This window comes from Varanus komodoensis, unplaced genomic scaffold (assembly GCF_004798865.1).
Source record: "Varanus komodoensis strain SLA01 unplaced genomic scaffold, ASM479886v1 scaffold41, whole genome shotgun sequence".
NCBI classification, from domain to species: domain Eukaryota; kingdom Metazoa; phylum Chordata; class Lepidosauria; order Squamata; family Varanidae; genus Varanus; species Varanus komodoensis.
In genome coordinates this window covers 727,089-798,952 of record NW_025335954.1, presented here as the reverse complement: position 1 = coordinate 798,952, position 71,864 = coordinate 727,089, and the positions used below count along the sequence as shown (strand labels likewise).

Here is a 71,864-nt window from a genome sequence, read left to right as displayed (position 1 = left end):
GAGGAACAAGCTTGAATCTCCACGGCTGGGGTTTCTGGTGGGGGGTGGGGGGTGGGAGGTATGTCGAACCATCAGCCGTCCTTCAATCCTTGGTGTCTCCCAGTGCCCCGCTTTCCAGTCTCTCCCTCAGCCACTCACTCCTCCTGGGGAAGAGTAATGAGCTGCGATGTCTGGGCCAGAATTTCAGTGAAGATGAAATGGATCCCTGGTATCGGACGGCCCAGTCCTTGATGGCAGGAGAATGCAGTTGGGGTGCTTGCTCCTTGCTAGTCTGCCTTCGCCGCTGTATCTCATTATTGCAGGTATGTTGCTAGTGCAAGGAGTCAGCTAATAGGTGAGAGGGTTGCACTCACTGATTTAGGCCTTACCTAGAAGCGAGGTGGCTTTGCTCCTTTAGCTGCCTATACCACTTTGTATGAAGACTCGTCGGGATCCTGCAGGCCTCGCAGAAAAGCTCCTTGCCTAGTGAGCCTTGGCAGGCCGCGAGGTGTGGGGGAAAGCCAGGCTGATGTCCTACATAGAAAGTGCTCTTGAGTAACCCCAATGCGCAGCTCCTGCGTGGGCGAGAGCTCGGGAAAAATCATAGGTTCTCTGTGCAGGTTTGGACATGCCCCCAAACTGTTTGATGGCATTAAAGAGCATGAGGCATGCACAGGAAATATGCACAGATGGAGCTTTCCAGCTCTACCTTTCTTCATCCAAGAAAGCAGTCCCCTCCACTGGGATGCCATGCAGGATGCAGATGCTGGGGAGCAAATACACAACCCAAGGAACACGGTTCTGGCTGAAGGAGAAGAAAGTCAACCTGAGAAGGACTGTCCTTTCATAGTCTTCAAAAGACTCAGGGGCTTTTGTTTTGCAAATGTTGCTAGGCTGCTCATCTCACCCACCTCTTTATGTTGGCACGCACACGTTTCTTGCCAAGAGCTCTACAGCACAATCGGCTGAATTCACGTTAAAGAGGCTCACTTCTGGGTAAGCATGTGCAGGACTGCAGCCACGTGAGGGAAGTCACGGCAGTGCAGAGAGGAGCCACACGGAGGGCCTTTGCAAGGGAACAGGGAGTCGTTCTCTCCAGCGAGCCCTGGGGGCTCTGCTTCCACGCGGACACGTGTCCCCCACTGTGCTCCGTGCGCTGCACTGACGCTGCGGGCAGCTGTGCAGCCTTCTAATGCCGCCCCTTTGGCCTCTGACACCCCTGTCTTGCTTCTCGGGGAATGCAGCTGTCTCCGATGCTGATCTTTCTTCCGGTTGTGGCTGGGAGCCCCAGATATATAGAAGGAGGCAGGCTTCATTTGTATGCATCGATCTGGAATCACACCTGCCCCTTCTTCCATACTCACAATCACTTTTGTGGGTCAGTTTCAGCACACCCACTTTACCCATGGACTGATAGTGATTTTGCACTTTGATCACCCTTGAACCCCCCTGTTCGCATGGCTAAGCACGGTGCAAACTGAGGCATACTTAGGCAGAAAAAAGTCCTACAGTTCTCAGCATGTCCCACCCTGGGAGTTGTAGGACATTTTTTCCCCGTCTACTTACACAGGCTACACCTTATGTGATCTAGAACCAACATTTTTGTACAAGAATCCCTGGGGTATTATAAAACAGATTTCTGTTATGAAAATAAAATGAAGAAAGGGAAGAACACACAAAAACAAACTATTCTAGTTATAAAACCCCCCAAATGTTCAGAGTAGGGATGCCTGGATGTTGTAAACCCCATTCTGCCTATGTCACAGGTCATCAAGTGGCATTTTTTTGGTCATCCAGTCTTTGCCAAAATCAGATTCTTTGCAAATCCATTCAGAAGCAGATTCCCCAAATGTGCAAATTCCACCCAAATGCAAATCCCTAAAAATGTGTATTTTCACACTTTAGCCTATGGTAGAAATGGTGGGAATGCAAAGATCTGCTCCTGTAGAGACGATAAAAAACGCGAAAACTGATATGGATGAGTGCAGCAACCTGCGTTTTCCAACCTGCCTTGGTGGGATGGCTATGGGCTGGGGAGCTGCCAGGATGAGCCCTATGGATTGGGGGGGGGGGCATAATGATGAGCATGTGCAGTTCAGTATCTATTGCTGCACCAAGGAGTGCCCAGCCCAGGAAGCCTAATGCTGGGGCAGATGGGTATGGATTCATCCCAGCCCCTTTGCTGGTCAAGTGCCGATCATCCACAGGCCATCCATACATCCTGACAAGTCAGGGGAAAGAATCCAGGCCCGAAGCCCTCATTCTCTTTGCTGCTCTGCTTTCCTTGGAGCCAGGGTGGGGACGAGCAGGAACTGGTTTTAGCTGTGCTAAGCCCCCTTTAATTCTTCCTCCTCTTCCTGACTGGCTTCTCCCTCCTGGCTCCTACAGGCAGTGCCTTGCCCTGGGATTCCTCAGCTCTGAGGTGGTGCCTCACACACACACACACACTCCCCCAAAGCCTTGAATCAGGGTGTGTCTGCCAGGCTCACAAAGATCCACAGGCCCCGGCAGGAAGCAGGGCCGAGCTTTTCTCCCTGGCTCACGGCCACGTGGGCCCTGCCAGAGCCCGCAGCTGCCTCTGAAGCACACAGGCTTGGTTAGGGGGCTTCCCTTAATCTCCTCTTGGAGACTCGCAGCCGGGGCCTTATTTCCCACAGAAGCAGGAGGGTGGGCAGCCGTTGGTTTCGGCATTTCTCTCCCCACATCACGAATGGCTGACTCGTTCCCTGGCGCTCAATGCGCCCACACCCTGGAGGGCGAAATGCTCTGTCCGTAGGCATTTCTTGCAGAAAGCTCCTTATCTGACTGGCCTGCGGTGGAAGAAGCAGCCTGGCTTTATGTCAGGTGCACCAGGGCTTTGTCCGGGTGAACATTGTTTTCTCTGGACTTGACATCAGTTGTTCTTTTTTTACCCACTTCTTATGGCGAATGATGCCAGTGCCGCACTTGCGCATTCCGTATCCACCCTTGAGATGGTGGCCAGGTGCTCTTCATTACAGAGAAACGTCTCTGTTTGAAGTTGTCTTCTATTTGGTGAGGTGTCCAGTCCACATTTGGTCTAAACTCAGAGAACCATAGAAAGCAACCCCCAAAGCAAAGAAATCAAACCAACCATAGAAACCAAGCTACTAGAAATCAAAGCAATCACATGTAAATCAAGCTATCAAGTAAATATTATGCAAATTGGAATGTCCCGTCTTTTGGGGTGTGGGATGCATTTCATCATTTTCGGTGTTGCCACCCTAAGTCCTCCTGCCTTTTTAAGGATCTGGTTTGTGGCAATAATCCCAGCTTTTCACACAATCACAGAGCTAGTTTCTGCACTTTCCCCCCTTTTTTTGGGCAAAGTTTTAAACTGCTTCAAAAGGGATAACTCTCACATCTTCAGCTTTAAAACTTTAACAGGAAAGCACTTCATGCGCCTGTGGAAGTGAACTCTGGTCCACGAGAATGTAGCACAATGCCTTGGTTTAAACAGCTGCAAGGCTTTCCGTTTTAAAAAATTCCTGCAAGAAACAAGCACGCCAGAATCAGGTAGTTATGCTGGACACTAAACTTTCCTCTTAGCTATTTGTACAGCTCTTGAGATGATCAAGGAATCGAGTACTGCAAATGGAATACAGTGAGCAAATCCGAAAAGTATATACAAATGGCCTATTGGGCACACTCATGCTGGCATTTCAGCATGGCCCTTCGTGTGGGACAGGTAGCTTCTGCCTCCTTGGTCAAAGGAACGGTGTGACTCAGGAGGAGGAGCTTCCTATGGCGTCCTTAGAAGAGCACAAGGAAGCCACAGTGGAGTGCCGTGGGTCTATGCGCTGCCGCTGGAGCACAAGGTTGTTTGCAGCCATTGCCTTCACATTTCCCAGTAGGGTGTAGCAGTTGAAGGGACTTGGGAGAGCCAGGTTCTAGTTGCTACTCGGCCGTGGAGCGCACTGGGTGGCTTTGGGCCATGCACAGACTCTCATAGCCTGACCCAACAAACAGGGCAAAATGTGGGGAGGAAAATAAGAGAAGGGTCATGTACACCGCTTCGGCCTTCTTGGAGGTAGGGTGGGTTATAAATCAAGGTATCGAAGGATCTAACTGTGCAAGCAAGTTGTGGCAGCTTGAAAGAGGAAGGAAGGAAGGAAGGAAGGAAGGAAGGAAGGAAGGAAGGAAGGAAGGAAATGCAAGTTCTCGTGGTTAGGTGGCCATGGGAGAAAAGGGGCCAGCAAGCTGGTAGTATGTCTATGCTGGGAGCACAAGGTCCCAGTGCAGCATTTCCCCCTGACCTTGGTTCAGCGTTTCTCTGTTGCTCCTCCACAAGCATCAAGCAACCCCTGGGTGGTGCTGTTGTCCCAGTTCATCCCCAGCTTGGTGGAAGGGAGGCCCCGAAACATGCAATTAAAATGCCCCACCCCTGTGAGAATAGCTTGCCCAATCTGTTTTACTAGTGCGCAGGGGAAAATGAAACTTGGCTGCCCACGCACGTGCGTTCATGAAAGAGCTGGCGGCGATCCCTGAGTGCTGGCTGATGGTGGCCCCTGGTGAGCCTCTGGGGTAACCCAAGGCGAGAAAGGAGGGCATCCCTCCTGCAGCTCTGATGGCTACTAAGGAGGGGGATTTCAGCAGGTGCCATTTTTGCTCACCCCCACAAGGAAACTGGACTTGCTCATGTCCCCCTCTTCTTACACAGCTCTTACAAGTGCACCGTGGGGGTGGGCAGAGGCTGCTCTTCTTTTTCATTTGGCCACCCCGGAGGAGTCTGTGACCAGCTTATGCTGCATGCCAAGTTCTTTGGGGCCTTGCAGAATTCCTTATGTGACTCAGCTCTGTGCGTGCGTGTGTGTGTGTGTGTGAGAGAGAGAGAATGGGAGAGAGATTTTGAGATTTTTTTTGGTAATATCTACTTATATGTAAGACCATTATCTGCCAGCTCAGTCATCTTTCCCCAAACTAGAAGCAACCCCTCCAAGACTCCTTTTTCCCAGACTTTCTCCAGCCAAACTCCTTTCCTTCTCCCCTCCTCCTAATCCTGGCAGAATACCTGCCTTTACCCTGGGCCAGTGGGTATGACTTACAATCCCATCTGACTTGGTCCATTGGCCAGTCTTTGATGGTTCCAGGCAGGCAAAACACCAAGGAGCCCTTCTAACAATCACAGGTACAGCTGTGCTTAGAAGTGAGCATGCCCTGTATTCCATACCTGTGTGTTGGGGCTGTGGCACATGTTGTGATTGTCACATGGAGACCCCTGTGTGTGGCAGCAACCTGCTAGTCTGCCAGGGCCACCTCCACATTTATCACCGTCTTTCTCCACTCCAACACACATCACCTGAAAAAGGCAGCCTGATGTGTGCAGTCATGAGTATTGCACGGGAAAGCGCTCGTCCTTTCATGATGATGCACAGAACAAATTTACGTATTGATGATCTTTCTATCCCATCCTTTTTCCTGCAGGGAAGCCCAGCTGAATTCATACTCCTCTTCTCCATTTTACCTTCACAACAGCAACTGCGAGGGGATGGGATAGGCTGAGGGGGAATGCCTGAGCGGGGACTAGAGGCGAGATCTCAGAAGTCCCAGGCCAGCACTCCAGCTGCTACACTGGCCCTCATGTACCGAGAAACGTGGCTCCTCACACGAGCTTGCCACGCGATCTCCTATATGTTGTGGCTCTAATGAGGACACTGTCTCAGAAGGTATCTGGATATCATCGGTGGGGGCCACCAAGCAGAGATCGCTGAGAAAAAAACTCCCAAATGCTTTGGAAATCCGCATTCAGAACAGGGTTTTGGTAGTTCTTCCAATATGGTGGAGGCCTCACAGGGACTGGGGCGAAATGGCTGTCCTGCTTAGCCTGGCGCTGAGCCTTGAGGCGTGGCTCTGACTAATCCACCTGGTGTGCTGAGAGCACTTCAAAAAGAGAAAGTCCTGGCAGATCCTGCAAGTCCCAGGGAAGGCTGGAATGTTTGCATTCCTCCTCTGATAGGCCAGCCGGTCGGGCGAGATGAGCCCGAGATGGCCTTATAAGGTAAAGAAGAGCACTCGCCGCACCTAAGTAAGAGACCGGACTTGTCTGAAAAGATGCTGATCATTTTCCCAGTTGGGTGGAGCAGCTTTCTCTGCCTCCTCTGAAAGATTCCCCCCCCCCTCTCTCTTTGCAGGGAAAGTGATACTATGCACACATAGGGTAATAAAGTAGGGAGAAGTAGCAAATAGCTTACTTGTTAAATACAGGAAATCATAATCCTTCTTCTCCAATGTATCCCCTTCAATTTTGGATTCCACCCCCCCGCCCACACACACACACAAAAGCCCCCCAAAGCTGGCAGGACTCCTCCCCTTTCTCCCATTCCAATCCCAGTGCAACACCAGCACCTTCTGCAACAGTGTGCCAAGTGTGGAAGCAAGGTGTGTGGAGACACTTGTCTGGGACTGGTTCTCAAGATGTGTGCATTTGTGGCTGCAAGAAAGGGCTGGGGAACAGTTTGCCAAAACCTTGACACACACACACACACACACACAACCTTTGCTTGTTCTGAAGCCACTGAGATGCTTTCAGGGTGTTTCTCACTGTACATGGCTCTTTGGAATAGCTTGGCATTTTCATAGGGGCCCCTCCACTGCCACCGCCCCCTCCTCCTCATACAGCATTTGGGATTCTCAAAGGACTTCTACAGACTTTATCTCAGCCATCGGCCATCAACCCCATAAGCCAGAAGGCTGCTGGGGTCTATTCTCTGCATCTTGCAGATGGGAGACCAAGGCTGGGAAAATGGTGCTTTGCCCAGGAAGAGTGCAGAGGGAATCTGACACCGAGGGCTTCCCAGCGCGCCGATCACTCTCTCAGGCACTGAAGCACACCAGCTCCTCCTCTCACGGAGAGCGCACAGTGTTCTGATGCAAGGGCCAAAGCAGCCCTCAGAATACAAAGCCCTTTTAAAAAGCCTCCCCCAGCCATTTATCATCCAGCACCAAACAGGCTGGCCTTTGTGCTCAGCTCCACAGGTGTGACCGGAGTGGATTCCTGTGCAATTACGGAGTCCTCGTCATGTTTGAACCAAAGCCTTTGTCAAACCCAAAGGAGAGGAAAAGCTCATTAATTTACTCATTCATGTTGGCAGGGGAATCTGAACAACCGCTAACTGCAGGGGCTCCTCACTTAGGGCTGGGTGGTGCTTTCAGCAGAATCGAGCAACAAAGCCTTTCCTGGACCGTGGCACCACTCCCAGGGGCAGGTGGATTGGGGATGGCACATTCAGGTATTTCTCCATGGGTACAATTATCTGCATGTAGAAAAGTAGCCCATCGGGGAGAGGACAAGACTAGAATCCATCCCCTCGGCACGCTCTCCCTCTCCAAAGTCTAACACAAACCCACCCTCTTGTCTAAAGAGAGCTGCTACCGGCTCCTGTGTGGAAGGACTGAGGTCTGCTAGCTTCTCCTCTGAGCCCTTTCATGGCATGGCAGGGGAAGAGGAAGCAAGAGTGGCTTGTGCTTCCTGCCTCAGCATCCCAATTGCGATGTGCAAAGAGGCGATGTGTGGCTCCCCCTCGCTCTGCCGGCAGGCAGCATTGTGTAGGCAAGTCCACAAGAAAGCCTGCAGACCAAACCAAGGACTGCATCGAGGATGCTACTTTGCAGTGGGAATGTGGTCCGATCTAAAAGTGGGCCACCCCTGCCTCCCCCCCGCCCCCGCCCCTGGTTCTTCAGATTGCAGTTCTTTTAAAACAGGGGTGGAGGCGTTATAGTTTCACAGATGGCCTACAGCTCCCATCAGCTCCAGCCAGCATGGCCAATGGTGGCAAATGATGGGAGCTGTGGGCAAAAGCATCTGGAAGACCAAATTGGCCACCCCTGTTTTAAAAGGAGACAGCCGAAGTCATGAGTGGGGGGAGAGAGAGAGGAAAGCAAAGCATGGCTACAGCTACTTTGGACACGTTTCATGGAAGGGCAGGATATAATTGACGACATACGAGAACCAGTGTGGCATAGTGCTAAGGGTGCTGGACTCGGATGCAGGCGATCTGGGTTCTAGTCCCCGCTCCCCCAGGAGGCTCACTGGCTGACTTTGGGCCAGTAATCGATTCTCCCAGGGCTGTTATAAGAATAACCGTGGGACACTTCGGAGGGCATTCTTCTGTAGGGTTGCCATAAGTTGGAGAATATTTGATGGCATGCAATAACAACAGGATTATGTCCACTGCCCTGGGCTCCTTGGAGGAAAGATGGGATATAAATGTAACAGATAGGATAGGATAGGATAGGATAGGATAGAAGTAGAGTTGGAAGGGGCCTATAAGGCCACTGAGTCCAATGTGGTCACCCATCCGGCTGCAGCCCCTTGCTTTTCCAGCTTAGCTAAGGTGACTTGTCATGTTAGCTCCACGTATAGCTATGCAGGCAGGAAATGTCTCTTGAAGCGTTTCCTCAGGTAACCAGATCCGCAGGGGAGGGGAGCAGGGCCAGCTCACAGTTATGAGGAGGGGCCTGAGAAAGTGCTGTCTGGTGGGCCCCCCTCCTCTGCCACTGAGTCCTGGAGAACTTGCCTAGTTTTGATGGTGTCAGCAGGGCTCTGAGCAGCTCTGCAGTCTGGTCTACCAGTCACCAGTTTTTAATCTACCGCAGTGTCAGGAGCTGAGGTTCCTCATCGTGCGTTCCACAGACCCTTTCCTTGCAAAGCGGAGATTTATCAGTCAAAAGCATATAACACCCATAAAACGCTCTGAGCATGCACAGGGCAGTTTGCTGAACCCAATCTAGTATTCAGTTCCAGGAACTTTCTTCATGAGCCTGCCTGGGCCCCTTCCCTTTGGGGGGCCTTCTGAAAGCCAGCATGCCTCCTCTTCTCTTCACATCGATCCCCTAATGGGGCTGCTCTCCTCTGCTGACACTGGGTTAGGGGGTCAAGAGCCAGGGTGGCCTGGTCTGTGGCTGAGAAACTCCCCTGCTCCAAGTCCTCTCCTTCCAGCTGCACATCTCGCTCATTGCCAGGGACGGCCTGCCCACCTGGGGAGCCTGGCCTTGAGGGAAGGCCTCTGCTTCGCTCATCTCAGTGTCCTGGCATGGCCCAAACTTGCAGGCCTCCCCCAGTTCGGCTTCACGTTCTGCTTCTGAGCCTTCCGAAGTCCAGCCAGCAGCCCTGGAGAACGAGCGCCTAGAGCAGCCCCCTTTCTCATTCCCAACAGTCAGTGAGCCACAGCTCCACAAACTCAGTGGCATTGTGGGAAATTAAAATGGTGCCTGGACCCAGCTGCCTGGTGCTGCTCAGAGTGCTGCGCTGGCTGAAAGCAAGGTGGTGGTGGGGCGTGTGTGGGAGAGATTCCCAGGGAGACCAGGTGCAGAGGCGAGCTCTGAAGGAAGGTGAATGGGATGTCCTTCCCCTGTCTTGCCCTAAGGGAGACAAAAAGGCACCCATGATAATGGGTTAGATAATGGCCCCAGGACTTCCCTATCTACTGCTGCCTGCCACAACTGTCTTGCTGCCCTGGTGCACGCCTGCACTGGCCTTGGCCGGCTCTAGGTGGTGCTGGAGGAACACGTTTGGAAGCTCCCAGAGGGCCAGCGGTGGGGAAGAAAGAGGCACGAGGAAAGCAGAGCAGCAGGAAAGCTCAGCTTTCCACAGAGCTGCAGCTGCAGCTCCTCCACCTCCGGTGTTTCTCCAGCAGGATGGCGATCATGGATGAAAATTTCCTTTGTGATTCCCATTGCTCTCTCAGAGCAGGGAACAGAAGCCAGACGTGCTGAGCCCTGTCTCTTTCTGTGTGCCCCCCTTTCCCAGGAGGACACATCCTTGGCACACCGCCAGTGGGCCAATGTGGTGCAGTGGTCAAGGGTGTGGGACCCGGACTCTAGTTCCCATTCAGCCACAAAGCTTACTGGGTGTCTCTGGGTGTCACAGACGCCCAGCTCAAGCTGCTTCGCAGGGTGGTTGTGAGGATGGGATTGGGAGGAGGAGCAGAATTGTGTAAGCTGCTCTGAGTTCCTTGGAAGATGAAGGGCAGGGTATAAATCTGATAAATATAATAAATAAGAGAGTGCAGCTCCCTGTCATTTCTTTGGTGTAGTGGCATACCACCTGCTCCATGTACAGAAGGCCCCAGGAATCTCCAATTAAAACCTCCGTGTTTTTTCTCAGCTAGGGATCTCCACTACAAAGTTAAAACCCAGAATCGCCCCAGGGAGATGAACTGGCTCAGAATTGCACAGGGAGGGCACCAAGTTCGGGGCAGTCACCCCCAAGAGCTTGCTTGGGCACTTGTGGAGTGGCTGGCTGTGGCCAGGACTAGCTCAACAAAAGGTTTTTGCTGCACTGCCCAAGTGAATTACTAACCATAGAATTTTGCCTGCACTGCAATGGGCCATCCAGTTTCAGAGGACATGGAAACACACTGTGGATAAAAGAAACCGTACTAAGCCCATGGATTCTCAGGCTGGGATGAGGGGCAGACAAGCAACCCAGCCTAGATTCATGCGACATGACAACCAACCAGGCCTTGCTTCCCAGGGTTCATGCAAGCTGGGTCGATGCAATTCCTTCTTAAAAATGGGTCTTCTCCAGTGCAGCTTGCCCGTCAGGAAACAGGCATGAGGTACCCTGAATGCACCCAATCTCGGCTCAGTTCCAGCTGTTCAAGGGACTGGGGACGCAGGCCTAGAATAATAGTTGGGCCTGAGCATCTTTTGAGTGTGGTAACAGTTCTGGGGAAAGAAACGCTCGTCTGGATCTCAAGGAGAGCTGAAATGAGGAACTGTGTCTCATTAACGCCCAGCCTGCCTTGCCTCCTTCCAGGTGCCATTTTTCATTTCAGATTGGCCTGAGGCATGTCTTGCATCATTAGTTTAAATATTTAACTCTGTGCTCAATTAAACTCATCTCACCGCTCCCCACCAGTTCCTTTACATGGAATTCCTGCTTGTTTGATTAGCTGAAGCAAAGCTCAGTCGGTCGGTCGGTCGGTCTGGGTGCAGCCGCAGCCCTCAGTCTTCACGGGAGCTATTCCAAATTTAGTCACTAATCCTATTATTCTAACTCTGTCTTCCTTTCACTGCAGGGAGACAAGCCTTGCAGTGTTCATGGGCTGGGAGGCACTGCCCCTTTGGAGGGCTAGAGGGCACTGTCAGCATGTGCCATTTTGTGTTGCATAACGTGTGTGTGGGAGAGGGAGAGGGAGAGGGAGAGGCACTGGTTGCCACAGCTTATCTAATGCACAGGGTGCACCTGTTGTGAAAGTGAAGAGAGCAGCTGCTGTGGATGTAGTAGGATCTTCTTTTGCCTTCCTCTTCTCTATTTTCTGCCCGAGCAGGAGCAGCAGGCGTGGATGGAGTGGGAGATGGGATGATCCCTCACCTCTTTGAAATCGTCTTGAGGCTCAGGCAAACCGAGAGGGCTCCATCCCCCTCTAGGGCAGCTGAAGGGTATTGAGCCCCCATTCTTGTTATCGTTTAATAGATTTATATACCGCTTAACAGATTTGTTTGGAACATCCCTAAGCCGTTTTTGGTCGTAATGTGTGCAGGGAGGTTTTTCCTTGCAGGAGAAATGTATCATATCAAGGTTCCTTTGAGGAAGTGTCCTGCCTTATATAATTTCTAAGGGGACTGGAGCCCAGCCTTCCAGCCTTCCAGTGCCCTGAGTCCTGCCATCAGTGCAGATCAAAGCTTCTGGATGCAGAGGCAGCCGCATCCTTTTCACAGGGGCTCCTGGATGCTTCATGACTCTGCCTGTGCTGAATGTATGCATGCCTGCACCCCCAGAGCAGGCAGGGCTCCCCCTGGCCTCTGTCTGTGCTGTCCCAACCATCTTGGGCTAGGAGGGAGTGTAGCCCTCACTGCAGCAGTGCTCCCGAGAACGATGCTTTATCCTATTCTGGAAAGGAAGAAGCAAAGGGACAGAGCCGGAGCCAATAACATCTGCTGGGGTTGACTGGGTGTCTGGGGCAGATTTTGCCTGTGGAAGCCCTCAGGCTTGCTGCCAAATAAATCAGTGAAGGCCACTGGTCTATGTAGGAGAGAGGAAGGGGCACAGCCGAGAAAAGGGTCCTCAGGAAAGCATGCATACAGCTGCCCCCTTCTCCAGACTCTTCTCGCCCCAGTAGCCACTGGGGGTGATTTTGGCGACTGCTGAATGTGTACCATGACTTCACCATTCAGTCAGTCCCGCCGGTCAGTGGACATGGCATTTGCAATGATGTGGATTTTCGCCAGCAACTTTGCACCTCAGTTCTTAAGGGGAAAAAAAAGATTCCGTCAATCGCAGGCAAAAGCAGCAGCCCCAAATCCTAAGCAAGGGAAGGCAATTAGAAACCTTGGCATTATTCTCCGGTTTACGTAACTGTTAGTGATCGCAGGGCTGGATAGCACAGGACGCTCTCTTGCAAACGGGGCTTCAAGGTTTGCTCCACAGGAGCTTCACCAGGAGACCTGCTTACCATCTCCAGATGGAACGCAGCCCATCTGGTGCAGGCTACTCATGCGCTCAAAAACATTTCCCAACAGCAGCCAAATACCTGGAAGTACGGAAAGGAGGTGTGTTGACACAGCAAGCACTCCTCTGGTTTGGCTGCAGGTTGAAATCCCATAACTAGAACACCGACTTGAGAAAGTGGCTGAACAAACACAAGGCGATTCTCTGGTGAGTCACTTTTGGAGAACCTCTTATTTGCCCTTTTGTCGCGCGTGCTTGTCTCTCCACGGACTTGAGCATGATGCTCCCATCCTGAAGTGCACCTATTGCAATGCTGTCCTAGAGGCATTGTGGACCAGGGTTCATGTGGTGGAACAGAATGTGTGTTATGGTGGCTAGGCTTTGGCTTCCGCCATCTAGCCAGCTAAGAACACATCGTGTGAGTCAATAAGCCAAACTATCTGTCATTTTACTTCCCTCTCTTCATAATGGATGGACTGAGGACAAGAAAACAAATGTTTTTGTTGCTGTAATACGATTAAATCAAACTAGCAACATTTTAGTATTATGAGGGGTGTTTTAGTATGGGCAGAGGAAGGGCTTGTGTACTTTAAGGACTGTAGGAGAATATAATGCATCACAACATGTTTTGGGAAAGATTAATGACGCCTGCTCAACATTTCTTTTTAAAGAGCTCAGTACTTTATTAATGCATCCATAGTTTAATACAAAGTAATCAGAATACATGAAGAGAAACTTGCCTTTAATAGTGCCATACCACCCTTCTCATTGAACCAATATTTTAGCCATAGAAACTTAGCTAAATGAGAATAATAGGCTGAGAAACACAGAGCTACACCTCACTCAAGTCATCATCCCATTGTGATGGTCTTTGTTGGGATGAAGACCCTGTTACAAATCTTGATCTAATGCAATAAGAAGTCTAGTGAAAAAACAAATCTGGATTTGTCAGCCTTGCATGGCTGTGAAAACAATTCTTCCCAATCCCTTGCCAGTACAAAAGCAAGCCCTATATATGGTTATTCTATATGTTTTAAAACTGCAAAGCAGGGAAAGTCAGTATCCTTTAAAATAATCTGCTCTATACCCAAGTGTTCTAATAACAGAAAAAGCTTAATAGATGCATTAAGAGTGACTTAAAAGAAAAAAAAGATTGGGTTCACTTTCCCAATTTTCCATTGGGAAAATTCCAGTTTTAGTTTCACGGGCACTGACCTCTATGTGCCAGTTATGGGATATGTAAATGGCACCTCCCTGAACATCTCTAGTACCTAGAAAGACAGCAAGATTGCATGTATGCAGGGTGACAGAGGCATCTGAGCCTAATGTATAGAAATGATACTCTCCAGGGTATATTTTAGTTACAATAAAAGAAGGAACTAAACCTTAGGTTTAAAGGACCAAGATAAGATATACAAACATTATGTGTGATACTTATTGCATTATCTCAGTCAGTCCTTGCAACTATCTCAGGAAAATAGCTGCTAACCTCACATCTGCCCCTTGAATTTTGCTGGAACACCTGGCTTTTCTTTGCAATGGATACAATGGTGGTAAAATCCTTCCTTGACAAGTGGGGCAGCATAAAGGGCAGCTGTGTCTTCACGTGTACTTAACCTGTAATAGAGGCAGACATGTAGCATCGCCTGTTTACTGTTTCTTCAAAGACCCATCTAAAAGTGATCATTTCTCATTCCACAATCAGCCTCTTGCCTTCTCTGTCCCCGCCCTTGTAATTCTCCACAGGGTTCCATGTTTTCTTGACTCTGCTTTCACACAATTTCTTCACTTACTTAAACACTGTTCTCCTCGACCTCACCTACGTCAGGTACATGGTGGGGGGTGGGGAGGTCCTTCTGCCACTGCCAATTTTCATCTATATTTGCAGGGCAATCCTATACATGCTCCATTGAATTCAATGGGTCTTACTTCCAGCATAAACTTTACTGCCTTTGCTCTTTTTACTTTCTACCACTTCCATCCAGTCCAGTCCAAAGGATACCAAGTTCAAACTACAGCTCCATGCCTCCTCTATCCATGAGAAGTACAGGAAGTCATATAAACCTTCCTGCCCTAGATGGCAGCACAGGAAGAGCTGAATATGCATGGCAAGCCAGGAGAATACTTATGGAAAGCCAAGGGAAGCCAGGAAGAAGTGGGAGCAGGGTTTGGCAAGATCTCACAGGGAGAGGAGTCTCTTACACAATTCACCTGCTATCTGTGCACTTCAACGGGACTGCACAGAATGAAATCGTTCAATTATTAAACGTGCAGGCAGAATTATCAAGCACTCAAAGGTCCAGGCCCAGAGAGACCTCATAGCCCTTGGGTCTAGGTCAAAACTACTCAAGTTTTTAATGAACATTTCTAGCAGTTGAAAAATCCTCCATGATCTTCACGGATGAATTTCATGGAGCATTGGCACGACTCTTGGAAATGTCTGCCTGTTCATTTGCATTGCCACTCTCACTCCCTGTTCTCTTCGCATGTTCCTGGACACATTCATGTAGAATTGAATCTGACTAGCCACACAGCACTGTGATATTACTGCATTCACCCCATGTTCCCTGATTGGGTGGGATCACCCATGTGACTAATCAAGGAATCATTGTGCTGTGATCTCTGTTATCTTCATTTTCACTGAATGACTTTATCATCACACAGCTAAATCAAATCCCTTGTAGACCGTCACACTGTTTGCTTTTCCAGGAAGGAAGGAAGGAAGGAAGGAAGGAAGGAAGGAAGGAAGGAAGGAAGATCAGAATTATCTGCATATTGAAAGTTTGGAATAGTTACTATAAATAAAAGAAAGAGAAGTACAAAAAAGCTACTATCTCAAATGCTGGTCAACAGATTATACTGGTGACTTATGGCTTCTTGTAGTCCATGACTGTACTATAGTGGCAACCTTGGTTTCCCTCACCATGGAGTATACTACTGGAAGAACTCAAGGTACGTTCTGAGCTTGACCCCCCTCCCCACAAATCATAATAGACTAGAAAGGTTGAGTCGCTACCTCCAAGCCTGTGGGGGCCTGTTTCCAACTGTTAACCTTGGTTATGTAAGGCTTAATGTGGATTCCCATCTATGGTCCATGAGCCATTGGATGGATTGAGACTTCTGAAAGAAGGCAACTGGATCCTACTCAAGTGCTCTGGAAACACCTACTCCATGGAGGTGGATTCAACAATGTAGCATATTTCCCCAGCTGGAGGGTGGGGACACGCATCACAGCAAACCTCATAGATCAAGCAGGCGGGACTTGGTTCTGCTGGCTCACCACTGTGGGTTCTGGAAATACTTCCCTGTACAAACTCACACTGACCACTCTCCCAAACACCTTCATTTGTGGTGTTAGGAAGGTCAGGATGTGAGGCATCTACAAACTCATACGCGTAGTTTCCATACAGGATATCCCCTGGCAAACCTTCATTTCCACTATGGTGGCTCATACACACATGATCCCCTGAATCTTCCACTCCACCACTGGGGCTTCTGTAGAGGACAGTCTCTGGGAAGGCTTCTTGTCTACCACTGTGGCTCATACACAGGTTATCTACTGGGGACTCTTCACTATAGTTTCTAGAGAAGCCAACTTCTGACAACTTTTCCCTCTCATCACTTTGGCTTCTATAAATTCCAGGTTGTGAAAAACTTCCAGAGCTGTGACTTCTGGACAGCCTATCTTCAGGGACATCTTCAGCTTCATTGCTTTTGGTTCTAGGAAGATTAGGATGTGACGCAACTGCACATTTATAGCTGTAGTTTCTAGAAAGTGTGCCTTCTGCTAAATGTTCATTTTCTTTGCTGCAGCTTCTAGAAAGACTAGCCTCTGACATGCCTTGGCTTTCTTCACTAGAACGTCTATAAAAGTCAGCTGCTTTAAAGCTCCCACTTTCTCCACTCTGGCTTCTAGAAAGGCTATGTTCCATAGCAGCTTCATTTCTTTTGTGCAGGCAAATAGGAGTTGAGGTATCCACAGGACTTCCACTTTCACCACTCTGACCTCTAGAGATGCTGTCTGCTGTGCCACCTGTACGTCTGGAAAGGCCAGACTCTAAGACAACTTCATTTCCCTCACTCTGGATTGCAGAACGATCATCAGACACAAATCTTCTGCTCGCATCACTACGACTTTCTTTGTTTTCATAGCTGTGGTCTCTTGAAAGGGCACCATGTACAAATTCTCCACTTCTGCTGCTTTGACTTCTGGAAAGGCTGCCTTCCAAGACACCTCTGCTTCCACCACTGTGACTTCTAGAAAGAACACTCTCTGGGACACCTCCGCTTTCAGCACTGTGGGTTCGGGAAACAGATGGTTCTATAGGTCCTCCACCTCCATGGCTGTGAGCTCCAGAAGCTCTGGCTTCTAGTAAGCCTTCATTTTCATAATTCTGACTTCTAGAAAGACCACCTTCACTTGCACCACTGTGAGTTCTGGCACAAACGCTGTCTGCTAAGCTGCTGCTTCTGTTGCTTTGGCTTCTTGAAAGATGACTTTCTGAGAAGCCTTTACTTCCACCAATTTGGTGTCCAGTTGGGCTGCTGGCTAGGTCAACTCTACTTTCCCCACTGTGGTGTTGAGAAAGACCAGACTGTGAAAATTTTTCACTTCTAGGGCTATGGCCTCCTGAAGGATCTCCACCATCTCTAATGGCAGAATTAGTACCACTGGAGGATCGGGAAAGGCTGTGCTCTTGTTTAGCTTGAGCAGAGGATCTACTAAATACAGCATTTGCAAAGCCCCCGCTCTGGCCTCTTTGGCTTCTAGAAAAGCCGCCCTCTGAATTGTTTCTGGCTGACATGCTGCTGCTGCTGTTAGAAATGCCACCCACTGGGACACCGCCATCCTCAGCAGTCCGTGTCCCGGAAAAATAAGGCTGAGCACACCCTTCACTGCCAGGGCTGCCATAACTTTCATCTTTATCACTCTGACTTCCAGAAAGGCTCCCCACTGAGATGTCCCTGCTTGCCCCACTGTGACTTCTAGAAATGCCACCCACTGGGACACCGCCATCCTCAGCACTCCGGGTTCTGGAAAGATTACTCTGAGCATATCCTTCACTGCCACGGCTTCCATGAGTGCCCTGAAAATCATTGCCATCAGTCTGGCTTCTGCAAAGATCACCTTCTACATAGGATGCACTGGTACCACTATAGCTTCTAGAAAGGCCGCTCTCTGAAACACCACTGTGAGTTCTAGAAAAAACACTATCTGTTAAGTCTCCACTTCTGCTGGTTTGGCTTCTAGTAAGATTGCTCTCCAAGACATTCCTGCTTTCAGAAGTGTGATCTCTAGAATGGGTAGTTTTAGGAACACTGTGGCTTTCTCCACTATGAGTTCTGGAAAAACTGGTTGGTGAACGTCCTACACTTCTATAGCTTTGGCTTCTGGAATAGGTGCCCTCTTGGACACCATCACTTGCACCACTGTGTGTTCTAGTAAATACACTGTCAGTCAAACCATCACTTCTGTTGCTTTGAGTTCTGGAAAGGTTATCTTTTGAAATGCCTCTGATTCCACCACTGGGGCTTCCGGAAAGGCTGCCTTCTAGGTTATTCTCTTTCCTGCTGCTTTGTCTTCTGTCACTTCCACTCCCATGGCCATGACTTCCAGAACTGTCTTCATGATCTGCAAAATGTCCACTTCTACTGCTAGAATGCCTAGAAGGACTACTATCTGAACAACCTCTACTTTTATTGCTATGGCTTCTGGTGAAATCTCCACCTGACAGCCCCCTACTGCCAGTGCTCTGATTTCTAGAGAGTCCAGTTTCTGAACTGCTTCTGCTGTGGCTCGTTTTATCTATCAAATCTGCTTTTGCTCTGGTTGTCACATTCGAGGTGGATGTGATGCTGGAATTTGGTGAAGCTGCAAAAGAAAAACAAAGAAGAGGGCTGTATTTTTGAGAAGTTTCTGTTGTATTCTTGGTTTCAGTACCCATCTCTTTCAGCTTAGCTTTCCCCATCAGAGGGATGTTCCACTAAGTATTTGATTCTGAATGGTCTCTTCCACATGCCTATTAGCCTTGCAAGTCCATCTTGCTCCCACTTCTTAGCTCATTTGCTTCTTTAGCAGATTGAAAGCAGGTGGGTAGAAACATAGAAACAGAGTGAGTCAGAAGGGGCCTCCTGGACCATCTAGTCTGACCCCCGGCTCCAGCCGGCTCCGCTCACGACATGCCCACCATGTGCATGTCCAGCCTATCCTTAAGCACCTTCACCACTGGGGCTTCAACCATCTCCTGTGGAAGCCCATTCCATACCCTCGGGGTCACAGAAATCCCAGCTGGTGGGATCTGGGATGCCTTCAGCCAAGGCTTTTATTACACCATCATACTATCTTATTCATGACTTTGTAAAGTCTCTGTAAAGCCTTTCATTGTCCCTCACTCATAACCCTCTTACGTTTTTCCCATCATGTTTGTTTGTTTGTTTGTTTATATTGCAATTTATATCCTGCCTTTTTCCTACAAAGGGCTCAAGGCAGCTTATATCTCCTCCATCATCTTATCCCCACAACAACAACCCTGTGAGGTAGGTTGGGCTGAGAGTCTGTGACTGGCCCAAAGTCACTCAGTTGGCTCCATGGCCGAGCGGGGACTAGAACCCAGATCGTCTGAGCCCCAGTCCCATGCTCTTAACCACTACATCACACTGGCTCTCTCTTCCATCTTATTCCTTACCAGAAGAAAACATTGAGGGGGGAAAAAGATGGAATTGCTTTCTGATTGGTAGCACAAAGAGATGCCCTTCAAAGTTACAAGCATTTCAAAGAATCCATGAAACTAATAAAAATGAACTTACAGAGCCTTTGGGTGGAGTAGATTCTGCTAATAACGGCTGGTGATGGGGACTCCATGCTGTAAGGAAAAGACAAATGAGCAAAGTTCTACAAGATGGAGAGTGAATGCAAGTTGGAGCACCACTCCCAGCTGGTGGGAGCTGAGCCAGTTCTGACTGACCAAAAACAGAGCCTCAGGGTTGTGGTGGACAGCTTGATGAACATGTCCACCCAATGTGTTATTGCTGTGAAAAGGGCAAACTCCCATGTTAGGCATGATGGAAAATACAACTGCTAAGGTAATACTGCCCTTATACAAAATCTTAGAATATAATGTGCAGTTCTAGTCACTTCACCCAAAAAAGATCTTAGAGGGTTGGGAACAGTGCAGCATGGGACACTGAGATGATCAAGGAGCTGGAGCAACTCCCCTGTGAGGAAAGGGTATAACTGCTGTGATTGTTTAGTAAAACAATGATCAAGGGGCGACACGATAGAGGTGTACAGAATTGTACATGGTGTGGAGAAAGTGGGCAGGAAGACTCACTCCTATAATGCTAGAACCAGAACTCATCCCATAAACTGATTGCTGGGAGATTCAGGACTAGCAGAAGGGGGCACATCTTCATACATCACAGCGTTGAACTATGGCATTCACTTCCATGAGGCGCAGTGATGGGCACCAATTGGAACGGCTTGAAAAATGGATTGGACGAGTTCATGGAGAAGAAGGCTTCCACTGGTCCTGAGGGCTCTGTGCAAGCTCCCGGGCAGCATGCCTGTGTGTACCAGTTGCTGGGGAAGATGGGCAGGAGGGTGCAGTTGCGCTCATGTCTTGCTTGAGAGATCCTGTGGGCAACTGGCTAGGCTAGATAGATCTTGGTTTGGCTCAGCGGTTCCTTTCATGTTCTTAGCTTCTTAACATATACAAAGAATATATGGAAGTCATTCCACCTCAAAGTTCTTGGATAACTTTTTTGGGACTGAGCAAATTAGTTTCAGACTTTTCAGTTCACACACACACACACACACACACACACACACACACACACACAGAGGAGGTGGGGGGAGAGGCTGGAAACAAGTTTACTTACCAGCTCTCTTCACCTTCCATCAGCGTCCTGTAGGTGAGAATCTCTAAGTCCAAGGCCAGCTTGATATTCATCAGCTCTTGGTATTCCTTCACCAACTGAGCCAAGTCCTGCCTAGCATTGTGAAGGGCTTCTTCCAATTTAGCTAGTTTGGCTTTGGCATCACTGAGGGCGGTTTCACCTTGTATCCCGGCCTCCTTGATATTATTCTCTAGATGCAGACACTAGAATGGAGCGAGGCCAACACAACACGAGTAAGGGCATGGTTGGAAATCTGTCTGCTACTCTGCAAAGAACTGATTATCTGCTGGTATCACTAAACCTGCAGAACAACCATGTCGGGATGGAATACTCCCAAGTCACGCTGGAAAGCCACAACAGGCATAATTGCCTTTATACCAGTGACACAAAATCAGCCGTGGAAATCAGACAGGAAATCAGCCATGACAAATGTGTTAGCAAAATGAACTAGACAAAACATTCTGACCCTACAGTAACTAATTACACTCATGCTGCTATTTTTTCTTATTTCTCTGTCATAGGAGATAACAGGTTTTGCATTCCCACAGACAGGGGTAGGCAACTTGGAACTCTTTAGATATTCAGGACTACAATTTCCACAATCCATAGCTATTGGCATGCTGGCCAGATCTTCCTTTCTTTCTTAATTAATTCATTTCTTCACCACCCAGCAGCCAAAGCACTCTGGGCTGTTGTCATCCAAAACTCCTGGGTGCCACCAGGTTGTCCACCCTTGTTGTAGCTATTTATGAGGCAGCACCATTGAAGCTACTGGAGACTGAACTGGGGTTGGTCCATATGCAAAGTATGAGCTCTAAGAGAGGATACCTCCAACACGAATGTCACTGACAAGGCACCCCTCTTTTGCCTGCTGTCTTTCACTTGCTGGGCATGACATGGTTAATGTCTGGCTGTTCACACACAGCATGGATTTCATGGCAAATGTTGACTGGCCAAGCACTGCAGCCACATGAGTGCCAGCTCTCTCCTTCACATGGGGATGGATCCAGATTTATGCTAGATCAACAGCCCTGGTGGAAGCGCACCTCCCTGCCCCCTCTTCCTTCCCACAGCAGCCCTTTCGGTCCCTTGAAAATGCAGCACAGATTCTGGGGCACCACTCAGTGGGACTGCGGAGGGGAAGGAGATCCTCCAGAATCAAGCTCTGGAGGAGGACAGAGCACGGATCCACCCAACACTGTTCATGCAGTCAAACACTGACAGTTCCCTCAGAACGCTGAGTAACATTCTGGGAAGGAGCAAAAGGCATGGGCTTTTCTCTGTGTTGGGATGGTGGCAGAAGATCTTTGTGAAATCATGATTCGGCATCTTTTTGGACTTTTCCTCCAGCTCAGCCTGCAGGCTTCCACCAGCCACATCTTACCTGGCTTTTCAAAGACACGATGCAGGACCTCATCTTCTGGATCTGGATGTTTAACTCAGCAATCACCCTTCGATCATTAAGGAGATGGTCCCCAAACCTAGCAGAGAGCACCTCTCTTTCATTCAGCTAGAAGGAGGAATTAGGAGTATAGATTACATTTCTGACAACAAACCTGAGGAGGTGGTGTGGCACAGTGGTCAGAGTGTGGTGGACTGGGGACCTGGGAGACCCTGGTTCTAGTCCCCACTCAGCCATGAAGCTCCCTGGATGACTTTAGGTCAGTTGCTGAGTCAGCCCAATCTACCTCACAGGGTTGTTGTGAAGATAAAATGGAGAGGAGGACAATGCAAGCTGCCTTGGTTTCCTCCCAAGGAAAATGGCAGGATAGAAATGGAACTGATAATTAATCAAAGAAATTCATGGGAAATCCAGGAGTGCAAGCCCCTAAAGCAGACCTAGTTTTAACAAAAACTGCACCTGTAATTGTATTCATAAACACATGTTTCAATGCAAAGCCTTCTTACTCTCCAAGAACTCTTGAGCCCTAGGGCTTAATACCCTGGCACCATATAGGATTAGATTTGTGACAAAATGGCATCATCAAATCCTTCCCTACAAAACGTTAATCCCTTTTCTGCTTATACATCTCTTTCCCCATTAACCTTCCACCCATCTTCCTTTCTCTCTTGTCACTTTAACCTGTCTGGATTTATATTGACTTCTGCAAATTTACTATGCTTTTGGCATTGTGAGAGATGAAAACACACAATGAACCGCATCTGATCCAACCCGACCTTTCAGTTCTTTGCAGTAGTTGCTCATGTCATCCATCTACCTCTCGCTGGCTGTGCGGCCCTATTGGCAGAGCTAAGTGGCTGCAATGTTTCCACCTTGCCTCCTTTCCCATTACACCTGTCCTATAGCAGAAAACACCCTATTCTGGTAGCAATGACTTTAGCAAAATATCTCATTGATTTAAACCTTGGAGTATATTCTCACAAATGTTTTTCCCCAAGTGCTGAAGCCAGTGCAACCTGATTTTAAATATCTGAAACCCTATACCCACTCATCTGGACACAAGCCCCAGCAAACTAAATGGGCCTTACTACAGAGTAGACACGCCCAGGATTGTATTGTTGAATTTTTAGATTCCCAGGTCCGAGGTCAGAAAAGAGCTCTGACCTCGGATCTGGGAATTCACACTTGGATTTTCTCCCTTACTCACAGCCAAAACAATTCTCTCAAAATAAACCTTTTTAAATGAGTTTTTAAAAATATGTATATTAAGAAATGCTATGGGAACTGCATCAGAACATTCCAGAAGCATGGAAGCTGGTGGATAGCTATGTTTTGATCCACATGCAAGCATAGGAGGAGCAAATAAGCTAAGACTATAAGTGACAAAGATCCTTTTTGACAAATAGGACAATGTCATGCAATATATTTGGGGATGGGAGAAGCAGAGATGTTTAACCTTGCTGAAATTATCTGTACTTTGCTTCAGATTTGGTTCAACTCACTCCTGTTGCACCTGCTTTTCTAGTTTGTTCATTTTGTGTGCATTTTTGTGTGCAAAAGTATGTATTTTTCAAAATGCAGACCTTCCCCTGTAAACGGAAGTGTGGAAATAAGTATTGTAAAAGCATGCCTTTAGAGAAAAAAGCACAAACAAATTTGAAACATACAAGCTACTCTGCAAACTGCATATTTCTGAAACCATGCATGTTTGCACTACAGGTTGCAATTTCCGATGGATTTGTAAAGAGAAAATGACATTCTCATACGTGCCCAGGCATTTCCAGCCCTGCACCTTTTCTGTGTCTTTCCATTAGGACTGATGCTGATGTGCAGGGCTTTGGGACAGTTCTTGGCAGCAAAAGGCTTCATACCTTGGTTCGGGTGAGTGCCTCTAACTCTTCCCAACTCCGGATCGCCAGGGCTTCGTACTGAGCTCTCACTTCTTCCACGATCTTGTGTGGGTCTGGGTTGTATCTGTTGTTGTCAATCCCGAGCACAACTGAGACGTCCTTGATTTGTGACATTGCTTCCTCAAGTTCCTTGGTGAGCAGGAAGAAGACGGGACTGAGTTTTTGTGCATAAAGTAGGGTTACGGTAACTGGAGTTTGCAGGGGAGGCCTGGAAGCTCAGCTGGGCTTGAATATAGGAACAGGCGCATTCCCTGTATCCTTATGAGATTTCACATGGTTCCAGAGGTTGCCTCTGGAACCCTCACAGTGGTCCTGTAAAACAGGGTCAAGGGAAACCCTCCCCTGATCGTGGGCGACAGCATGGTTCCTCTGCACTGGAGGGAAAGCTGTGCTGCAATCACACTCAGGGGAGGAGTGGATCGGCCTTCGCGGAGGCTGACTTGAACGAAGGCCACAGAGGCAGTAACGCCGCAGACACCCTCCCCTGTGAGTGGCCGCCTTCGGCTCGCAGAAACCGTTCCTCAGTGAAGTACCATACAGTGCAGAGGCACACGCTGACCCACCAGGCTGGCATTCTGCTGCCTTCTGTGCCTGCCCGGCCCACGCGGAGGGGTGTATGCACTGAGTAGTCCCACCTGGATCATCACACACGATGGTTAGCCCCACCCGCCGGCATCTGCCTGCATGGCACAAACATCTGCCCGGAGGCAGCCTTTGCCTGTGCAGCTGCATGGCACCATGCAAGGAGTGTTGGCGATGAATTCCATTGTCCAGCTGTGTGAAAAACATTTCTTTTTCATGGTCCAGAAAGTTCCACAATTCTCAGTCACAATTCCCCTTCACTGGACAAATCTGGGTTTCAGAATGTTCAGTAAGGAAGAAAAACTTTCTGTTCACTTTTTCCATGCCATTATTTTTTTTATAAACCTCTGTCCTGCTTACACTTATAGCCCACTTTTTCTAAATGCAGAATCCCCCAAAGTTGCAGCCCTTCCTCCTAGGGAAGTTGGTTCAAGTCACTTTTCCCAGGGCAATGCTACACAGCCTCATTGGCTGCCCCAGTAATGGGAACTAAGGCTCCCAAGACTTCTAGCAAAAATGGATGCTGCTGTACATGCCCATGGAAGCATCTAGGTGTCCATCTCAAGGACTATCCTTGCAGCGGGCGCTTTCTGCTGCCTCACCTGGAGGCATGTGGGAAAGGGAGGAAACGGCACAAAGGGCTTGTGGCCAGTGGCAAAGCAAGACAGTTTTCAATTGAGCAGTACTTTGGAAAGGTCTGGGCCAGCTTTGAAAAGAGATGGGGGTGTGGAAGAATATTGGACCCACAAAATATTACTTCCATCCACCCACTTTCCATAATTCTATTCTGAAGAAGAGGTAAGTCAGAAGAAGCTGCACTATTTCTTCTGTACGCAAAGAACAGATGAAAAACATGCAAAGTGCCAAAGGAAAAAATGCCAGGCACCTTGCTGAAGTAGGGATGGGGTGGGAGAGTGTGGAGATAATGATGCCAAACACAAAATTGAAAAGCTGCCAATTTACAAGCGGGCACATTCTTACACCAACAGAAGTTAGTCCTGTTAAAGCCACTCCACCCACCCCTGATCTCACTTCTGATAGCTGAGGCTCAGCAGACAAAAGTACAGGCACACTCCCCTCATGCAGCTCAAGACACTCACTGGGATGGAAGACAGGACCTGTCCCCGGAAGACCCTCTTCCCTTCAATGCCCTGATGATCATTCCCACATGAATGCACCTCTACTTGATGCGTTCAGGGGCCTGTTTTTTGGGGGAAGGAGGGAGCAGAGAGGGGCTCCCATTTTGCAGACAGCAACCATGAGGGCATTGGACACCCCAAAGCCTCTGAGCACACAGGCTTCCCTCTAGTCGGCAGCAATGCAATAGGATGGCACCCCAAAGAGCTAAACATCTGTATTAAAAAGTGGGGAAGAAAAAAATCCTTAGGATACTGACATCTGGATGGTGCAATGGTGAAAAAATGGCATGCATGCAGGCCTGAGCTCTTGGGAAGGGGTAGCGGCTACTGTTGGTGTTATTTACTTAGCAGTCCTGGTGTTTCATTCTCGACATCAAACTTGGAGTATGTGCATGTTGGAAATGCTTACACACCGCATTGGCTATCTGCAGCTCTGCTTATGCCAAAGCATTAAATTTCACTGATCCTCTGCCAAAGCATGTTGATTTGCCTGGGGGCAAAGAATCTTATGAACTGGGAAGTGGTCTATTTTTTTAAAAGCAGAATTACACAGGAATAAGGCATGCCTAGAGCCTAAGATCCATGGGAAGATAAGAAGCTATGAAAAATAACTGATATCTCACAGCTTCCAAACTGAATCCATATTTAATCATATTCAGGCACACTGAAATCCATGGGAGGTTCAGTTTGTCACAACTAAGTCTCAGTGATTTCGATGGGTTTACTCTACTGTTACCAGCAGAGGCGCACAGCTCCAAAGATGGCAGGGCCGTGTAACCACTCCAGGATTTAGTTTGAACTTTGAAGAGCCACTCACTGTGCTGAGCCCCAAGCAGGTTCAGCACCGTGGCCAGCTCCATAAGAATTCAGAGTAAAAACCAGAGAGGTTACACAGCCCCGCTGACACTGGTGTCAGTAGCCTCTACTGGTTAACTCTGGATTCAGCCACTAGGTATCACCCAGTGGAGCACAGTTGACTCTTCATTCTGAATAACACGTCTCAGCCACATCAAGAACTGAATGGAAGGAGAGCGAGCCACACAACTGCTCTGTCAAGAGCTGCAACTCCTTTTGGGGAGCACAGGGCCTGAAATGGGAGCAAAGAAGTCTGCACACCTTTCCCATCAGAAAACCCAGCAGTGCTTCAAGGACTTGCCACATGCCAGCAGCTCCTTGCTTCCTCAATTAGATGCTGGACTCTCAATTGCCTAGATGTGAGCTTGCATGCCAAGGTAGGGCAGGGCTAGAGAGCTATTCCTGACCCAGGTAAGAAAAAAAGTGGACAAGGAGGGGCGATTCCAGAAAGGCTTAATTTAAGGAGCAGGTCTTGAACTGGGCCTCCAAGTAGCAGGACAGAAGTGGCTCGACAAACAGAAGAGCAGCCTCGACAGAGTGGACATCCCAAAGCAAATATCCAAAGAAATGTCAAGGCTGGGCACATCGCCACAATTGGCAAGGATTGTGATGCTAGATGGTGCCAACCAGCCAATGATTCAAGTCGCCCAATTCTTGAGGAAAGCATATTCTGAATGCCTAAGGAAAGGTTACAGTCTTATTATGGATCTAAAGCAAACATGATAAGGGGCTGGAGTGAGTGCCAGGGAATTCCTTCCTGAGGATAATTGTGTCTTGAAGCACAAGGGCTGTAATTGCATCTTGGTTATAATTTAAGGGTTCCCATGACAGGGATGGGTTGGGGATTCTGCTGCACAACTCATGGCATAGCTTAGTAGTTAATGCTCTTTACAAGTCCTTAAAGCATAGCAATGTCCTGTACACATTTTAACAAACATTAAAAGAAGAGTCTTTAAAAATGAATCTTTAAAAATATCAGTCCTATTATGTACAGGTACACTGGTAGGCCCTGCTCAGTTTTGAAGACAGCAGGCTGGTCTGAAAAGGTTGGTCTTGCTTGTCAAGGATGTTGTAATGGGATCAGCCCAGGTGATCCTTGGCTTTCTGAAAAATAACCATGCCTCAGACAGTATGACTGGAAGATGGAATAGTACCGCTCCCACCCATTATAATAAAGCACTTGGTGCTCAATCAGTTTGCAAAAGGAGCTGTGGCCCACAAGTGCCCACAATGTACAAGGCATTGCAGGTTACTGCTGGGCATGTGACAATCAGCACAGAAAAACTACTGGCTGACTCCATGTGAGCTCCAAAAAGTATGCTCCACTTGGTGAACGTGTGAAGGTTTCTGTTGCATTTCCAAACATATGGCTAGTCACAATCGAATTAAATAATTCCAATCCTTTCCTCCTAAGCTGGACCATTCTTACTACCACTCTGGTTATCTTCTGGGAGCAAGAAGGATGATGGTTTTGGGCAATCGTTCCTACAGAATGCTGGCTGCCTCCTAGATGATTTGGAAATGGAATGGGAAACAAATTACACTGGGATTGTGGAGGATGGGCTAGGTCAAGATTCTGAGATGAAGGAGGCAAAGGTGATTACAGGCGCTTTGTACATCTCACAGTCCAAGCCAGGCAGCCTCTGGAAACAACCAAGATGTACAGCCAGTGGGAGAGGTTTCTGAGGCTAAGGAATTCTCAGATGCAGGCTACCCCCCACCCCCAGTCTCAACCCCATAGAGAGGAGGCAAAAGAGGCAGGAGGCCCGAGTGACTGAGCAGCAGAGGAGGCCTGCTTGCCTTCAGAAAGTCCCTCCTGGGGGAAGGGGGCCTGGCATGCTCATGAGGACAGTTTGTGAAGGTGAACACTAGACTGGCCCAGTCCCTTGCGTCTACTCATACAGATGGATCGTGAGTCAGTGCAGGCAGCGTGCTCAGGCACCTTGAGGCCTGCATAGAAAACTACGTACCTGTAATGACCACTGAAAGACCTGCTCTTTTCCTTCTGTTCCCTTTTTCAATTAGACAAGCTCTATAGGGGAACTTCCATTAGATGATTTATGCACACGTCAGCAGAACTGAACGTTGGACAGTTAGACTGATGAGAATCCTCCCACCCCACAGCCCACCTTGTTGCTGTTGTCATTTACCTCCTCTTGGATATTTTTCATTAACTCCACCCAAGCCTGAAGTCCGCTCAGTTTTGCTTCCAGTTCAGTTTTGTGCAAGAAGCAGTTGTCCAGATCCTGTGTGGTAAAGCAAGGAAAGAAGACAGTCACTTGAGTGGCAGCCATGTGCTACTTGCAATCTGAAAGTGGCTTGACAATTTTTGATCTTGTAGTGGGGGAACTCTCTGCCAACCAAAGGCCACCGTGGCTGATGCAAGAGCAAGGAAAGTGCAGATGAGCAAGAAGTATGTGTGCAGGGCGAAGGTGTGCCCTGCTCCCGGGAGTGCAAAGCCCTGTGTGGGTCCTGTGTGCACTGAAAGGATCCCGGGACATGTTCTAAGATAGCTGCTCAGCTCTTCTGGATGTCACTGCTGCCATCCTTGAGCTGAGAGTGTGCCCAGAGCCCCTGCCCCCCCCCCCCCCAGCGGTTGCACAAAGCCCCAATTCCCTTATGGATGCTTGCCGTCATTGCATAACTTCCCCCTGAGAAACGGATCCTCAGGATTCCCCAGAAACCAAATCAAAAGATTTAATTTAGGGAGTAAAGGAATGCCATTGCAGTTTGGGCTTAGGATGTACATCTCACGGTCCCTCCATTCCCCACAGTAAGCAGAGCAGCACAGTAGTTGGAGTCCTGGGCTGGAGACCTGGGAGGTCTGGGCTCTAGTCCCCACTCAGCCATGAACTTTGGGCAGTCATTCATTCTCAGCATAATCTACTTCACAGCGTTGTCGTTGTGAGGTCAAAATGGCATGGAGGAAGACTGCGTAAGCTGCCGGGTTCCTCGTAGCAGGAAGAAAGTCAGGATAAAAATATAATGTAATGCAATAATATTAAGACTTTAATTGTGCCAGAAATTAGGTGGAGTGCAGATGGAAGGAAATTAGGCTGGTCTACAGAGTCATCTTTTAATTACTAGAAAAAACAGGGACTGTTGAATAGCATCAGGTCGGTAAACAGAAAAGCACTTCCATTGAGGTTTCAATAGGGGATGAACACACTCAAAAGGAATTTACAATTCATAAGAGCAGCCTGTCATCAGGACAAATTCTGACGCCCAGCTTGTCCCGTTCTCAAAGGTCCCCACAGCAATCACCTTCGAGTAACATCCAAGCCACTCCACTCCACAGGTGGGGTGAGGAAACTCAGCTGTGGCGCTGCCACAAGAGTGTCATTATAGTTTAAGAACAGGAAAGGCTGGAAAATTCTCTTAGCACACAAAACACTGAGTTAATCTTGAGGAGGTTGTTTATAATTATAGAGGCTAGGCCCAGGCATTGCAGACGGCTGTCAGAGTTCGCTTTCTTTTTAAAATCTCCTTTTCAGGAGAACAATTAAAATAAAGGCCTGGGGCCAGTACTTCTAGGACACACGGCTGCTGCAGCTGCAGCCGGTCAGTAGCCTCCCTTGTCCCGACTTCCCAGCAACATCCAGGCATATCAGGGCTGCTGTGAGGACCTGTCATAATAATTCCAGATTTCACTCATCCTGCAAGTGGCAGCGGGGAAGCTGATGGGGATGCAAGCCACAGTTTTAAATGTAGACTTAAAAAACAAAACTAAAATGTCAGATTTTGGAAATGCGGTTCTTTTTCAGCTATTATTTAGGGAGCACCTTGCACCATAGACTCCTGCCCATTGCTTGAGATCATCAACTGAGGCCCTCCCACGAGTCTCTCTCCCCAAGGGGAGGCTGTAAGGAGGAGGGCCTTTTCTGTGGTGGCACCCCAATTATGGAATGCTCGACCTTCTGAGATTCGCCAGGTGCCTACTCTGTTGAATTTCAGGCACCTAACAAAAACCTTCCTTTTCAGCACACCTATGGCACGGCTTAGACCCCCTCAGACCAATTGCACTGCTTTGAATCTATTATTCATGTTTTTATTTAATTATGTATATTGTGATTTATCTCGTTCCAATTTATTATGATATTTTAACTGTATTTTTATCTAATGTTATTTTATTCTTTTTTAATTGTAATGGCTGTCCAGAGAGCATGATGCCCATGGCTGGCTCTTTAACAAATTTAATAAACAAATAAATCTGCCTCAGTCTTTGTGTCAGGAAAGTTTTACAGTGCAGTCATTGTCATTCTAAAACTTCAGGTCAGGTCTGGCATGTGCAATTAAAATCAATACAGACATTTGACTCCTGTTTTAGTTAACACCTGTTCCTGTATTTATAAAAGAATGTTTTGTTTGGCCATTGTTGGATTTCTAAGTGGGATGGGATGCCATCCCACCTCATTCTAGGGGAACATGATTAAAGACTACTCCACCTGTGGCATTTACTCTGTAAGCTCTACGTCTTCTTCCATTAACACCAAGGGGAGAAATTCGTATCTTTTTCATGTGTTCTCTTCCCTGCAGCCCTGGGCTAAATTCTTCTGCCTTACTCTATGTTTTATTAAACAACCACAAGGTCCTGCTGCAGTATAGTGCAATTGCCGTGAAACAGAGCCCTTTTCTAGTGCTACCTGCAGTCCTAGGAGACAACCTGGTACTTGCTTCATTCTAAGAGGAGCATGGCTAGTACACATGGGAGAAGCTCTGAAGGAAAGACCTGCAAACTTCTCTGTGTGAGGGACCACAAGCTCACAATAAATGCCAGCATCTGGCCTGGCCATCTCACTTGCTCCTTTTCCCCCCACCAGAGGTACTCTTCATCCAGTGCGGCAGTTTGACCAAGCTGTAATTTGAAGGTCACCTGTGATATACGACAGCAGAGGCACCCCATTTTTTGGGCCCCAGGGGCTGCTTGGGGTGTCTGTTAAGTTGACAGAGTCTGCACACCTGCACACACACACACCCCTCTATTCTTTCAGAGATACATCACATGCATCTTTCACCCCTCCAGCGATCCTTCACTCCCCAGCAATCACAGATGTCCCATCCAGCAAAAAATTGGAAATACACTCCAGGAACAGGCATTGTACAAGCTCATTCTTAGAACATCCTCAGAGCATGTCTGGGAAGGAGATGGAAACCACTGCATTTGTTCCTAGAGCTTTTTCCAAGTTGAGGTCGGGGTGGTGAAAGATGCTGGTGGTCTGGGGGCTTGGGTCAAAAGGTGGCTCACATTTCACACCCCTACATTTCATCAAAGAAGTTGTCCACATGAAAAAGCTTATTGAAAAAGCCTTAAATAAGCCTCTCAAATTCATGTGTTTAACCAGCTCTGCAGGTGAGTCATCCACCAAGGCAAGTGAACACAATTATCCCCCCACATAGGAGTGTGCGCCTACCTTTTTGAGTGCTGTGAAGGTGAATTCCATCCCAGTGCGTTTGTTTATTTCTTCCTCGTATCTAAGGGAAAACAGGGATGAGTGATAGGAATGAAATGGTGGGAGGTATCATTTAAACACCGTATGGAATTTAGATTATCTGGATCTGTTTCCTTTATCTGTTCAGGAAGTAAAACCGGAATTGCACACACACATAGACACCCACATGGGACAGACAAAAGGCCGCACCTGTACCAAGTACTCATTATCATAGTTCTTGGAAGCATCAGCTTAGAGTCCCATTGTGCGGCATGCTCCACAGATATGCAGCAATGGGAAACCATCCCTGCTCAAAGAAAAGAATCCTCAGAGCAGCTGCACAATGCATGGGAGGATAAATAATAATATTAATAGAAATAATAGCAAGAGAGATGACGACTCCAGGTAAGACCAGAAGAGCTGGAAACAAAACCTCAGTTAGAGTGGTGTTGACTCACTTAACTACAGTGCCTCAAAGAGGCAAAGGAGTGTCCTTCCAGTGCTCTGCCCAGTTTCCATCTTACAAAGCCCAGTTCAAAACATTTGTGGCAGGGTGGTCACAGTTCCTCTGGTCATCTCCCACACCCCTGCGGCTACCCCAAAGCTCTAGATATCATCACACCATCCACCACAGTCTATTTCAGGTTTGCTACGGCTGATGGGACCATCTAAACGAGCTTCATCCAATTCAAGCAGCCCTCATGGTGAAGAACTGACAACACTACCAACGTGATGTGGGAACCCCCTGCAGGATGTCCTTCACATGTTGCTACCTGCTGTCCAAGAATCTCCTTCCATGGGGTCTCCTGATGTTGATGCAAAACACACCAATGAGTAATAGACAGAGTGTTGAACTTTAAATGCTCTTGTGTCAACTTGGGAGCAGTTCCATCTATGCCATTCAGAGAAGAATGGACGGATCTGTCTATATCCAGTTCATGTCACTTTTCTGCAAGCAACAAAACATCTTGTGGCACTTTAAAAACATACAATCCACCTCCATAAATGATTATGCCACAAATGATCAGGTGCCGCAAGACTTTTGGCCATTTTCCTGCTACCCCTCTGGGAAATGTTACTTTTCCAGATGCTGGTTCCTTCAACCATTATATTCTATTTCTTCCTTGGCATGTGGTTTTATTCTGCTCTATAATCTACATGAAAATTATATTTAATTATATTTAATATCTTACAAAATGTTAATTTCTAAGCATATGTATGCCTCTCATTTTAGAATATTTCTAGAGTGGAGAACTACACCAACATTCAGAGATGTGCAAAATTCAGTGAACAGCTGTGTTTTTATCCTCACATTAGTTTGGCAGGTGCAAATCAGGTCAGTACATATTTGAATGTGCAAAGACAAAGTTCCTCAAGCATTCCTATGCCTAAATAACATTTGAATTAGGCTCTGCTGATTGCTCAAGAAAGGCAGTTTTCTCTTCCAATGGGAGATCTAAGGAAACACTTTCTTCTGTGGCCTTCCAGGTCTGAGTAACTAACCACTAGATTTATCTACTGGCAAGTGTTGCGAGCCATGAAATCAGACAGGAGCCATGCTTCAAAAAATAGCTATGGTCAACTCATTGGGTCTGCTTTTCTGCTATTTAAATCACTGCTCCCCAACACAGGTATGGGTGGTCTTCCTAGCAGAGATCCTCCCCAGCCCTTCCAGTTCCCTAAGTCCTGTACCCCATTTTCATGTTATACACACAAACTGCTTATGTGTACTGGAATGGGAGCCAACTGTCACTTTGCATTGTCCCTAAGGAAATACTAAAACAGCCATTCCAAGGTGCTTGAGCCCTAGCTTCATTTGCATCTATTCAGCTTATGAGATACCTTGCAAAGATATGACAAAATCTATCAAACAGTGCCAGCAATTCCAAGGCTAAAAGAACCAGGTGGAAGGGTGGAGTCCCACCACATACCAGCATCCTCACTGTAGGTGGCTTATACAGGTTTAATAAGCTGCTAAAGATGGGAGTGAGGCTGCGAGGTTTTGCTATGCCAACAGCCTGAAGTCATAAAACTCTTTCCTGCCTATAGGAAGCAATAGGGCGTGGCCTTGGGTGGCATTCAGGCCCCCCAGGTGCCCTTTGGGGCAAGCTTTCAATACAACAGATGACATTGCCAAACAGTGCCTTCTTAAGAGTGCATTCTCCTCCCTCATCACAGAGAAAAAGGATGCCTCTGCTGAATTCAGGTGAGAGGGATGCTACATCATACCTGTAGATGTGATTTTTGTGACAATACATGGCTGTCATTTATACAAGCCTTTGCAATATGGCCCTGCTACATTCTGCTCCTCTCTCCTCCCTGCAATTCTGCTCGATGAGCTCAAGTTTCTGGGCAGAACCAGGAAACGCCTTTCGTTCTCTCCCAGAGTGTCATGGGATTGCAAGCAGAATCCTTTAACAGCACAGCCAGTGTAACCTTAGACTGAGCCAGACCCCTTGGTCCATCTAGCCCAGTATTGTCAGCAATGGCTCTCTGGGGTTTCAGGTGGAAATCCACCCCCACCCCCACACACACACCTGGGGATGCTGAGATTCCAGTCTGGGACCTCTGCCAGGCATGGCAGCTGCTCTGATGCGTATCTGTTGCACTTGACCTTGCTTAGCCAGTCAGTTTGCTGGGGCTCACTCCCAGGTAGGGGTGTGATGAAGCCAGGGCTCACAGAAGGGCAGCACCAGCGCTTTTTGCTTAGCACAAGTGCTGACCTCAACTGCCGGTCCTCCCAGCCCCCGTCCCACGGAATTCCCCATTCCCTCAGAGCTTAGCTACAATGTTGGCATAGGCGTGCCGGAAAATTTTCCCCAGCAGAAGCAGCTGCAGGAGAGCTTGTGGAGAGCGATCACTGTGTGAATCCAAAGCATTTGGGGTGGCTTGGTCTTGAATGGGCAATGCTTTCCAGAAGAAGCCCCTAGAACTGATTTCTTGGTCCAGATCAGTGCAGTTCCCTGCATTTTGGGACTCTCCTTGGGGACATGGCTAGGAGGGCTGTCAGGATGATGCCTCCACATGCAAAGTGACCACCACTCCACTGCTCCTAGGTAAATGAGCGCAGCCGAAATTACCATAGCAGCTTGGTTTCAATTAGCACCACCTGTCTCTTCCACGTACAGGGCTTTGCAATAGGGTTGCCAGGCTGCAGCCTGGGGAACTCATGTTTACCCTGACAGGTGCTGTGCTCACAACTGCCCATTTGCTCACTCCCCAGTTGTTCTCCCCACACTTGCCGCAGCGCAAGCCAGATTCCAGGCCGTGCCCCATTCGAGGGAGGCGTTCTGGCGGGAAGAGGCACACGTAGCTGTGGCTGCCTTATCTCCCGGTGGTGGCCTGAAAGGTGAACCCTCATTTCCTGGGAGTGAGCAGAACAGGAGCCCTGCTGGGCTGGAACAAAGGCCTTTTGATCCAGCCTCCTGTTGCCAGGATAAGGTGATCCCCCAGCGGGAAGGCCACAAGCAGAGCAGGAGCAGAACAACCAGTGCTGAAAGACACGCTGCCTCTGATCCTGGGGGCCAAATACCGCCATCTCATGCAGTAGCCTCATGCTCTGCGGACATGTCTAATCTCCTTTGGGAACCATTCACTTTGCCCTACCCAACAGAAAACAGAGGTTTCTACAGAAACAGAGGATGCTGCCTTACGCCAAGTCACAGCATCCATCCATCCATTTATCCATCCGACCAGCCAGCTCAGGATTGTCAACTATGCTGACCCAGAGTAGCTCTCCAGAGTTTCAGAATGGCGTCTTTCTCTGGTTGGGCCATATAAGAACATCACCCCATGTGCACACTTCCCATTCACATTGCCAAACCTGAACACAGGCAGAAGCATAATTTTCAGGCTATTTCACCATTTCCAAAATTCATGTTCCTGTTTGAAAGTGTGCACTTCCAAAAATCAGCATCCAAAGCATTATTGGGAATTTACTGAAACAACCCTCTTTCAAATAGTGATGGTGGAGAAAGGGCACACTTCCAAAAATGTACCTTCTACCCCTCACCCCCTGCTGCATCTTCATGCTTTAGATTATGGGCGGGGGAGGGAGTGTGACTTTGCAGTGTCTGTTGGGAAAGCTGTGCATTTGCTGTGTTCGAAAATGCGCAGTTTTCCTGTTAAAAAAAGCAAATATGTTCACATTGGGGAACAAGAACTAGGCAAGGAGCATGACGGTAGAAAATGAGGCACCTCGACAAACTCAGCATTGTTCATTCTCCCATTCCTAGTCAGAGCCCTCCCCAGAGGTGGTGGGGCCTGAACCTACATCCTTCCACATGCAAAGCATGTACTCTGTGCCTGCTCCTAGTCCTTCCACGCTTTCAACTAGCCTCACTTTTTCACTCACTTCTTACAGGACACCTACATGACCTCATTCTCCATCTATGTTTTATTCATGCTTCTTCTTGCCCTTTTCCAGACTAGGGAAAAGCTCACATTTTCTTGGCAGGAGAATGGAACAGCATTTTTGCAAGTGCACAGTACCTTAGCATTGTTGTTGTTAGTCGCAAAGTTGCGCCCAACCCATTGCGACCCCATGGACAACATCCTCCAGGCTCTCCTGTCCTCTACCACCCCTCGGAGTCCACCCAAGCTCACACCCACTGCCTCAGGAACTCCATCCAGCCACCTCATCTTCGGCTGCCCCCTTCTCCTTTTGCTGTCAGTTGTTCCCGGCATCAGGGTACCTTAGCATTACTCTTGTCATTTCTATGGATATGATCGGGGAAGCACCAGGCAGGGGAGCTCATCTGCATGCCTCCGCACCCCTGAATACCTTCATTGTGGCATCACAGGGGTTCTGTGTCAGAGTCAGGCGGAACAATGGATGGCTCCACCCAGTTTCAGATCTGGAACAAGACCCCTGGAGGGGGCGCAGCGAGGGGTACGGATGAACACAGAAATGCAGCCAGCAGAAGATACTGTTATGCTGTTGGGACATGGCCAATCACCAACCTGGCCTGATAAATCCAGAGGCTACATACCACCTGTCCGATGCAGCATTACAACCCCTTTTGTACTTAAAGAGGGTTCTGAAGCCTAAACATGCCCAGCAGGTGTATCATCAGGCCTGGGCCCCTGGGACACCAGCCCCAAATATATTTCTCAGAGCCCTGCATCTTTTCCACATTCCATGCTGCCAGTGGGAGCGCAATTGCCCTAATTTGTGCATGAAAGGTTCATTAAAATAAAAGAACAGCCAACAGTCTTTATTGTGTATTATTTCACACCTTGTCACAACCCAAGAAAGTATAATTGAGGAAGAATTACTGATTTGGTATAATCTGAGCGTGGGAAGCAAATTAATTAAAGAAGTTATTGGGAAATCAGTTGGCTGGCTTTGCCTTCTATGAAATATAAACAAATCCTGCTAAACATTTCTAAATGTGCATATATTGATACAAAGGAGTATGTGTACATCTTATGTGTATTTGTGTCCCAGGGCTCTGGGGTCTGAATCTTTTAAGAGGCTCACAACAGATCCAAGTAGCTCACTCTGCTAAGTCACAACCTTAGGCCTTGTGGTCTAAGGGCTTCAAGTTCAAGCCCCTGGACCAGAAGGGCAAGTGACACAGCTCCAGTGGCTATCAACAAAAGGCATCTGTCAACAGAAACAGCCTGCAGCTTAGAGAAGAAGCCACTCTTCCAAATGCAGAATGGGTGATGAGAGAACCTCCTCTCCACCCTGGGAGCTACCTATTTCATAAGGCCCATTACAAGGTCGATAGCAAAAGGTTGGTTCTTCTGGTTTTTCCTGCCCTTTGGGCTGGAATGTTTGACTTGCAGCCAGGATACACATGTTATGCTTAATTACAGCCCGCCTCATCCGTGCAGCCCTGATCTTGCTCCATGCTCTTTTGCACCTCCTCCCGGTGCTTTCTGGCTTCAGCCCACCCAGAGAGAAGAATCGATGCACTGCAGTGTCATGTACCAAAGGGGGTGGGGCAGCGGGGCAGCCAACACAACCCTGCCTGTCTTGGTGGAAGGGCAGAGCACACTGCCCAAAGCAACTCAGGCCAGCCACGTGCTTTCAGCCAGGGGTGGGTGGCTGCAGGGGAGGCGCTCTGGGATCAAGGAGTTGCATGAGAGAGGTGAGTCAGGTGGAATGTGCCTTCCCACCCGCAAGAGCTGGCAATCTTCACCGGGGAAGCACGTGTGAAGGGCTAGGATGAGCAATGCAGAGGGTTGAGGTTATATGGCAATGTGCCAGCACGTTTTAAATAATAAAAGTGACTGTGCACAGGCATGCATTGGATAACACATTAACTCTTGCTTAATGGAAATTCTGTACTTCCAATATGCTGCTTTTTCTAAGGTTTTCAGCCCATGTCAAGCTTATTTTCCAGTCCAGAAAACCTCCCTAGCTTTCCAGGAACAGATGGCCAAGTCCTCCAGAAATAATGTTATCAACAAATATGCCAATGCTCTCCAGATTTGCAGACATCCCATAGTGAGTTTTCACTGTAGAATGTTGTTTCTGTTTGCAAATCAAATCAAGCAAACAGGCCTTGTTTATAAGGCTAAACACAAGCAGTTTTTTGTTTGTTTGCTGGAGGGGTTTTTTTGGGGGGGGGACGGGGGAGTCTGCAAATTCCTGAAGCTGAGATTGTGTTCAAAAAAGCACAACTTTTTTTTAAAACGTGCATTTTGAAACACTTATTTCCCCACCAAAACACATTCTCATGCCTTAGTTAATGAGAGAAAGTGTATATTTTTTGAAAAATGTTCAAGATATCTGCACTTTTCCCCTTTAAAATGTGTACCTTTTCTTATTTGGACAAGTCACAAACTAGAGTGAAATTGAAAATGGGAGTGAGCCAAGGGTGAACTTCATACTGAATGCTGGATCGTTTTGGCACACTCGAGAATCCCTGGTTCTCTGGTGGCACGTACTCCCGGCAGGTCCAGCTCCAGAACGCACTGCCTGCATTCCAGCTCAGAACTTTGCACAGATGCTTTCTGGGTTCCTAAGGAGCCAGGGCAGCTGCTGGGCTCCATGCCCAGGCTGCAGCCCTTGGCTGGCCTGATCTAAGAAGACTCACTTTCCTGCCACCTAAAGCTATTCCTGATCCTGATCTCCTTCTCTTTGTTAGCCTAATTATAGAAATGCTGATAAGTCAGGATTAAAGAGAAGACAAATGCTGATAACATATGGGGAAAGATACAAGTGCATTAATTACAGGCACAACACATTTGCCTGTAAGGCTCCACTACTATGGCTTTGTTGACAGGGCCATAACTCAACCAGCGGACTCTGCAGGATGGATAGATAATAGGTCCTAAGTATCACGCAATTGCAGCAGGAAAGCTCAGGGGAAGAAGAACATTTAAATGTAGGAAAGAAGCAAGAAGGAAACACAATAGAGGTGTATAAAATGATGCAGAAGGCGGAGAGGAGGACATCTTTCTCTCTCATCAAATTAAGCTGAATAATGGGAGTTTCAGGATAGATAAAAGAAAGTACTTCTTCACACAGTACACAGGTAAATTATGGAGCACGCTACCACAAGAAGTAGTGTTGTCTAACAAAGCAGCCAGTTTAAAAAAGAGAAAAGAGTAATTCACGGAGGGGAAGCCTATCAGTGGCAACATGGAACCTCGGCGGCAAGAATGCCAGTTCCTGGGGAACGTGGGCTGGAGGGTGCTACTGCACCCATGTCCTGTTTGTGGACATTCCATGGACATCTGGCTGGTCACGGTGGAAACCCAGTGCTGAACTGGATGAAGCCCTGGGCCTGATCCAGCATGGCTCCTCTCATGGTCCCATGTCTGCCGTCATAAAGGATAGTCAGGTAAGGCAACCCTCTAGCATGTGTCAGAGCAAGCAACCGACCGACCAACGTGAGTGAATGGGATCCTTGGCGCATGTAAGATGAAAGCTGCGTCTCCACAACAACAAATTTGATCGTGTTGATGGTTTCCTTGCACTTTATTACATATTTGTGGTTTTAGAGGCACGAGTTTAATGCTCTCAGTGTAGTGTATTGTTTTAATAGAAGCTGTTAGCTATCCTTTGTGAGGAAGGGCGAGATATAAATCAGATAGATGGCTGAGCAATAGATTGATCAATTGATCAATCAATAGATAGAATCGAGTCTAACCTTGGGAATGGGAAATCATGGGTATTTATGGCATCCCTAAATCAGAAGTGTTGGTTAAGCACTACAAGCCAATTGAAAAAGTGCTCATGCTCAGGTGAAATCAGGTCAAATCCTTAAGAGTTGGTTCCAGCTGCATGGCCTTTGGAGGAAACATTTGAATTAGCCTGCAGTTTTTGTCCTGAAAAGAACAACAACATACTGAAACAAGGAAGTTTCACATGCTTAAACACCACAGTTTCATCTGTTGCTGGCTCCTTCTACTTTTGCTTGTGAATGTTGTTACTTCCCTTGGGAAAGTTGTTGTGTAATAATGAAAGACCTATTACTTTGGTGGATGTCTGACGATATATATCCAAGGTTTTCAAGCTGTATCCTGGCACATTTCCTTAAGTCGATTAAAACTGATCAAATCCTCTCAAGATAAATGAAAATAAAGAATTGGGGAGAGGCTTTTTATATCTGTGGGACCATCCAGGTGGCTGGATTTTTAAGAATTGAGACAGATTCTGATCCTGACAGTCAAGGACTTCAAGGTGATTTATCCCAATTAAAACCCCACAGAACTAGTTCCCTGGGCAAGCTTCAAATTGTCTCTCCAAAGCCTATTCCCCTGTATTACATTTGCACACAATTTCATGTAAAGGAAATAAAGCAAATCTGGAATGCTTCCCCAGACAAGACAACAGAAGAATTTTGAAGAAAAGCAGCATCATTTTGGTAAGACTTTTGAAAAATCTCAGAGTAGTTCCATATATTCCTGCTTCCATGTTCCAGTCTCATGGCCTATACCAGTAATGGCAAACCTATGGCACGTGTGCCCAAAGGGGCACGCAGAACCCCAGCAGCCATGCACATATTCAGAAAGATTAAGGGCGCCAGACAAAGACATCACTCCTTAGCCAAGACTCACTGAGCTTTTGCATGGCCGGTCAGTGAGCGGCCAGGGATTTGCATGGACTGTGATTTTAGTGGGATGCAAGTGGCGCAGTGGTTTAAACTAATGTGCTGCTGGGCTGGTTGATTGAAAGGTCACCGGTTCGAGTCTGCACAACCCGTTGTGATTTCAGCAGAAGGTAGGAAATACCCTCAGATGCCTTTTTCAGGGCCGGCCAAAAGCTGGTGGTCAGTGGAATGTTGCCCCTTGTGCTGGTGGTCAGCAAATTCAGGTCTTATTGCACTGTTGGCACTTTGCGATAAATAAGTGGATTCTGATTTTCAGTTTGGGCACTCGGTCTCTAAAAGGTTTGCCATCACTGATCTATACCATGGAAGTGAGAAAGAGCATGTCTGCATGAGACACCACCCCTTAAAGAGGCTGCTGGACCACGTGGATCTGTGGTAAGCTTTTCCAGACGCTTGATGGTCTGAAGCTGCAGCAGCTGATGGGCCACTTGTCAGTCTTCAGCTACACAAGTGAGGTGTGTAGCAACAAACAGGTCAGAGCAGGACTCATGGGCCAACTCCAGCCCTCTGGGATTCCTTAGGTGCTGTACTCCCTCCCTCTGACCCCTCTCCCTTCTCCTGACTGCCTACAGTTTGCTACCTTCCCAGCTTTTCCACTGAAGTTCAGATAGGCTGTATTTTTGTGTCACCACTGGGACATGGGGCCCGAGATCTCCAAAATCAGCCTTCAGGTGAAAGACATTGAACATCCCTGAGGTAGGTGTTTTGAAATCCCACAGTAAAAAGGCAACCCCCTATCAACTGTCAACATCCTTCAGGAATCCATCAGGCATCTGCAGTCTGTTTTTGGCCCAATCCAACAGCCACAAATGCTGGCCCTGGAGAAGAATGAGGGCTGAGTGAGCACAACCGCATGTGCCTTCTTAGGGAGGTCTGCAGCAGCCTTCCCTTTTGAGGTCTGGGGCCTGAGGGATAACGTGTGTCATGTTGGGCAGAATGTAACTCAGGTGGCATCCAGACTGCGGCAAGCGATGAAAGAAAAGCTCCTACTATGGTTTTGAGTGGTTGTAGGCGCTCAGACCACTCCTACAATGAAACCACTGACATGGGATAAGTGAGGTTGAAAAACCTGTATACTGTTGTTGTTGTTTTTTTAAAGCAGAGAAGGACTGCTGGGGGTGGAAATCGCTCTCCCTTGCCATCACCAAATCACCCAGTAACCACTCTGGTAACTGACTGCCTCTTTTATCCAGGTTATGAATCTGAAAACATTTGTAAATGGCCACCACCTTTGCATCTGTGTCCCTCCTCTAATGAGGGTATTTATAGGCAGGTCTGTTGTTGTTATTATTTCTCAGGCACCTATAACTGCTGGGTGCAGTGTGAAGATTAGAGGAGAGAGTGAACGAGAGAGAAAGGCCCAGCCTGCAGGTTACAGTCTAATTACAAGAGGACACATTACTGAAGACAAGCAGAAGAATAAGGGAGGCCAGACAGGGATCTGTGACTTAAGAAGTTACTTGCCAAGTACCTAGAGGAAAGAAACAATGAATGTCAGATGGAAGGGAATTTGAATGCCAGGAAGCTGCAAAGGAAAAGAACGTAGGAGGGGAATAGAGATTATAATCTTGGGTTTAAATGGGAGGTTGACAGTACAAGAGGGCAGGATAGAGAAAGGAACACAGAGAAAAGATATAGACAAGTGAGATGGGAGGGTGTGTGTGTATACTGAAATTTCACATAATTATACATAAAGCTCCTCTGGCTTCTCCTGTTTCTTTTCAGTTTGGCTGAACTTTGTACTTGGCTTTTCAACCAACACACAATCCACCACTCAAGCCAACAAACCAACCTGATGTTAATGACATCATTCATTTAAGTAAGTCTAAACGGAGGGGGGCAGTTGTTAGTTGAAAGGGGACAGATCTCTTACAGGCACCATAATGTCACAAATGTCCTTGGAGGCAATCCAGGCTTGTGCTCTGCTCTGCCTGGGAGTTGTTCACAGGATCCAGCCAAAGGGGAGAGTGGCACAAGAGGGGGACCTGGTCCCCACGACTCCTGCTCTACTTAGCCCAGCAACACTGGTGCCTACAAAACATCACTGCAGGTTTACAAAGCAACTTCTTCCAAATAGCAATGGTGGAGGATTTTGGTTGGTCTGCCTCCTGGACTGTACACGCCTTATACAGTGTGAGACTCTTGGTCCATCCATCCCAGTAGCATTGACACTGCAGAGGCCCCCCTGGGATTCAGGCAGGGCTCTTTGCTAGCCCTACCTGGAGATGCTGGGAAGTGAACCTGGGACCTTCCACATGAAAACCACATGCTGTTCTACTTAGTGATGGATGGCCCTTTTCATAATATGAGACTAATATTCAGAGCAGAGTAGAGCTACCCTTCAGACTGCACAGTGCTCCAAATTTTCAATGAACGTTGCAAAGATTGCATACAAAAATGAATACACTAATAGAAGTTGCATGGAAAACACCTATACGAGGGAATGAGGTATATAAAAATGGGGATATGCGGGAAATGATATGCAAAACTACAGAGGTACCTTGGCTCACAAACACCTTGGTTCATGACCAAATCGGGTTGCGAACAAAAATTTCATGAAAATTTTGACTTGGGTCACGAACTCCGCATGGGGTGGTCACCAAGATTGCAGCCATCTCCTCACCCGCCCCCAAGTGGGGAGATGGCCACGATCGCAGTCACGTTTGTGCAGGGAAGACGCGCGTGATTGCGGCTGTGCTATGCTGCACTCGTCTTTCCTGCAGGAGCGCACCCATGATCACACATGTCTTTCCTGCACAAATGCAACTGCGATCATGGCCATCTCTCCACTCGGGAAGGTGGGGAGATGGCCGCGATCATGCTGGTTGTGGTGGGGGGTGGGGAAGATGGCCGAGATTGCACCCTTCTTTTCTGCAGGAGCGTGCCTGTGCCAGGATTTCACTGCGAAGCACCACCCCAGCATAAATGTAATGAACAGAGTGTTGAATCTGATGAACAATAATGTAGTCTTTCATTTCTGGATGGTTCTGCAGCACAGGAAAAAACAAGTGACTATAGGCAGATTTTTCACCAAAATTGACCCTGCAGCAACAGAACAGCAACAGACTGATTTGTCCATCCCTACAAAACCTGCAAGAGAACTTTTAGGAGCTAACGGAGGGAGGAGGACATTGCTGATCAGTTCTTCATATGGCAACCCATGGCCCATCTGAAAATCATTTTCTCAGCGCTAGGTAAAGTAGCTTGCTTTCCTTTAATAAGCACTCCTGAAATTCCGCATCTCAGACTAAAGTCACTGCTTTGTAATAAAGGGTTGTTGCAGTAAATACAGTTATGATGTGCATGATATAATTATTGAAGGTTGTGGTGCCTATGCGAAACGTGACGGATTAGAGGTAATCAGCTCAGCTCTGGAGGGCCCTCGGGCAAGATTTCTTCAGTGGGAACCTGCCCAAGTGAGTCTCCCTTCTTATCACCACCGTCTCTGGCTGCTCCTGCTCCGCTCCCACCCACAAGGCCAGAGGCAGGTGAACAAGCAGGTTGCTGGGGGAAAAGGAACAGCAACGCTTGTCCACGGGCCCCTGTGAGGGTGCAGGGACTTGGCAGGTGCCAAACCATCTCTACTCTTGATGCTGCCCTGGAATCAAATTAGAATGCTTGTATGAATCTGTGCAACAAGAAATACCTGGGAGGGGAAGAGGAAGAGGAGACACTTACTTGTTCCGAAAGGCATCCATGGCCTCTAGCACTTCATCAAGCTCTGAGTCCAACTGTTCTTTCTCGACATCGATAGACCGGGCCTCGCGGCTCAGTTTGTTCATGTACTGGTCATAGAGGAGTTTGATGTCTAAGTCAGAAAGGGAGTGGTCTTGTTCTTTCAGAAAGTTCCACCTGGTATGCAGGACTTGGTTGTGTTGTTCCAGACTCTGGACCTGTTTGTGGTAAACATGCAGAGAGAGTTTGATGAGACCACAGCAGTCACCAGACCTCATGGAGCTGTCTGTGGGCAAGATGCCTTCATGGAGCCCCTCCATCAGTGAATCTACCTTCTCACCACCATCTTTCCCAGCTACTATGACTGCCCATCCTCTTCCTTGTCATTTGCTGAAGGGCAGGCAGAGCAGCAGTGCTATTTGCCCCTCCTCTTTCTCACCACCATGTTGGTCTGAGCCAAAATGGGAGGCCCACAAGCAAGTAGATTGCAGTGGTGCAGAGCAGAAGCCCCATTCTCTGCCATGGGGCTCCTGTCAGTGGCTTTCTGCTGGTGCAGCCATTCCTCTGGTTGATGCTGGCTGTGAGACCTGCCCATCCACTGCTTGCTGTGCTGGAATTATATCTGCCAAGTTGTTGCCCCACCTCTGAGTAAGGCAGTAGCTGCAGCACCCAGCAATGGGGCGCCTAAGTTTTGCTACATGGCATGAACTATTCCCCCAAATGTTATCAGTGCTAAACATCCAACTCCCTGGATGGTTGGGGTGGGGAAATGGTTTGTCTGTTTGCAAATAATCAAATGCCTCACCTATGGCATGGTTATTTCATTGGAGGGTGTTGTGTTGTACATTACCTGTACAGCACGTGCCAAGTTGCATGGACAGCTCTTAGCAAACCACATGGAGTTCATTTGGAGGTGAACACATCAAGGTTCTCCAGCACAATTGTACATTCCTCTCAGGTAAATATGCCTAGGGTGGCAGACTTACAGTGCAATCCTAGTCATGTTTACTTGCAAGTGATCCCGCTGTGTGCACTGGGGCTTGCTTAGGTTTGGGCCAATCAGTCTCTTTCTGGGTCATGCTGCTTTCAAATATGTTTACTCATAACTAAATTCCATCCTGAGTTTGCCCCATTATATCCAAGGTAAAGAGGAACCTGTCCCCAAAAACCACATACTAAGTCACATTGAAATATGTAGTTCTAACAGCACAATCTTATGCACACCTATTCAGACATAAGTCCCCTTAAATTCAATGGGATTCCAATAGGAATAGGATGGCGGCCTAAAGGCACAGTGTCCCAATTATACATTTCTAATAATGATTCTGATACATGTTTTGGCCCAAGGCATGTGTTGGAACATTTGGAAAACAGATGACTGTGTTCTGCACTACACAATTACCTAGGAAGTATGGAATTGGAATTTGCCCTCTGCCCTCTGCTCGCTCGCTCTCTCTCTCTCTCTCTCTCTCTCTCTCTCAATCTCTCTCTCTGTGCTTCCGATGCCTAGAATGGCCCTGCTGAACATCATGGTGATATTTTCTCCCTCTCTTTCTTCAAGCCTCTCCTCAGAAGCCACCTTCTCCATGAAGTCCAGGTCACAGTCCCTTTGTCCTCTCCCCCTATCGAGACGAAATTCTTTATGAGTTACTAAATTGAATCCACTCCCTTCTCTTCTTTACCCTCAGCACCATCTCTGAGCTGAATTTAAGATGGTGAGTTCCACAGGGCAGAGGCCATTTATTTGCTTGTTTGTTAGATTTATATCCCACCCTTTTCTTTTTAAAGAACTCAAAGGGGTTTACATCATTCCCCTCCTGTGGCTTTTGCTCATATCCTCACAAGAACAACCCTGTGAGGTAGGCTGGGTGGAGTGTCTGCGACTGGCCCAGAGTCACCCCGTTGTTTCCACGGTCAAGCAGGGCCTAGCACCCCGATCGCCTGGGCCCCAGACACCTGAGGAGGAGCAGGAGGTGTCCGGGCCTAATTAAAACCTTCTGACCCTTCCGTCTGGGCCTAGCAAATGTCTGTCGAGTATTTGCATAGTAGCAGTGAAGAGAATGTAGGCGAGGAGAAAGGGCAGTTTATGAGAAAGCTGGTAAGCAGTTAGGCTCCCTGAAGGAAGGGACTCTTAGAGTGTGTCTTGACCAAGGACCCTCCGAAACCTGGGGCCAGCACTGGCTGTGCATTTCAAGACTGCTGCATAAAATAGTGATCATAGCAAATATCCTCACAGTGGTTACCATGGGAAGTGCATTTTTGCGGAATCAAACAGCGCACCCCTTCCTAAGGAGAACAGAGTTTTCTTTCCTCGACATATTTTCACAGAAACCTTGCTGAGATCAATGGAAATGTATTCCCGTACAAATGCCCCGAATTTGGCAGCAGCACGCAGAACAGATGCTGTGAACGGGAACTTGATATGCACAGGATCTTGCTTTGCTAAGAAAACAACTACTGAGCTACCATTCCTGCCCATCGAGAACTGATTGGTTTGATTAAAATAGTTAGGTTTGATTTTTTAAAAAAAACTTTACAAGCTTTGAATAAACAGGCAACTGTTCTGAAGCCTTTTAAGTCAGATCCAGTGACTTAATACACACCTTATGGAATTCCCCACTGAAAGATTCTGTGGAAGCTAAAATGGAGCAAAGGAGGGCGCACAAAGTTGTGCAGAAGGGGACCCCTCCCCAGAGTGTGGAACCTGTTCCCTGCTGAGCTCTGCGTTGCTCCAGGGCAACCTGTTAGCATCCACACAGCAGAAGTGGCCCATGGCCGGAGCCCCAGATAGGCAGGACTAGAATCAAAAGCGATTTTGGAGAGTTACAGATGCTGTTGTATGTGATGACAATGACACTTACAACAACCACGTTTGCATTCAGTGTGGTGAATTCAGAGCCAGTGTGGTGTAGTGGTTAAGAGCATGCAAATGGGACTCAGACGATCTGGGTTCCAGTCCCCGCTCGGCCATGGAGCCAACTGGGTGGCTTTGGGTCAGTCGCAGACACTCAGCCCAACCTACCTCACAGGGTTGTTGTTGTGGGGATAAGATGGAGGAGGAGATGTAAGCTGCCTTGAGCCCTTTGTAGGAAAAAGGCAGGATATAAATTGAAAAATAAACAAATAAATAAATAAATTCACTACTTGTGCAAGTCTCCCTCCACCAGCTTTGTGGGTGGGGGACAGACTGAGGCAGAATAAATAACAAAAATTAACCCAGAGTGGGGTCAGTGAGGGAGTGTGAAATGAAAAGAGTCTAATGGTCCTGGCAAGGATGCCTGGTGGTCTGTCTTAAGCCTAGCAAGCTGCAGAACCATGCCCCTCCCCATCAAAACGTTTGTATCATTCATGATTTCTACAGCACAATCTGCATACAGAACCTATCTAGTTACCATCATATGATCAGACAGGTACTTAAGAAGAGCCCCGCTGGGTCTAGAAGGTCCCTCTAGTCCAGCCTTCCGTTCATGTAGTGGCCAGCCAGTTGCCCATAGCAAACCCATCAGCAGGACCCTCCCGCCCATGCTTTCCAGCCACAGGTGTGCACACAGAGGCAGCATGGAGCCTCCAGGAATAGTAGGCATTGCTAGCCTTCTCCTCCATGAATCTATTCAACCCTCTTTGAAAGCCATGCAAATTGGTAGCCACCACTGTATCTTGGGGAGGTGAATTCCATAGTTTAACTATGCTCTGTGTGCAAGAAGTATTTCCTATTCTTTGTCCTGAATCTCCCACCAAACAGCTTCACTGGATATCCCGTTTGGTTCTAGGAATATCAGAGAAGGGGAATGTCTCCCTTTTCACTTTCTCTTGTGGTTTCAGGGACAAAGCGGCTGCACTGCTCACACAGTGGTTGTGTGCATGGGGGTGCCTGATGAGCGCTGGGTGAATGCTGGGCATGCCCACTGGGAACCCAGATGCACAGCCTGACCAAGCAGGCAGGAGTCCATCTGTTGGATTCCAAGCCCCAGTACGGATCCCTTCACTTCCCTACTTTTGACGTCACGAGGATCTGACCCATCCCTCCCATGTCCACCACCAATATCCAAATATAAAGGTGGATTCAAACTGATTGGTTATTGAATTTCCAGGAATGAAAGTCGGACTCTCCCAACATTAATATTTTCTTCTATTTTCGCTGTATTCTTGCTTGTATCAGACGGATGTATTGTCTCTCCCTTAATATATCTGCTTTTATACTCAATATTTTACAAAGCACTTGTAAAAACAACCCTCCAACCAAACAAACCTTTGCAGCATCCCCCCCCCCACCAAGATTTTAAAAACATTAATTAACTGCATTGCTTCCTCCTTTCATGGTACACACAGGGCACCTTTTCCCATGTGAATCTTGTGACTGGAAGCTGCCCAAAGCCTCCAACATGGTGACTTCAAGAGATGTGGTGAGAATCTTGCCCAAGAATATGATACCAGAAGTGTCTGTGCAAGCGTCTCCACTAATATCTTTTGCAAGTGCAAGGCATGCTTTCCTCAACAAGTTCTGGACTTGTGCCAAGGAAACAACCCATCTCTCTTTTTTACCCATCTCATTACAGGACTGCAAAGAATGTAAAAGGACCAGAAAGGAAAGATATCAAAGGTCTGTTTCAGCAGTCGTTTGCGAGCAAGAGTCAGTTGCCTGCCGTCTCTGAGCACACAGGGATGCGTGCATCAGCCCACCCTGCAAGCCGCTGGAATGTGCGGCAATCGTGGTGGGATAGAAAGTCCTGCCCCAGTGTGTGAGGGGACTGCAGTCACCTCACAGTGAGCTTACAGAGGACAACAACACTACCAAGGGAGGTCCTACTCCATTTTGAGGGGAGCTATAACAAGGGATAAGCCACTGCTCTTGGAGGTACAGAATCGTGGCTGGTTCAACCCAGAGTGTATGCAGAAGCTCTTGAACACCCCCTGAGGCTCAGCCTCTCAAGCAAAAGAGCCAAGCAGGGGAATAAGTACCAGTGTTCGAGTCACACTTGCAAGTCTTCCACAGGATTCTCACAAAAGGCTCTCCAGAGCAAATGACATCATTGCTGAGCAAATGATACCATTGGTCTCCAGTGCATCACGGCTAAGATAGCAGACACATTGTGAATTGGTACATGTGTGTGCAAATGATAGGGGAAGGGCAGGAATGCGTGCCGTGATTCCATCCACCACCTCTTCAAGCCCCTGGTCCTCTGGCAATGAGTGTCCTTGTCCTCTGGTGGGGAGCACACCTGCCCCACCCCTGACAGACTCTTTTTGCATGGCAATCTGGAGTGGGAAAGAAGCAGGCATTTCTGCTGCTGTTTCTTTCTCTGAACTGAATTGCATGTGAAGAAAAATCAGACACTTTCTCCCTTGGATGTGTTCAAAGGCTTGCAAGAGAGGAGGACTCACTTAAGTTCAGGTTTGGATCAAGATAATAAACCTCAAGAAAAACTCTACCCTTCTCCAAATGGCCTGGCTTGGTAGGGAAAAGGGGATTTTTCTCCCTTGCATAATACGAATTAAGAAATAGCAGGGGTTTCTCTCTCACATGCTTGTCTTAAGCTCCCTGCATGTGAAGTACAACTCACCTTTCTTGCTAGCTCTCTGCTCTTGCTGGAGGGCTTGGGAGATGGACTTTCCCTCGCTTGTGTGGCAGTTTGGAGAAATTATAAAACAGACGGAGAGTCATTTGCTGCTCTGTGCCTTTCCCACACCACAGCACAAAGGAGAGAAATCCCACCTTGCCCAGGAAGCCTCTACATATATGTGGTGGAGGAAATGGTAGAGGGAATACATCTCACATTAGCGGACCCATCTAAAGGTCTTCTGCCCCGATTTAGCACTTGCAGCCAGCCACAAAACAACCTGATGCAGGTTACTGATGGTATGAGAAGAGCAGAACAGAGGCTGAACGTGGCAGACGTCAGTGGATTCTCACTATAAACTGAAACAAGTGGAAACTGGCCTGCCGTGACAGAACCGGAAGCTGTGGGCCATTGGCATGTGGGGCTATAGGCAGGCTTTTGCCTGTGTCTGGCTAAATCAAAATCCATCTACCAAGTCTCCCCGAAGGTAAAATGACTGGGGGCACAGTCCTACTTTGCCAAACCGCCTCTAGTTTTCTCAAGTTTCTTTGCTCTCCAAGGAGAAAGCAAGGCCAAAGATACTAGGTTGCAGATGTATAAATAATATCAAGCAATTCAAAGGCATTCAGAGGCATTGTATAAACCTCTGAAAGCAGATCACTGGCTATCTTCCCATTAATTTCACAGATTATATTTCAGGTTTACAGAGCCACTGAGTAACAAAAGCAATTGGCAGTGCCTATAAACTTCAGAGCAAACCTCCTATGTGAGGTGGTTCTTTTTGTTTGTTTTAAATTCTCCACATTCCTCAAATATAGTCCATTCTCACTCAGTTACTGGCTATAGCTCAAGCAGCTTTGATAACAAGCCTTCTAACCTATGTTTAGAGCATTATCTTTCTAAAGAGCATCTGCTGCTCTTTATCCAAAAATTGCACTTGATCAAGGATTCACCCCCTCTTTTGGCAACCTCTTCCTAAGCTTAATTACTGTCATCAGCTGTTGATTCCAGTGCTTGTTAGGAACAAAGTATGAACTCTTAAGGAGAGATTTCTGAGAGTCTCCTTCTTCTTAATCTTATTATATTGCATCTAGAGGCCACAGGCAAAATTATTACCTTATTGAGCAAGGCCTTGGACAAGAATGGCAAGGAAACAAGTACAGAACCACAACCAGTTAAAGAGATAGACACACATTTGGAGAGAGTGACAAAATTGCCAAGAGCAACACATGACCAAAGAGAAAGAAACGGGAGTCTTCCAACACTGTGATTTTAAGTGTTAATCCATACTGGTTTCACTGCAAATGTTGGAGCTGTGTGTGCGAGTGAATCCAAGACATTTATTAACATTATATACCATCTACTTTTGGGTATCCTTTTCCTTTTGTCTAAATTCCGTCAAGGCCATGCCTAACAATGTAGAGCAATAACACGACAGAGTCATAAAATACCAGGCCATTAAAAACAGTAAAACAATAGCATTATTTAAAAGGTCCAATGGAAGAGATGTTTCTTTGCACCCCTTCTGAAAGCCAAGGGACAGGGGGTCCATTGTAAGAATGTTGATAATAAATGCAGAAGGAGCACATTTCAATTTTGGAAGCAACACAGGAGAAAGGCCTTTCCCATGTGCTCAGCAGACAGGCCTCTGAGGATAATGGGGCCCTCAGGATAGCCTTTCTTGAAGGTTTTAATACTCAGATAGCCAGGTTGTGAGTCAAGGAGGGCTTTAAAGATTAACACCAACACCTTGACGGAGCCTAGAACATGACTGACAACAAGGACAGCTCTTCCAGGACAGGTGTCCTGACACTAAGCACCTGCGAACCGTGTAGCTGCCACGCTGTGCACCAGCGGAAGGTTCTGGACCCTTCATGGGCAGCCTGCATCAGAGGCACCACAGCCATCTATGGCTGTGCTCCTGCCACTGGCTGACCCATCAGGCATAACACTGTGAGTTCTCCCGAGTTCCTGGGTGCTTTGATGACTGAGCAGTGATATGCCCTTATTTAGAGACTGTGACATTCTAATCCTTGCCCAAACTTGATACAACGCTGATCAACTACACATTTGGCTTACGATGTGGGTGTAACAGCCATAACATATGCCAAACCCTGGCATTAAAAACTCTCCCTAAATGCTCCTCTGAATACACAAAGCTGCCTTATATGGAACTGAGTACTAGGCTATCTAGCTCAGTGTATTTTCTGGGTGGAAGTGCATCTCCAAGGCTTCCTATGAAGAGCCACAGAAGTTGTTATCTGTGGTCTGAATGATTGGAATTAGATGCTCCTCCGGCTGTTTTAGGTTACAGTTCTGGCCCGTATAATTCCAGAAAACCGGAGTGCTGGCTGGGGCTGGTCCCAGTGCCCTCCAGTCTAAAACATCTGGAGAACATGAGTTTGTGCAGCCGTAAATGCGAGATACCGTGGATTGAACTAGAGATTGCTTGGCTGTCATGGATGACACCCACACAGACCATGTGCCCGACCACGACCTCTCACTGGCATCCAAGCCTGGCAAAATTTCACCAACCATTTCCATCCTACAGAAATGCAGTACTGCTTGAAAGGCCCTCTTGCCTGGGGAAGATAGGAGCCCAAGTCACAGGTTTCTGAGGCCCTGCAGATGTGGCCCATCAGTCCCAGACCACATAGCCAATGATCAGGAATGATGGGAATTTGAGTCCAATAGCCTCTGCAGCACTGCAGGCTCCCCACTACAGGTGTAAGGCTTCGGAAGAGGTTTTCTGTCGTGCCGCACTGGGAGCAGCTTCCCAACATGTGTGGGCTAAGGTTAAATGACCCTTCTGCTTGGCACTTAACACTGAGCAAGGTCACTTCAGCCAAGGCGCCACAACCAATTTTGGCAAAGGAGCAACTCATGCTTGGCCCTGGATCATAAAGCAGTTTGCATCTGTGATTATTATAATAAATGGCTTCTATGGCAGTTTTAAAAAATGTGCAACTGTTTTACAGTTCTTATGTCATTCTCTCCCGGTACAGCTGCATGAAAAGTTTGGTAGTAGGAATCCTCATCTTACCCATGGAGGGCTGTGGCTGAAAACAACAGACTTGCTGGAAATATTCCTACTTTCACGTCATTCCCCCCACCTTCCCTGCCACCCACCTTGGTACTGAAATTGCTCTGGACATACCCAGCCAAGCTCATGTGGAAACAGGCTGTGCAAACTGGCTGATCTCAGACAGAGCTGGAAAGTCCAGCTCATAACAAAGGAACACAGGAACTGCTGCTGCAGTCATGGAAATAGCAACCATTCAGGCCAGAGACTGGTAGCTCCTTTCTCTGAGGGAGGGCATGCACACCAAAAGTTATGATGTAAGTGGCTGGGATCCAGACCTCAGCTCTCCAGAAGAGATGGCTGGGGGTGTATGCGGCTCTCCTGCCAGCAGTCCTAGGGGCTGTGCTGCTTTCCCGATCACCCAGAATCATTTATTAGGAAAGAGGCATGAGCTGGTCTCCCTGTGTCCAGTTTGCCTGCTTCCCACAAGCCGTAGCCATGAAGCAGAGATGGCAAACAGAACCTCCGAGTGCAATCACTTCACGCTGCAGGCAACCAGCTTCTGTAATCTGGTACCCTCCAGATGCGATTGCCTACTTGGTTGTAAACAATGGGAGCTGCCGCATTTTTACACTGATCTGTTGTTCTTGTTTTAAACCCTGATCACATTTCTGTATGTAACCCAATTGCTAACACTCCCAGCACTTCACAGCTGCAGGGACCAGGTTGGAGAAAACTGTCATGCATTTTTCTGATGGCTACTGTATGAACAGAGAGAGACTGAGGACTGGTGACCACAGTTTTTGCAGACATGTAGCAAAAACTGCTAGGCCTACACCCATTAATGTTCCACATGGCTTTGCCTGCCAGTGGACATTGGTACATCTTCCACAAAACTACTGCAAGAGGCAAAGGATTCTGGGAGGGTTGAAGGCTGGGCATTCTTTGCCTGCAGTGTGGTGGCCAGGCCTCCTTCCACTCAGTGAACTGAGAGAGCAGCCAGAAGTACATGGACACTCTCCCTTGTGGCTTTCTGTTCCAGGGAAAGACATGTAGGAGTGGGCAAGGAACATTGCCCTGCGTTATTGTTCATCCGATAGAGGAATCTCTGATCGGTTTCTGTGGAACCAGAGGGGTCCTTGACAAAGTTGATACACCATTGGATCAAGCCATTGCAGTTCCCAGCTTACCTCTTCTTCAGCCAAGAACTGAATGTAAAATGTTTATGCTGACATTCTTACGGCTGGCATTTCCAAAGACTGGATCAAAGTTGCCCTTGTGCCCAATATTCCACATTTGAATGCTCTGGGCAGAGAATGTACCTCATTGTTCAGCACTTGCCTGGCAGAAACAGTGGTTGTAGTAATCACCTACCTAAGGAATAAACTGTGTCTCTCAGTACTGAATCACAGTGATACTAACGTGTGTGTCATTTTCTGTTTGTTTATTTTTTTAAAAACAGGATTGGCATTTGTTGCCTACGTTAGACACTTTGGTGAAGCAACCCTTCAGGAGATTACCATCTGTTTACAGAACATGCAGGCTTTGCAGCAACCTGCCTTGGGTAGTCAAACCATTTTACTTTGAAAACAAACTACTGCCTTCCCCGTGAAGTTTTAGTACACAAGACAATTCCTCATTTGTTGGGAGCTGAGAGGGAAGTTAGTGTGGCATGCCACTGCAGTGACATTTCGTCTTCAAACCACTGAAGGCAGTTGCTTCAGTCAAATATAGGGCTATTTATTCCAACATTTTAGTCTCCTTCTCTGCTTAAAGTGCTAAATAAAGCAGGAACTTATAGCAGGCTATGAATGCCTAAAGCTTATTCTGCAGAAAGCAATGGAGGGTCAGTAGTAAAAATACTCTCAGCTCATTTCCAGCCTCCATTTAAGGTCCCAGTTTGTGCCTTTAAGTCCCTTGGACAGCCTAGAACATGATAGTATGAAAGATTGCTCTGGGGTGGGCAATGTGCAGCCCTCTGGATCTTTTGGCCTAGAGCCCCCTTCGGCCTGAGTCAGCATAGACAATGGTGAAGGATTGTGTGAATTGTAGGCCAGAATGCTGGAGGGCCACAAAATGCCCATCACTGTCCAACATGGACTTGTTAATTACCAATGATCTTCCCTTGAGGCCCTTCTCAAGGTGCTGCCCACGTCTGAAAACAGGCAAATAAAGCATAACAGAGGCAGCCTTCTCCGTGGTAGCACCCAAATTGTGGAACTCCCTCCCCAGTCAGTTTTGCTTGACACTTTTCTTACTATCTTTTGGTATCAGGCCAAGGTGGTGCTGTTCTTTCGGGCTTCTAATGGCACTGATTTGCCTTTTCAGATAACTACTCAGCTGTTCAACTGGATGGTTGTGTTAATGGCGCATGGGTTGTATTGCCTTCTTTGGCTCAACTTCTGCTTCTGGTTGCTGTGATTGATCATGCTGCTGATGGTTTATCAAAGGCGGCCGGGCAGGACCCACTCAGTGGATCCTCCCCTTTAATGGATCTAGCTTTCCAGCTGCTCTTGCTCATCCACCTGTTCATTATAGTCATCCCTTGCCTGTTGGACAGGCGAGTGAGAAACATGTGGACAAGCAGCTTGGAGGAGGGCTCCTGCTGAAGCGTGGCCTCCTGGCAGAGCCCCAACCATGCTTACGCTGGATGACGGAACTGGCTCTACTAGGACTCAGGCTAGTTGGATCCCTCCTCTAAAATAAGATATGATGGGCAGAATTTTAAGTCCAGCAATTATTTTATCAGCTATAGGCCCAAACAAGGCCAAGCTTTGGCCAAGCTTTAGCCAAGCGTGGGAAAGAGGCCTAGTGTGTGAGGGAAAGACTTCATTCTTCCTATGGAATCACTGAATCAATAAATATCCTACTGGCTGATCACTTGTTTAACCATCCTATGGGGCTGGGGGCATAAGACTTAGAAGAGAAATATCCACCCTCTCAACAAAATATTTATTTATTATTTATTTAAAACATTTCTATGCTGCCCCCATCGCAACAAAGCCTCGGGGCGGCTCACAAAATCCCCACACATCGCCAGGGGAAGCCACGGCAGCTAAACAGGTGCAGTAAATTGCAAATAAATTTAACACTCAGATGCACCCTGAAAGTTTGTAGTTATTGAACTAGTTTAGCTCTTGTGGCTTCTCCCAATGAATTGCAGTGATTGTGTTTTGAGGCTTAAAGTCAAAAGACAGTTACTCATTGGAAAACCTTAGAAATTTATTCCCCTCTTCTTTAAGAAGACAGAATTTCCTCTCCAGTTAGCATGCCCCTTGCTTTGCAGGCATAATCTGGAATGTGGCTGCATCCATGAAATGCTCATTAGATAATGCCTTTAATATTGAAAGCTGAGTGACAGCACTTCTCCCCATGTCTGCAATTTTCTAACCTTTTCTTTGTAAAGTTTGTTTTCCCTTTCATTCTCTTCAGTATCATCTCAGTGTATATTTTTTGACATGTAGCGCTTAGCTTTTAAAACATGGCAAACACCCGCAAGGCTCTGCCAGACCGCTTTCACAACTTTTCTCTTCTTTTCTTTGAAACCATGCACTTTTAGTCTCCTGTGCTGGAGGGTACATCAATTCTTATTTCTTTAAAGGAAAAAAACACACCCTGATGATTGGCTACCATCTCTCCCCCATAAACAGAGGAAGGCTGTTCACACAACACCCCGAGGACAGGATATTTCACAAGTGTCATGTGTTCAGCACTTGTAAGGGTAAAGCACTAGAAATAAGATCCAGGTTGTTAGCAAAGCACTGTACTGAAAGCCTGTGGCCTGCACCAGGCCTGGCCTTGGACACTTTGATTCCTGAACCAGAACCAGAACCAGAACCCGAACCAGAAGATCATATGATCAATTTGTCTCATCTGCCAGGCCCTGAATCTGCCATCTGGCATGTTCTCATGAGCGAGCAGGCCGTAGCCTGTCTTTGGTCCACACTGAGAGGTTTATCTTACCTTCCCAATCAAAGCAGCAAACTGGTTATTGAGTGTCTTTATCTCCTCTTTCTCCTTGTTCCTGATCTCCTGGAAGGAGGGGTCAATGTCCAGATGCAGTGGAGCTAAGAGCCGTTTGTTGACGGAAACCTTTGGGTAAGCACGGTGGCCATATCCAGTGAAGCTTGAAGAGCTGAAGGTTTTCCTGCTGGTGTCACCCATGGTGGGGCTGCGACAGGCCCCACGGCGCAAGGAAGGGGAGCATGAGCGCTCTCTCCTCGTGGTGCAAGAGGCGCCTGGGGATGTCGGCGAGCGGCTGCTGCGGAGGCTGCCGAAGTCCCTGGAGTGGCTTGTCATGGTGGCTCTGTGGAGATCCGAGCAAGCGCGAACTGCCACTGCGACTCTCGAGGTGCACGTTGGGGAGCGACGAAGTGATTCCTGCCTGTGCTGAGCCCGGTTTAGCTAATGAATTACAAACACCTGTTCTGCTATGCTCATAAAGCGAGGAGGGTGTGACTGTTGATGTAATCCAGATCAACCTGTTGGCTTTCTCTCTCGCTCCCTCCCTTCCTCCTCTTTTTTGTAGTTTTGTTTGTGAGGTGAGCGCACAGGCACTTGCGAGAAGACGAGGAACAACAAAACAAGGGAACACAGCCCAAACCTAAAATTACTCACTCGCATCCAGCGGCAGGCACCCTGGAGGAGGAGGGAGAAGGCGTCCTTAGCCTTAAATGGTTAGAGCCAGGTCTGAAAGGAAGCAGCTCCTCCACATCACACCGGAGAAGGAAACCCTAAGTAGCATATTTAAGGCCACTGAGGCCCTGTTTCTCCAGTAATGACCAGAAATGGGGTGCATCCAAATAACTGCAAACTATGCGGCAATTAAAAAGCAATTCTGCATTTCCTGTTCAGTCAGTTTGGGCACCAAGTGACATGAGAAACAGCTGTTTGTTTTGGCTGATAGTTCATCCGAGTGGTTATGAGTTCCCGATGAAAGCAGTGGAGTGGACAAAGTGGCATCTTTCAGGCATGCTAAGGGACAAAGTGATGATTCTAATTCATTTTAAGGCATGGATAATCAACTCGCGGTTCAATAGGCTTGAGTAATTGAAGCCTATCCAGTAAGGACTGACACAGTCCACACCTCCCAAGCCAACATGATCATCGGAAGCCAGGCATTCCTCAAAGTTTGCACTTCTGCAAATGCTGCAAAACGTTTTTTCGGCTTTTTTTTTTTTAATCAAGTTGCACTTAAAATGAGTATTTGGCAATCATGTAAATTTGAAAATGGTTATGTTGAGAGAAAATCACTCTGAAGGAAAACAGTTCAAAAATATATATTTTCTCAAACTCTGAAACTCTGATTTTTGTGGCTTTTATTTATTCACTGGCACAAATGAATGTAGCAGTGTGACAGAATTGCCTTATGAATGGGCATGTGTAGGAGGCACAGAGAAGAAAGGGAATGATCTGCTCATTCCTACCTGTAGTGCAGGAATGAAGGCTTCGTGTCATTCCTGAGCAGGGCTAGGGGGAACTAGCCTGGAGCACCAGTCTGTCTTTCCCGTGCTGCTGATCCCTGTGCTCAGTAAAGTAGACAAAACTGCATCAAATCTTGTTGCAAGCCACCCAGACAACCCCATGGGATATGGGGCACCATACCAATGTGATCAAATCAATCTACTCCTGTGCATCCCCCAAAGCAGCCTCCCCTAACCTGGTGGCCCTCAGAGGCATTCGGGCCCCAACTCCCAGAATTCCCATCCAGCAGGGTCATTGACAGGGAGTTCTGGGTGTTGCAGACCAAATGTGCCTGGAGCCCATAAGGGTGGGGAGGGCTGCCCCAAAGGATACATTTGCTGTAAACTGTCCTGAGACTTTTAAGCTTGGGACAGTATAGAACCCTTTTAAGTAAATAAATAAAAATAAATGAGACTTTGGTTTTGGCTTCTGGCATGTTTTCCCAAACATTTGGCCGCCACAGTTTTACAGAATAAACATAAGGAAGCAAGGGGTGTTTTGGGGTTTGGGGAAATATTTTGGCTGAAAAATGTACCATTTTACTCTTAAGCATATGAGTTTGGTTTCTACAGTCTTGTGCACATGTGCACACAGTAACCTCCTATGGAAATCAATGGGTCTTGGGCCTTACTCTGACTGAACGGCGACCTTAATCCAAGGGCAGTACCCAATGCTGCCACAGTGCAAGTGCTAATGATATTGCACTGGCATAGACCGATGCTAGCACAACGCTGTTAGCACTTGCCGAGCAGAGGGAAAGAGCGGTCCCATCCAGTTTGCCATCCAGTTTTGGTAGTGCAGTTGTGGTGTTGGATCACCACCTTTTCTCTTTTCCTAGTAAATGCTGGTGAAGTAATTCTGGGATGTGCTAGCACAATGTCATCAGCATCAGGGCTGTGATAGCACTGGGTGCTGTCCTGAGATTTGTAAAAGTGGGGGAGGTAAATACTGAGCATCACAGGAAAAAAAGTGCTTGAAGGTTATCAAAGGGGCTGATCGTGCATAAATGGAAGGGTAGATGGAATCATAAGTGTGTGTTGCAACTGTAAATGAATCTCCTCTCTATCTGGCTTTTTGTAGTAAAATAATACATAATTGTCTGTTTACATTCACCGCACTGCTGTAGTATTTAGGGGAGAATATCTGCCAAGCCTTAGGAGATGGCTAACAAACGTTTAAAAGGAAAACAGCTATTAAGTGTATTGTTGAGACAGAGTGAGAGCCAATCCCCCAGATGTTGTGTGGCATGTGTTAAAAAGACCCCTTGAAAACCCCTAGCTGCTGTTTGTAGGTTTCCAAAAAACCAGCACTGATCTATGTGCCATACTAATTATTGTTCTATTCTCTGACAACAACACTGGGGATCATGTTTTCTGGCTTGCCAGTTTGAACTTGCTCAGGAATCAGAGAGAGGAATGGCCTTTCTTTCAAAAAGAAAAGCCTGGTCCAAAGCCATCTTGATCTGATTAGAATTAATAAACCATCAGTGTAAAGATCTGAATTGTCTGACTTGAATGAATGAATGAATAAATGAATGAGTGCCTCTCAGATGTGTTGTGGTTATGCGTTCTCTGAACAATGTTGATCTGTGGCTTGGCACCCACAAAAACACAGTGGAATTTAGGGAAGGATGTCTGGAGGCTTCCTGCTTCGTGATCATGGCTTTTCAAATTGATACTTCCAAGGATCTCCTAGTGAACAAGACTGAATCATTAGGACTTTGTGGGCCAAAGAGGGCAAAGGGTAACTTCACGGCTGCTTTCTAGTTCACATTCTGGTTTGTGGAAAATGGAAAATGAAGGGTTGATTGCGCTCCAACAGAGGTTTACCGTGCCATTTTGATAAGGATTTAGAAGGCCAAGATCAGGATGAAACTGTAGACAAGCTGAACATAGAAAAGTGTGGCTTATCATTACGAGAACTCGGCAGAAATGAGTGCTTTATATCTCTGGCTCATTCAAAAATTACTGAATCATATCCCTGGCCCTTTGCAACAGGAATTTACCTGCCCCAAAGGCATCTCCTTACAAATCCTGAAGTGAGGAAGGCAACAGCTGTATCCTATGTTTGCTCCTTCTTTCAGTCAGCTCCTCTTTGGCTGGAACTGTGCCCTCTGAGCCAACATCTCCCTTTCTTGCTGCCTCAGTTGTCACCCTCCAAAGTCTTCTTGGTCAGTTTTTCCTTTGGCCTCCTCAAGCTTTTCTGGGGCAAAAAGGATTCTTCTGTATGGAATCAAGATGGACTGCATGCTTACACTTTTTCTACCTCCTTTGAGAAATCCTCTCAGTTCTGTCTTTGTTTTCTTTTACAACCTGTTATCTCCTCTGCTCACCATTCTCCTCCTTCCAGCTTCATGAACTTCATACACGCACTTTTTCTTTGACTCTTCCTCTCCGAATAGGAATATTTAAATACTTTCCATGCCCTTCATTTTTCTTAGCCTGTGCAAATGCTTTTTTCTTCTTCTTTTCATTCCATTCTTGACCGTAATGATCAGGGAGCACAATCAGATAAATTCCCTTCAGTATATAATATTTAGACAGAAATGAACTCAGGCCTTTCATTCTTGCAGGCTGACTAAGACAGTGGCCATTCTTTGTTTATCGACTCCTTTCAGTAGAGATGATGGAGAAATCCACATTGGATTCAAATGAGCCCAGCCTTCTAAGAACCCACGCAGTACATTTCACAGTGGATTGGCTTCATCTGACTCACAGAGATATGGTGTTGGGGGCTGGTTGTTCACTTGGAGGGGGAAGCCTATTAGCATTAATTCACACTCATGTGCATAGGTGGATTTGCTCAACCTCTCAGCTGTGCAATAGCACTAATGTGCACTTGCACTAAAGCACTAATAAGAATTGGTGCAAGTAGGGTGAAAGATGATTTAGAAAAATAATTCCTTCAATGAGCAGCTGACAGAACAAAAGACACCTGACAATCTGTGAAACGCAGACAGAATGGATTTAACAAAACCTGTTCTTCCCTAGAACCACACAATCTAAGTTTCATAGTTACTGCAGCAGGTTTAATCTTTTAATCATACTGCACTTTCCCAGGCCATATTAAACCCTCCAACATTTCAGTTTAAAATCACACTTTTAACATGCCCGTTCTCACCCAAGTCTCACTGTCTTTCAGGACTATTAGTGGCTGTTGAATGATCTACACTGAATTAATTTGCTGTGCAACACCCAACATACATTAATTTAAAGGCAATAGGCACATTTTGTTCAGGTTGAATACAAAGAGACAGCTGCCCTGTGATACGTTCTCAGCTGCTTGAAATGAACCTCACTAAGTGCAGCAGGTAAAAGGAAGACCAGCTAGGCTCTGTTTTGCTTTGGTGCTCCTATATGCACATCTGTGGGCATATGTACCCTGGAGGCAAGGCAAGAGACATCCACCCATTGCTTTCTATGAACTGGGTAGAGGACAGCAACCTCTGCAACTCACAGCAGCACAAATGTCGAAAGGAATCTTCCAAGGACAAAAAACTGAAACAGAGATCAACTCTCTATGGCGATTTCCTAGGCAGTTTGCAGAAAATCAGGAGCAAAGGTCAGATAGAGTTCATTGTAAGAAAACAGCAGGATATCAATATAATAAATAAATAATATAGATCCAGCCTACCATGAAGCCTCTTTAAAAAAGAAGAAGCTTGATCTTTTGCTCAAGTTTCTGCACACCTACACATGCTTTTCTACAAACGTGCCTCGCCTTGCATTGATTTCCTCTTCCATTTCTCCCTTCCTTTCTTTGGAACACTTAGGAGTCACAAAACAGGAAGATATTGACTCACACCATGGAGTGAACCTAACCTGTACCATACCTAAGCAAAATGCTTTTGTGGGAGGAGAAAGGGCTGCAGCAGGTGACAGAGACATGGCATTTCCTGCTGCTGCTGCTGCTTTTGTTGGCTTCCTTGGGCCCTGATGGCATGGGAATGATACCGGCTTCAAAGGGTGTATTCCCATATTTCCTGTTTACACTTCCACCCTTCTCTACCTATGCGAAATATTTGATGCAATTTGGAAAGGAATTCATCTTCTAGTCCTAATTGACTATACTTGGAAGAAGCAGGAAAGAGTCAGCAGCCAGGAATGACTTGGAGCCACTGTGCATGGAAATCCAGCTCTTCTGTCTAAAGCACTCAGTGAACCTGAATGTTCTGGCTGACTGTAAACTGTGTCTCCGGCCTGTCATGCAGAACCATAGGCCTGTTTGCAGAATCTGGCCCTCAGAAGGGCCCTCCAACTGCCACCTCTGAGGCCAAATAGAGGCCCCCAACCCCTGTCCCCTTCCCCTTAACTATCCCCCATGTCATGGTTCCCTAGCCTTTGTGCAGTCTTACCCCTATTCTGTTAGGATAAAATGTTTCCCCTATGGCTTAGGTAGTGGCAGGAAGGCCTTAACGCTAACATAGGCTGGCATTTTCTGAGGGTTAGGGCCTGGTCTTTCTTGCCTTTGGCCACTCCTGCCCACTGGGACGAGGCCCTTGCCTGAAATGGAATTTAGAGCTGGTTTTGAAAGGGCCAACATCCCAATGCCACACACTGATACAGGATATGTTCAGACCACTGCTCAACCATAGTGCAGTGAGCAGGAAAGCTTATAGACAGAACAGACCACATTGCCACCCAAATGACAGACTTGGAAAGGCAAGTGCATTCAAGGCAACAGCATCCAAAGGCATCCAAAGGCAACAGCATCCAAGGATAGTATGATGTGCTTCCTTGCCTGTTCCTTTCAAAGGTGCCAGCAGCAAAGTTCAGGGGTCTCCTGGTTTGCAACCTCCCTCATTGACTACTCACCCCAATCAGAGCTTTCTGGTCACACTGTCCCACTTGGGTACGCCAGGAACTGGCATCTAGAATCATGCTCCCCCTGAACCTGGAGGAAATCTATATGCTAGTAAGCTCTGATAGCTTCATCTTCCATGAATTTGGCTAATCCAAATTGGTGGCCATCAGTCCATCTCATGGTAGTGAAGATTGCTGTCAAGATTCACCCCATTCAAATTTCTCAAGAGAGTTTGGTGTTCTTAATTCCCCCTTCCCCTCAACACACACACACACACACACACACACACACAAGTACCTTCATCCTATCAGAATTTGCAAAAATCAAACTCTTCAAGTAACCCTAGATACAACTTAGGTATAATTCCAGAAACCACCAGATTTCTCCACAGTGTGTGAATATTTCTCTCTGTGTTAACTGTGAAGTGAAAGTTCACATAAAAGTAAAATTCAGTAATCTAAAATGCCAAAAATTTCAAAGCTCACTTTTTCACTCATTCATCCATTACGTTCCTACACTACCCAATCACCAAAACTCTTTGGATACAAAGATGTCAACCCTAAATATACAATACAGTAATGCAATTTAAACCATTAACATAGAAAAAGATAAACATAATTTTAAACAAACAAAATCACTCTGTTTGCCTAAAGTAAGGGAGTAGAGCATGATTGAACAATAAAATGAAGCCACAGCATTCTTCAGGAATGTGACAAGATGATCTTTATTTGTAGTATACAGTAGTATAGAATGGCCCTGCCTAGAGCTATAGGCTTTAAATTCTGAAAGGGTTTCCTCTTGTGTGTAGCTAATTTTACCACATAATCTGGAAAATTCCAGTCATTAGACAAAAGCAGTAAGTACACCAATTAGAGAAGGATGAACTATTTAATCTCATCTTTCTGTTCATCTGTTTCCTTTCCTTTCCAAGACTAGTTCCACTTTTGCAGATCTGTGACACATCCTTTATGGCGGTGGAAGGACACACTGTTGTTTCAGCCTTGAGAGCTGCCAGTGAACTTGGCTTGTGTAAAGGGTTGTGTACCACAGAATCACACACACACCCCACCTGCCAGCAATCCAGGCACTTGCCACTGCTAGCTAAAAAGCCTGCTGCAAGCAGATCCCCAGGGGAGGGTGGCAAAAGGGCAGACAGCAGGAATGTTTGGCTGGAAACAGCCCTCAGAAGTCAGAAGAATAGTCTCCAGCCGGTCAGACTTGGGCAGCAGCCTTAGGAACCAGGTGAAGTTCCCAAATGGACATCAGGTCCCCAAGCAGGATCCCTCGGCCTAGTCCAAATTGGAAGCGTCAGAAGCCCTGTTCAGTCTTCAGCAAAGGATTTTCTCCTGCGTTGTGTCTGCTGCTCTGCACTCATGCAGGGGACTGTCTGAAGAAGAATGCCTCCAGTATCTGTGCAAGCCAGAATGGACTTTGCAGTGTTCTGGCTCACACAGCCTGGCCCCGCAAACACAATTTCTCTGCACGAGGACAGAGTGACACACACAATGGAGGAGAGGGACGAGGCGGGGGTGCTCCTGCTCCTCACATGCTGCGCCAAGCCCGTTCTGGAAGGCCTGAACAGGGCTGAGGGGTGGATGAATCCGGCCAGGTCTGTCTTCTCCAGGAAGAGGCTTGGTGAGCAGACCAGCCTAAGCTTGCAGCAGGGCCATGTAACCACGATCGCCACCTGAGCAGCACAGCAAGGAATACCCCCAGGCTGCAGATCTGGATCTGTACGGAGAGATTGACAGCGCCCAAAACAGGTTTTCTTACAAGTTGTGATAAAAAATATCATCTGGAAAATCACTGTTCAAACTTGCAGAGGGAGCCTCTGTGCAGACAAGAGGCTCTTCTCTGCAGAAAGTCACCCTCTGTATCTCAAGGGGGGGGGGGGTGGAAATGGCAGTGGAAGGACTGCTGTGTTCCTGCTGCTCGTGCATTTGGCACTCGCTGTTCCCAAGGCCTACACAGGGCTATGATCACTCCTGCAAAGTGCAGCCCCACCTCAGTCCTTCCCCATGAAGAGGACTCAAGTCCTCTGAACCACATGCCGTAGAGGCTTGCGTGAATGTGCTGCCCCCATTAGGAGCAAGGCCATGTGCTTTGGGAAAGGGGAGAGCTTAAGCTTCTCTCTCTTATTTCCTCCATGAAATTCTCTCTCTCTTATTTTCTCCCCACCACCCACCCCAGTAAGAAAGGGCCTAAAAAGCAGGGGCAGGAACCACTCGACTCAGCAGAAGCCTTTTCTTCTGCCCCTGCAACCCCCTCTCCAAGGGTACATGTGGAATTTTGCAACAAACATGTACCAAATATCGGGTCCTAACATGTGCTGAAATAAAAGTGTATGAAGTTGAGGCATCACATTCATGAGAAACAAGTGGGATCAGACTTTGTTACACCTTACAATCGTATTTCACGCCATTTTCTGGAACGATTCAAGCATCCACACTGATCTGTACAAGCTGAGTCCCACCTACATCCCGTGAATCACAGTCTTGCACCGAAGATGGTCAAGGCCCAAATGTCCTCAAGCTTCGGAATTCCCTCATTACGCTTGCTTTACCTAAACTCGGGACTCATCTTGCCAATCTTACATCATCAACTTTGGTAATAATACACTTGATTGTGGTTTTTTCTGTCATCGTCTCACAGTTTATAGCTGTCAAAATGAAAGGCTGTCAAAAGGAGAGGCATCGCAATGGACAGGATTCCGAAAAAGTGACTGTTTTATGAGAACACGCAGATATTTATGAGGTTCTGTGTGTGCCTACTTGCGTCTTTCGAGACATCGAAAACGCACAGGAGTTTCCCGTGCGAGATCACATACCAATCGCATCCTAAAAGTTGCTGAGTTGCCTGCAGATGCAAAAAGGTAGCCTGCATTGGCGTGTTGTGCTGATCCAACCCCATTTCACTGAAAAAATCTCCAGTGCAATGAGCGGAGTGCAATGAGATGCGGCAGCGAACGGCTGACTTGTTTATAGGCCTTTTTGCATTCGGTTATATTTAACTTTAAATCTCACATGAGGTTTTCAGGATGTGGAAGGTTAGGGTTACGGTTGTGCCCAACCTGATGTTTTGGGTCAGCAGCCCTAGCCAGAATAGCCCGTGCTGAGGGATGATGGGAGTTGTAGGCCAAAATAACTGGAGGGCCAAATCTTGTCTACCTCTTTGTAGTAGGGTGTTGATGGGGCCTGAGTCAGAGCACAGGAGAGGAAGTCAACGAGTCAAAGGAGGACAGTAAAAACTGAAGCACTTTACTAGTGTATCTCACACTGGTATTTTACATTTTACTAGCATTTTGCACTTTATACTATTTTGTATTTTTCTCCTTGTTTATCCTGCATGCTGCTATTCATCATTGTACTGTTGTTTTTATATTACTGATTGTATATCCTCAGATCACCTGATGATCTCCTATGTAAGCATGCTTTGTGTGTATTTATTTTATTTTATTTTATTTTATTTTAAATTTTATACCACCCAATAGCCAATCAAATACAGATACATGTGTTATATCTATATATAGAGACTTACGTAATTTAGGGCATAATCCTATATGTTTAGACAGACAAAATTCAATAATTCCCAGCATGCCCCAGCCACGTCTCTCTTAATAGTAAGTTTCTTCCTGCTTTAATTCCCCCTTTCTCTAGAAAATAGTGATCTTCTATTATTACTATAATTATTGTATCAAATGTCTATGCTGCCTTTTTTCTTCTGGTGAGGAACACAAGGTGCCTTGCATAGCCCATTTTATCCTCACAACAACAACCCTGCAGGGTAGGCTGGACTGAGTGCCTGTGAGGTTCATGAGTGAGCAGTAGAATGCAGCTCTCCCAGGTTCCTGGTCCTGCATGCCAACCCCCCTGCTGCACAGGCTCGCTAACGAATAATATACTGTTGTGTGGTGTTTTCCTGTTTTAGTGGCCCTTATTTTTAAACTATATCTTAACATAAAACAACATGACTGGGACTTGCAAGGAAATGTTGCAGCATGGAGCACTTCTGTTTAGGATGCTCCACTGCGTTTCATTGCATGCCTCCCGGCCCATCTGCAGCCGTGCACATGACCAAATCTTTCAATCACATTTTCTTTAAATATATATATATATATATCTTTCTCTCCTGGATATGAAGGATTTCGAGAATTTTGGTGATTTTTTAATCAAAATTGGACAATGTTTTTTTAGATTGTTATTGTTTTCTTAAGAGAAATAAAGTACTGGAAGAAATCAAAATGCGAAAGAAAAATAAGAATGCCAAGGGATCTTACACAAATATAACATATACATTCATAACGTGCAAATTCTCAAAGAAACCAAAATTTATATCTTTCTGTCAATTAGTACTTTGTTGAAGTTTGCAGAAAAGATACCAATTGATTTTCCAATCACTTTGAATCAATTATGAATCATCAACAATATTTTAATGAGCTTCCTTTTGTTCTGTATTAATAAAACTGCATACAATAGAATCTCCATTTAGTATTAAATTCTTCAATCAGTCTTCTGTTTACATAATTAACTAATTTTGCCATCACTGCATACTCAGCCAAATTATCTTTCCAGTCCTCAATTGTTGGGCACTCTGCTGTTTTCCACTTGGAAGCAATTGTAATTCTTGCTGCAATTGTCATATATTTAAATAATTCTGACATATTCTTCAAAAAAGTCTCCAGCATTATATTCAAAAGGAAATTGAACGACATTCTCACCCATCTACCTTGGCCAAATTCGTACAGCTGTTCCAAGCAAGGAGAGGACCACGTAGTGCCTGCTCGCCCTGCAGCTGCCAATACTGAGGTGACTTTCAGAACAAAAAAAGGTGCCAACTCTAACTGAGGCTGCAAACATGGTTAAAAACGCAGGGATTCAAGCCAAGGTGAACTGAAACAAAATTGTCACCCACCCTTAGCTAGCATTCTGTGTGCACTGAATATGCTCAGCCGCCATTTTGTCTGCTGTTTGTTTATTTTTTTCTTTTTTGGGGGCATTCTCCACCCTCCCTTGAACTTTTCACATTAAGAGTTTTTGTATATCTGCAGAGCCTTGACTGTCCCGGACTGGCCAATACCTTCTTGTGAGGGGATGGTGCCCTTTTGACAGCAAAATCAACAGGTGTTCAGAGAAGTGAGTTTTCTGTTGCTGTGTGTGTTTCTCTGTCAAAAATGTGCAAATAAAAGGAGTTAGAAGAAAATAAGGTGGAGCTCTGGCACCTCCCATTGCAGTAATTTAATCTGGGTAATAACTTAATATTTCCACACACACACACACATACACACACACACACACACACCTGCCTCCCCCACCTTTCCCAACACAGTGTTGGATCTTACCATGCTTACCGCCGCAGGTGATTGCCCTCCAACACCTGTTGAAAGAGGAGCGTACATTCAGCGAACAAGGAATTCATAGCACACTTACTTATCAGTAAAGAAACACTAGCAGAACGCAAGAAGGACTTTCCAAAGAAGGCGTAGAGCATTTTACAGACTGAAGAAGCCCAAAGCCAACAATAAGGTCTAATAATCCCAAATTATCTCAGATAAGACTTTTGAAAAAGAGGACACCCTTCCACGCTGCTACAGGTCCTCAATGAATTCACAGTCTTCTAATGTAGCTTCTTATCATATGGCTGGAAGAAGCATTTCTTACCAGCATTAAATGTTGTGATTTTGTGCCCAGGAAGAATTTATTTATTTAAAACTTTTGTGCCCAGTCCACCACTGACGTCTTGGGATGGCTTACAATATGAATAAATAAAATAACAAAAGAGAGTGCAAAAATGGTGCGACTACAATAATGCTACACTGGCTAGTGGGCTTTGAATGGTGTAACGGTCAGTGGCCACCTTCGAATCTAAGGCTAGTTTTATTAGATTGCATTGTAAGCCCACCATTTTCCCCTTGCAAGGAACCCAGGGGGGCTTACAGAATACTGCACTCCATTTTTATCCTCAGAACAACCCTGCGAGTAGGCTAGACTTGAGGAGTGACTGGCCAAAAGTCACAGAGTGAGCTTTGTGGCTGAAGTGGGGACTCAAACCCAGTTCTCCCAGGTCTCCAGTCCAGCGCCTGAACCACCACTTCATACTGGCTTCTGCTTTTGCTTCTGCTTCCTTTTCTTGTTTTATTAGTAAATTTTGGGATCAGTGTGAGCTTTGTTTCTTTCTGCATTTTATGTTGTCTTTCCTTTCACAGTGCATTTGTATCTATTTTTTTCTGCCTGCATGATTGCTAGCTGCTCAGAGATCCTGATGCTATTGGAGGCTGGAGGACATATAGATGGCATAAGTTACTAGCCCGTGTTTGGATGCACCGTTCTTCATCCAGTATCAATTTCTGAGTTTGTGCGATGTGGGAATTGTAAAACAAGGGAGTAAGTTCTCACCTCCTCAGTTGGCCTGCCTGGGACTGCAGGACAACTCTCTGGGGTTACTCAGAGGTCCATCGCCCCTTTCTGAATCCCACCTCTGCCTCTGCTTAGTGTTTCCTGAGTTTGGGCAGTTTCGTTCTTGCTCTAAAAGGTTGAAATGAATCTCTGAAGGCTTAGCTACTGCTAGTAAGAACTTTAAGCTCAAAGATGTTGGTCTCTTTGGTCCTGCCCAACATATCTGTTACTCAACTTGCGCAACTCCGATTAGAACTCTTTCTGTCAGTCTGTCTGTCAGTCTGTCTTTTTGGTAATAGGATTGAATAATTATACCCATTTAAACTGATGGAACGCACACACTTTCCATGGTTACTTTCCTGATACCACATTCGTTCCTTCTTGTAGGGAAGAGAGGTTTTCAAACCTCCAGTGCTCACATTTTGCTAGCAGTTGACTTTGGCCCTTAACACTGATTTCTGGCTTTGCTACACATAAGGGCTACCCTCTTTCTCTGCACATTTGCTCTGTGCCAGCTCAGGAACCTGTATGTTTTGCTCCAAGGCAAGAGGTAGATCAGAGCTACAGCCAGCCTTTGTGCTTTGAGAAATAAGAATCAGACACTGCTTCTCTCTCCGTAAATGAATCTCTAAGTGGAATCTGATGCTCGTGACTTCTACTACTAGTTTATGCAGATGGCATATCTCCATTTGGAGACTGGGTCGATTCAGAGCTTGTGGCAAATTATCTGGCCAAATGATCTCATTGTTTCTTCTACAATCCCCTGCTTTTTGTTCTGCCCAGCCGGTGAAGAGCTTAGGAAAACAATGCGTCCAATTTCTGTGGAATGTTGGTTGGCCCTAATAAAGGTTAGCTTAGGATCTTTTTCTCTTGGACCTGCATGACTATATTTGGACGAGAGGGCAGTGGTTTTGCATGCACTACTTTACAAGGTTTGTGTAAGATTTTTTTTAAAGAACAGCCTGCTTCCATAGTGTGAGGCAAGGAGGAGAGAAAACAAGAAGAACCTGAGGTCATTAAATGAAGGGTGTGATTTAAAAAAAACCCAGACACGTATTTTAACTCTGCGATTATATCTCTCAGCAAAAGGTGGTCATTCCAGCTTACTTCCTCTGCATTCTTCTCCAAAAATCATACCGCAAATTGGCCAGTCCAGGCTTTAGGTGCATTGTCTAGGGCTGAATTATGGTTTATTGGTAATGGGCTTTCCCCACTGTAACAGTTTGTGGCTTTCTATCAGCCACATCTAGCGCCATCTGCTGCCACAAGTGTGTCACAGGCACCAAACTGGCAGTGTGCAAAAGTGCTTGCTTTGTGGGAACACCTGTACTCTTTATGCATGTTCTTTACAGGTGTCCCTAAATCAGAATCAGGAAGCCGAATCATCACCTCTGGGGAATTTATTCAGCTTCACGATGGGGCCTGGATCGAAAGGAGGCATGCTGGATAGCAAAACACCTAAGTTGCTCCTTTTCATTCCCCCAGAAAACAAACTATGGTTTGGCAAGACTTTATTTATTTTACAAGTAAGTAGGAGAACAGACACAAACGACCTGCTGCTTACAAGGACAAAAAAATTAATTGACAACGTAATTCCTATTGCTGGTTTATATGCACCGATAGTGTTGTGCGCTGTCTCCCGCCGTGGAGTTTCTGTAATGGATGCATGAGAAATACAAACGCCCTAGAAGCTGTACAATAACCTGTGTGGATTTAAATAAATCACAATAAAGCTTCCAAAAGAGTAATGATGATCACTATCACCTAACCAAAACAAAAGCAATATCAGAGCAACCTAAATCAAAGCAACCTAAGTTTTTCTGTGGTCAGAAGGTCTGATGCCTTCCATAATGTATGTGGTGTGTTTGTGTGTGTGTGGAATACCAGCAAACAATGACGGGAAGTGAAGGACCTCCAGGCTGTTTTGCAGTCTGTCTGGCCCACCATGCAGGGAGCAGCTTTTCCCACCTTTCTACTTCTAGTTATTGCTATAATTGTCCTTGGGATAATTAGGTGATGCAAGCGGAAGGACAGATGCGGCTGAGGGAGGGCCATTTCCTTGGCTGGGAGCCGGGAAAGTATCAGGGCAGACTGGGAATGCATGGAATCTGCCATGGATGGCGTGAGTGACCGGCCATTTAGAGCAGTCTTCTCCCACCGGGTGCCCTACTTGTGGAGAATTATAGCAGTTGCGGTCCAACATATCTGCAGGACACCCGAGAGGGCAATTTAGAAGGCTGTTCTAAATTGTTTATTGCAAGCCATTCACAACAGAG

The 71,864-nt window shown here is 46.9% G+C and overlaps 1 protein-coding gene across 1 annotated transcript; it reads right to left on the bottom strand.

Annotated features, from left to right (window-relative positions):
- Window positions 1–18,193: 18,193 nt before the first annotated feature.
- Window positions 18,194–57,094, bottom strand: KRT80 (keratin 80). Its single transcript, XM_044443113.1, has 8 exons — window positions 56,894–57,094; window positions 44,354–44,568; window positions 31,587–31,647; window positions 28,326–28,421; window positions 23,561–23,728; window positions 21,672–21,797; window positions 20,270–20,490; window positions 18,194–18,263 (listed from the first exon to the last, which is right to left on the bottom strand). The coding sequence occupies exons 1-8, from the start codon at window positions 57,092–57,094 to the stop codon at window positions 18,194–18,196; spliced, it is 1,158 nt and encodes a 385-aa protein (XP_044299048.1).
- Window positions 57,095–71,864: the final 14,770 nt, after the last annotated feature.

Bases quoted from the DNA above. Each gene is read 5' to 3' on its own strand.
- KRT80 (XM_044443113.1), bottom strand. From the start codon at position 57,094: ATGGGTGACACCAGCAGGAAAACCTTCAGCTCTTCAAGCTTCACTGGA. The intron at 20,491-21,671 runs GTAAGATGTGGC...GCTCCATTCTAG, and splicing joins TCGTGTCTTTGAAAAGCCAG to TGTCTGCATCTAGAGAATAA. The intron at 18,264-20,269 runs GTAAGTAAACTT...TTTCTTTTGCAG, and splicing joins ATGGAAGGTGAAGAGAGCTG to CTTCACCAAATTCCAGCATC.